Raw genomic sequence first — 72,089 nt, 5'->3', positions numbered from 1 at the left:
GAATTATTTAGCCTTTAAACTACCCTTAAACTAAACCTGAGAGGTTATGCTGAATGGCAAGCTTAGCAAGCGCAATGACAGTACAAATACAATAATAGAGATATCGGCAAAAGAATCAAACTGAACTTAAAGCTTTATAAACAGCGTTACTTATTTCACCTAAGGCTCTGTGAAAAATATACACAGAACCGAATAGAACTGTGTCACAAGACATTGCTTATAAAATTCAGGGACTTATATAGCCAAATACAAACTATACTGATACAGGCATTACAGAGATATGTTCTCTTGAAACAAAGATAAGGGCATTTGGAAGTCCTCAGTATATACAAAAGAAAATATAAATTGTGCCTTATTGGGGAATCACTGAGAGGGTAACGTCTCCAAAACGCAAAATAAAAATATTGTTACATTTTGAAGCCGTTCAGACTTTGCAAGATATCAGAGTTGCGCCAAAATTATAACTACTTTTTATAACGCCAATGTACACAACATAGTGGTACATTTTTCTAGCTACCAGAGGCAACTCTAGAATTTTGAATTTATATAGCGCTTTAGCTAACTCCACAGCAAAAAATTGCAACTGCTGTTTTACAAATAAATACACAACTCTCAGGTATACAAACAGAGGGAGTTTATTTAGAACCATTCCTGATGACACTATATACATAAGGATTACTAGGGTACCCAAACATTCCTATAAAGAGTGTATAGTAGAGGATCACCTAACATACACAGTGTTGGGGGACTCATTTCTTCTAAGTATAACATATTCAAGATTACAGTATTTTGGGGAACTAAGATAAGCACTATAGGCCACTGATATTATAATTCTCCACCCAAATGAAGATATACAGTCCAATTGCATGATAGTGCTAGTGTCGATTTTAAAGTGTGTGTTACCCTTATTTTAAGTGCAATGTATAATAAAAGTTATATTTTATTTTTTTCCCGGTCTGGAAAAACCGCCTCAAAAGTCTAGGCTAAGAGTGCTTACTTGTGCATACTTTCAGGAGATATCCACAATCTAGTGAGAGTCTTCTTGGTCTTTTTGGAGTATTTATTTTTATGCATTTAGCACCATTCCCTATATAATATAAATCTTATAAACCAATAAACATTAAGTTTGGAATTATATAACAATAGGGAAATAGCCCTTGTGGTGCCTTTGTTCGTGTGTTGTAACAAAAGTAACAGTTGTCTGGTAAATCCAGATTTTTTCTGAACAAAAAGAGCACATAGACTTATTTACATCACACAATGGAATCTACATTTGACACAGATAGACAAGCTAGACAGCTTAAGAGAACAGCAGATCTCAATGATATTTTTGACAGTGGCCAAAGTACAGGAAACACATCAGCAGCTACCACACTTGATGGGGCCTTAAAAGACTTACATAGAACCCTATATAAACAGGACAAAACATGGTGGAATAAACACTTCTTTCAAAAATACATAGAAAGGAAACTAATACCAAGAGGTTTACGCATACAGTTATTTCCAGCATTTGAGTTAAAAAATGACAGTCTAACAACAGAGTGGGAGGAAGCTCTCTCTGAATGTTCAGAGAAACTAATGAAAATACTGGTAAAACATGACACACTAGAATATGATCTATTTGAAACTAAAATCAAAGAACAGTATGAAAACCTCAAAAAATTTGAGCTAAATCCTGACTTTAACAAGCTGTATAAAACTTACCAACAAGAATTAGACAAGTATGAACAAGAACTCAAGAACATCAAATCTGGTAAACTGAACAGAGACATCAGTGATTTCACCAATAATAGAGTGTATAAATGGCGAAAACAAGGTTTCTATAGAAACACCAATAAAAACCCAAAAGTGAATATCATAGAAAGTGATATCTCTGATACAGATGGAGAAGAAGGGAGTTCTAGCAATAATCCCCCCCAACAGATAACTACATCTCCTCCTAACCAGATTTTACCTAGATCCTCCAGCAGAAACAAGAGGAAAGATTTTTTAGATTCAGGCGAGACAGGAGGAGAATACGCAGAGGGGGGAGGCATACACAAAAAAACAACCAGAGGCAGAACCAGATATCAGAGAGGGCAGCAAGGCCACTGGAGACCACCGAGGAGGGAACAGAGTCCCTTCTCACAGATCAGAATGAATCACTGAGAGTCATAAATTTATCTACATTGAAACTTACATCTAATCACATTTCAGTACTTTCCAAAGGGTTATCTTTTTGTCCAACCAACAATGTGGACAAATTTGATGTTGTAAAAGATGTACAATTGTTTACCAGGAAATTGTTTCTAAAAAAATTCTTCACATCAGAAGAAAATACGGCAGGATGGACAGAGGAAGAAAGACTTACTCTGAATGATTTGGAAGATCTATTAGGGGAGTCAGAACTTAAAACCCCAGATAAATGGAGAGGTAACATAAGAAATAAATCCACATTTGTACCAAAAAATTATAATAACCCCCAAATAGAAATGTTCAGAGACAGTGTATGCCGTGACATTACAGCGCTCAAATTAGCCCCAAAAAAACATAACTTGACATTTGCAGAACAACAGGCTATACAAGAGATGACACAATGGGATGAAGTAGTCATTCGGGGATCTGACAAAGGTGGCAATATAGTCATCTGGCCATTAGACCTGTACTTGAAAGAAGCAAATAAACAACTAAGAGACAAATCCTGCTATACAAGATTATTGTATAATCCGATGGAAGGGTATACTAAAATCTACTCTAACATGATAAATAAGGCCTTTACAGAAGGAATCATCACGACGAAAGAACTTAAATTTCTAAAAGTTGAAAAACCAAAGATTGCTACTTTTTATATGATACCTAAGATTCATAAGAATGCTAAAAACCCGCCAGGTAGGCCCATAGTGTCGGGCATTGAGAGTCTAACAGAAAAAGCCAGCACATACATTGATTTAAGACTGAGGCAATATGTAGAACAACTACCATCATATGTACAAGACACAATGCAAGTATTGCAAAGATTAGAGAATCTAACTCTAAATGATTCCACGTGGCTTGTTACTACTGATGTAGAGTCCCTCTATACTTCAATTAACCATCAACAGGGTATACAAGCCACAAAATATTTCTTAGAAAGGTACTCAGAAGAAAATAAAGAACATGACAACTTTATTCTTAAATTGTTAGATTTTGTACTGACCTATAATTTCTTTACATTTGATGGCCAATTTTATCTGCAGACCAGGGGCACTGCCATGGGCACTACCTGTGCACCCACTTATGCCAATCTGTTTTTAGGCTGGTGGGAGAAAGAATTTGTATTCACAGAAAGCAATCAAAACTACACGGACTGTATCCCTTTGTGGATACGGTTCATTGATGATATCCTCTTTATTTGGGAAGGCCCACATAATGATTTATTGAATTTCCTAAAACATCTAAATCAAAATGATTTGAACATCAAATTAACACATGAAGAAAGTCTGACAAAAATAAATTTTCTGGATATAACAATTAACAAAACAAGTGATGGTAATGTGACTACCGACTTGTACAGGAAACCTACAGCAGCTAACAGTTTGCTACATAGCACTAGTGCACATGCTCCAAGCACAATGAAAAGCTTACCAACTGGAGAATTTTTAAGGCTACGCAGAAACTGCTCAGAAGACAGGGTATTTAATGACAGGGCAAAGGAGTTGGAGGAGAGACTATGGAGAAGAGGATACAGTAAAAGAAGTACCAAAAAAGCGAAATACAGAGCTCTACATACTCCAAGACATGACCTCCTACACAAAAAATATAAGAACAGCTCAAATGTACCTAGGCTAATCATGACATACAATAGCCAGACACCACAAATCCTCAATATTGTACAGAAACACTGGAACATCTTAATGATGGACCCAACATTAAAAACCCTCTTAGGAGATAAGCCTTCAATTGGATACAGAAGGACGAAAAATATAAAAGATCTTGTAACTAGTAGCCACTTCCAAAGGAAGAAAACCACAACTGCATTTAAACCAGGAGCACACAAATGTGGCAACTGCAGCACATGTAAATACATGCGCAACACAGATACTATTACAGACAGGTTCGGTAAGAAACACAGCATCAAAAGATACATCAGTTGTAATACAGAGAGTGTAATTTATGTACTATACTGTACATGCAATTTGTACTATGTAGGTATGACCTCAAGGAAATTACATCTGAGATTAATGGAACACTTAAGGAATATTAAAAATGCAGCGAAAGACAAGGAAGAGATGAAATCCATAACTAGTGTAGCTGCACATTTCTTAAAATTCCATAACTCAAACCAAAATGACTTACAATGCTGGGGTATAGAAAAAGTGAGTCTAGGAATGAGGGGAGGCAATCTAGAAACAGCTCTACTAAAAGCTGAGAGCCGGTGGATATATTTATTGAACTCAGTTCAACCTCATGGGTTAAATGAGCAAAACAACTATTATATTTTTCTGTAATGAACACTAATATAATGGTATATAAGAACCATATAAACTTCATATAAACAGGAGAGGTACAACTCATCGAACTAAAGAAAGACTAAGTACAGACATTAATGTGAAATTTAAATATAAGACTAAACAAAGCAAAAAGGTACAAAAATAAAAAACAGAATTTATGTTTACCTGATAAATTACTTTCTCCAACGGTGTGTCCGGTCCACGGCGTCATCCTTACTTGTGGGATATTCTCTTCCCCAACAGGAAATGGCAAAGAGCCCAGCAAAGCTGGTCACATGATCCCTCCTAGGCTCCGCCTTCCCCAGTCATTCGACCGACGTAAAGGAGGAATATTTGCATAGGAGAAATCATATGATACCGTGGTGACTGTAGTTAAAGAAAATAAATCATCAGACCTGATTAAAAAACCAGGGCGGGCCGTGGACCGGACACACCGTTGGAGAAAGTAATTTATCAGGTAAACATAAATTCTGTTTTCTCCAACATATGTGTGTCCGGTCCACGGCGTCATCCTTACTTGTGGGAACCAATACCAAAGCTTTAGGACACGGATGATGGGAGGGAGCAAATCAGGTCACCTAGATGGAAGGCACCACGGTTTGCAAAACCTTTCTCCCAAAAATAGCCTCAGAAGAAGCAAAAGTATCAAATTTGTAAAATTTGGTAAAAGTGTGCAGTGAAGACCAAGTCGCTGCCTTACATATCTGATCAACAGAAGCCTCGTTCTTAAAGGCCCATGTGGAAGCCACGGCCCTAGTGGAATGAGCTGTGATTCTTTCAGGAGGCTGCCGTCCGGCAGTCTCATAAGCCAATCTGATGATGCTTTTAAGCCAAAAAGATAGAGAGGTAGAAGTTGCTTTTTGACCTCTCCTTTTACCAGAATAAACAACAAACAAGGAAGATGTTTGTCTGAAATCCTTTGTAGCATCTAAATAGAATTTTAGAGCACGGACAACGTCCAAATTGTGTAACAAACGTTCCTTCTATGAAACTGGATTCGGACACAAAGAAGGTACAACTATCTCCTGGTTAATATTTTTGTTGGAAACAACCTTCGGAAGAAAACCAGGCTCAGTACGTAAAAACCACCTTATCTGCATGGACCAGATAGGGCGGAGAACACTGCAGAGCAGATAACTCAGAAACTCTTCTAGCAGAAGAAATTGCAACCTAAAACAAAACTTTCCAAGATAATAACTTAATATCTATGGAATGTAAGGGTTCAAACGGAACCCCTTGAAGAACTGAAAGAACTAGATTAAGACTCCAGGGAAGAGTCAAAGGTCTGTAAACAGGCTTGATTCTAACCAGAGCCTGAACAAACGCTTAAACGTCTGGCACAGCTGCCAGCCTTTTGTGAAGTAAAACAGATAAAGCAGAGATCTGTCCCTTCAGAGAACTCGCAGAAAATCCTTTCTCCAAACCTTCTTGTAGAAAGGAAAGAATCTTAGGAATTTTTATCTTGTTCCATGGGAATCCTTTAGATTCACACCAACAGATATATTTTTTCCATATATTATGGTAAATTTTTCTAGTTACAGGCTTTCTAGCCTGAATAAGAGTATCTATTACAGAATCTGAAAACCCACGCTTTGATAAAATCAAGCGTTCAAACTCCAAGCAGTCAGTTGGAGGAAAACCAGATTCGGATGTTCGAATGGACCCTGAATAAGAAGGTCCTGTCTCAAAGGTAGCTTCCATGGTGGAGCCGATGACACATTCACCAGGTCTGCATACCAAGTCCTGCGTGGCCACACAGGAACTATCAAGGTCACCGAAGCCCTCTCCAGATTGATCCTGGCTACCAGCCTGGGAATGAGAGGAAACGGTGGGAATACATAAGCTAGGTTGAAGATCCAAGGTGCTACTATTGTATCCAATAGAGTCGCCTTGGGATCCCTGGATTTGGACCCGTAACAAGGGACCATGAAGTTCTGACGAGAGGCCATCAGAACCAAGTCTGGAATGCCCCATAATTGAGTTATTTGGGCAAAGATTTCCAGATGGAGTTCCCACTCCCCCGGATGCTCCTCCATCGCCAGGGAACTCCTTGTTACCCCCTGATGGTTGATATATGTAACAGTCGTCATGATGACTGATTGAAACCTTATGAATTTGGCCTTTGCTAGTCGAGGCCAAGCCTTGAGAGCATTGAATATCGCTCTCAGTTCCATTATGTTTATCGGGAGAAGAGAGTCTTCCCGAAACCATAGACCCTGAGTTTTCAGGGGTTCCCAGACCGCGCCCCAGCCCACCAGACTGGCGTCGGTCGTGACAATGACCTATTCTGGTCTGCGGAAGCTCATTCCCTGTGACAGGTTGTCCAGGGTCAGCCACCAACGGAGTGAATCTCTGGTTATTTGATCTACTTGTATCGTCGGAGACAAGTCTGTATAATCCCCATTCCACAGTCTGAGCATGCCCAGGTGCAATGGTCTTAGATGAATTCGTGCAAAAGGAACTATGTCCATTGCCGCAACCATCAACCCTATTACTTCCATGGACTGCGCTATGGAAGGAAGAAGAACAGAATGAAGTACCTGACAAGAGCTTAGAAGTTTTGATTTTCTGGCCTCTGTCAGAAAAACCTTCATTTCTAAGGAAACTATTATTGTTCCCAAGAAGGGAACTCTTGTTGACGGGGACAGAGAACTTTTTTCTATGTTCACTTTCCACCTGTGAGATCTGAGAAAGGCTAGGACAATGTCCGTATGAGCCCTTGCTTTTGACAGAGACGACACTTGAATCAGGATGTCGTCCAAGTAAGGTACTACTGCAATGCCCCTTGGTCTTAGCACCGCTAGAAGGGACCCTAGTACCCTTGTGAAAATCCTTGGAGCAGTGGCTAATCCGAATGGAAGTGCCACAGGTAATACTTGTCCAGAAAGGCGAACCTTAGGAACCGAAAATGTTCCTTGTGGATAGGAATACGTAGGTACGCATCCTTTAAGTCCACCGTGGTCATGAATTGACCTTCCTGGATGGTAGGAAGGATCGTTCGAATGGTTTCCATTTTGAATGATGAAACCCTTAGAAACTTGTTTAGAATTTTGAGATCTAAAATAGGTCTGAATGTTTCCTCTTTTTTGGGAATTATGAACAGGTTGGAGTAAAAACCCATCCCTTGTTCTCCTAATGGAACAGGATGAATCACTCCCATGCTTAACAGGTCTTCTACACAGTGTAAGAATGCCTGTTCGAAGATAATTGAGAACCGTGGAACCTTCCCCTTGGGAGTAGTTCCCTGAATTCCAGGAGATAACCTTGAGAAACTATTTCTAGCGCCCAAGGATCCTGAACATCTCTTGCCCCAGCCTGAGCAAAGAGAGAAAGTCTGCCCCCCACCAGATCCTTCCCAGATCGGGGGCCAACACTTCATGCTGTTTTGGTAGCAGTGGCAGGTGACTTGGCCTGCTTACCCTTGTTCCAGCCTTGCATCGGCCTCCAGGCTGGCTTGGTTTGAGAAGTATTACCCTCTTGCTTAGAGGGTGTAGAATTTGAGGCTGGTCCGTTTCTGCGAAAGGGACGAAAATTTGGCTTCTTTTTAGCCTTAAAAGACCTATCCAGAGGAAGGGCTTGGCCCTTTCCCCCAGTGATGCCTGAAATAATCTCTTTCAAGTCAGGGCCAAACAGTGTTTTACCCTTGAAAGGGATGTTAAGCAAAAGCGCTCTGCGCGCCACGATAGCAAACCCTGAATTATTCGCCGCTAATCTAGATAATTGCAAAGCGGCATCTAAAATAAAAAAGAGTTAGCCAATTTAAGAGCTTGAACTCTGTCCAAAACCTCCTCGTACGAAGATTCTTTATTAAGCGACTTTTCTAGTTCTTCGAACCAGAAACACGCAGCTGTAGTGACAGGAACAATGCATGAAATTAGTTGTAGAAGGTAACCTTGCTGAACAAACATCTTTTTAAGCAAACCCTCTAACCTTTAATCCATAGGATCTTGAAAGCACAACTATCTTCTATAGGAATAGAAGTGCGTTTGTTTAGAGTAGAAACCGCCCCCTCGACCTTGGGGACTGTATGCTATAAGTCCTTTCTGGGGTCGACTATAGGAACTAATTTCTTAAATATAGGGGGAGGACAAAGGGTATGCCGGGCCTTTCCCACTCCTTATTTACTATGTCCGCCACCCGCTTGGGTATAGGAAAAACATCGGGGGCACCGGAACCTCTAGGAACTTGTCCATCTTACCTAATTTCTCTGGAATGACCAAATTGTCACAATCATCCAGAGTAGATAATACCTCCTTAAGTAGTGCGTGGAGATGTTGAAATTTAAATTTAAAAGTTACAATATCAGGTTCTGCTTGTTGAGAAATTTTCCCTGAATCTGAAATTTCTCCCTCAGACAAAACCTCCCTCCTGGCCCCTTCAGATAGGTGTGAGGGTATGTCAGAACCATTATCATCAGCGTCCTCATGCTCTTCAGTATTTAAAACAGAGCAATCACGCTTTCTCTGATAAGTAGGCATTTTGGAAAAAAATGCATGCAATAGAATTATCCATTACAGCCATTAATTGTTGTATGGTAATAAGTATTGGCGCACTAGATGTACTAGGGGCCTCCTGTGTGGGCAAAACTGGTGTAGACACAGAAGGGGATGATGCAGTACCATGCTTACTCCCCTCATTAGAGGAATCATCTTGGGCAATATCATATCTATGGCATTATTATCCCTACTTTGTTTGGACATTATGACACAAATACATCACATATATTTAAACACCAAAAAACTCTAAGCCATCTCCGTGGAGATGTTGCCTGTACAACGGCAAAGAGAATGACTGGGGAAGGCGGAGCCTAGGAGGGATCATGTGACCAGCTTTGCTGGGCTCTTTGCCATTTCCTGTTGGGGAAGAGAATATCCCACAAGTAAGGATGACGCCGTGGACCGGACACACCTATGTTGGAGAAAATATAATATCATTAAATAATAATACAAACAAGATATTATATGAGTCATTTCAAGACTACAACACAAAAAAACTTCACCCCTTCCCACACAAATCAAAAGGCTGCACATCCCTATCAGAATTGTTAAGAGCACATACACTCAATAAATGGCACAGGTCACAGAATTTTCACTGGACTCCTACATATATTAGAGGCACAAAGAATCTCAAATGCACACTTCCATTAATATAGCACACACAAAATTACTATAAGTAGTAAAGTATGAATCAGAGGATATAATAAAACACACAAAAAAAACACATCCTACACAAGGATTTCGTTAAATAAATAACACAATTCACAAATAACAAATCTCAAAGTTTTTGAAAAATGTCACTTATACACTTATGGCGAACCGTAAATCATCCATCCATATATATAGTTGGAGTATATAACTAATTCATCATAAAAATGGATCAATATATCATATTGAGACCCATATAATATATAGGATACAACAAACGAAAGATCAAATCAAATAGAACTGAAGTTGTGAGTGTTAATAAGTTCTGACCTCTATAAGCTATTTAGCCAGTAACAATATGATTGTAAATATCAAAATTGAAATCAAAATAATAGCTCAAGATAATCTAATATGCCATGTATTAATAACTCGCTAAACCCTAGCATAATACTGTAAGTAATAACAGTAAAAACTGATAGGAAGATTAGGCTGTCATTACAAAACTGACGACCAATCAATACTCAAACTGAAAATACAACAAGGCGGGACTTCCGGTTTAACCGGTATACATCCCCAAACAATCGGCGGCTTGCCGCCTTTGACAAAGCCCGGATGGGCGAAACTAGTCAGGAGTCTATGTGAGCGTTTGGGCGCTCAAATTTTTAACTGCCTAGCACTTCATGTTAAATTAGACCAACGATGATTATAACTATACTTAGCTAATTTGTGGAATAGTCTGGGTTGTGCCAGACTTAGCCAGGGTTGAATATATACAATACTGAATTATTTAGCCTTTAAACTACCCTTAAACTAAACCTGAGAGGTTATGCTGAATGGCAAGCTTAGCAAGCGCAATGACAGTACAAATACAATAATAGAGATATCGGCAAAAGAATCAAACTGAACTTAAAGCTTTATAAACAGCGTTACTTATTTCACCTAAGGCTCTGTGAAAAATATACACAGAACCGAATAGAACTGTGTCACAAGACATTGCTTATAAAATTCAGGGACTTATATAGCCAAATACAAACTATACTGATACAGGCATTACAGAGATATGTTCTCTTGAAACAAAGATAAGGGAATTTGGAAGTCCTCAGTATATACAAAAGAAAATATAAATTGTGCCTTATTGGGGAATCACTGAGAGGGTAACGTCTCCAAAACGCAAAATAAAAATATTGTTACATTTTGAAGCCGTTCAGACTTTGCAAGATATCAGAGTTGCGCCAAAATTATAACTACTTTTTATAACGCCAATGTACACAACATAGTGGTACATTTTTCTAGCTACCAGAGGCAACTCTAGAATTTTGAATTTATATAGCGCTTTAGCTAACTCCACAGCAAAAAATTGCAACTGCTGTTTTACAAATAAATACACAACTCTCAGGTATACAAACAGAGGGAGTTTATTTAGAACCATTCCTGATGACACTATATACATAAGGATTACTAGGGTACCCAAACATTCCTATAAAGAGTGTATAGTAGAGGATCACCTAACATACACAGTGTTGGGGGACTCATTTCTTCTAAGTATAACATATTCAAGATTACAGTATTTTGGGGAACTAAGATAAGCACTATAGGCCACTGATATTATAATTCTCCACCCAAATGAAGATATACAGTCCAATTGCATGATAGTGCTAGTGTCGATTTTAAAGTGTGTGTTACCCTTATTTTAAGTGCAATGTATAATAAAAGTTATATTTTATTTTTTTCCCGGTCTGGAAAAACCGCCTCAAAAGTCTAGGCTAAGAGTGCTTACTTGTGCATACTTTCAGGAGATATCCACAATCTAGTGGGAGTCTTCTTGGTCTTTTTGGAGTACTTCAACAAGTTTATTCGGTTAATTTACAATTCTCCTTCATCATCAATTATTATTAATAATAGGACTTCTAACCGATTTATTTTACAGAGAGGGACCCGTCAGGGGTGTCCTCTCTCTCCTTTATTATTTAATATTTAATTGGAACCTTTGGCAACATTATTACGACAAGAACTTGAGGGTATTACAATAGCAGGCCAGAAAGCAATTTTATTATTATACGCAGATGATCTTATATTATTCTTGTCCGATCTGCAAAAGTCTTTACCAATATTACAGGATATTTTTTTTAAATTCGGTTCGATTTCTGGGTATAAGGTCAATATGTTAAAATCAGAACTTCTCTGGATAGATAACAGGCCCAGAACTAGAATTATTCATCCATTCACTGAAGTAACTCAAATCACTTATTTAGGTCTTAAACTGACGACTAATCCAGATGATTGGTATAATTTGAACTTTATACCTACGCTAGAGAAGATAAAAAAAAATTAGAGGATTGGGCTTTCCTGCCTATGGGGCCTAGTTATCAAGCCGTCAACCTCAAATACGCTGGAATTCCGCAGCGTATTTGTGGCGAGGCTGATTCGCCTTAGTTATCAAAGGCTAGAGACCGGCAAAAGTAGAATTTAGTGACGTAAACTTTGATCCGCCGGACTCAGTCCGACACAGAACGATTCTTACGTCACTACAGATGTTCCGCACACAAGTGCGGCACAATCTGACTACTTTTGCTAGTTATCAAAAAACTAGCAGGTACGCTCGGCACTTTTCCGGCCCAGCGTACCTGGTTTTCAAACCCGCCACCCTGGAGGCGGCGGATCCCATAGGAATCAATGGGAGTCTGACCATAGTGAAAGTACAAGTTTGCTGCTGCCAGACATCCCATTAATTTCTATGGGAGATGTCTGCACCTAACACCCTAACATGTACACCGAGTCTAAACACCACTAATCTGTCCCCCCTACACGGCCGCAACTAAATAAAGTTATTACCCCCTAAACCGCTGCTCCCGGAGCCCACTGCAAGCTACTCTATACATATTAACCCCTAAACCGCCGCTCCCGGAGCCCACCGCAACTATAATATATGTATTAACCCCTAAACCGCCGCTCCAGGAGCCCACCGCAAGCTACTCTATACATATTAACCCCTAAACCGCCGCTCCCGGAGCCCACCGCAACCTATATTAAATTTATTTACCCCTAATCTGCCCCCCTACACAGTCGCCACCTATAATACATTTATTAACCCCTATCCTGCCCCCCACTACACCGCCGCCACTGTAATAAAATTATTAACCCCTACACCTAAGTCTAACACTAACCCTAACACCCCCCTAACTTAAATATTAATTAAATAAATCTAAATAATATTTCTATTATGAACTAAATTAATCCTATTTAAAACTAAATACTTACCTTTAAAATAAACCCTAATATAGCTACAATATAAATAATAATTATATTGTAGCTATCTTAGGATTTATTTTTATTTTACAGGCATCTTTCAATTTATTTTAACTAGGTGCAATAGCTATTAAATAGTTATTAACTATTTAATAGCTTACCTAGCTAAAATAAAGAGAAATTTACCTGTAAAATAAAAACTAACCTAAGTTACAATTACACCTAACACTACACTATACTTTAATAAATTATTCCTATTTAAAACTAAATATTTACCTGTAAAATAAACCCTAAGATAGCTACAATGTAATTAATAATTACATTGTAGCTATTTTAGGATTTATTTTTATTTTACAGGTAACTTTGTATTTATTTTAGCTAGTTAGAATAGTTATTAATAGTTAACTATTTAATAACTACCTAGCTAAAAGAAATACAAAATTACCTGTAAAATAAATCCTAACCTAAGTTACAATTAAACCTAACACTACACTATCATTAAATTAATTAAATAAATTACCTACAAATAACTACAATTAAATACAATTACATAAACTAACTAAAGTACAAAAAATAAAAAAAGCTAAGTTACAAAAAATAAAAAAAATAAGTTACAAACATTTTAAAAACAAACAATTTTAAGCTACTTACACCTAATCTAAGCCCCCTAATAAAATAACAAACCCCCCAAAATAAAAAAAATGCCCTACCCTATTCTAAATTAAAAAAGTTCAAAGCTCTTTTACCTTACCAGCCCTTAAAAGGGCCATTTGTGGGACATGCCCCAAAGAATTCAGCTCTTTTGCCTGTAAAAGAAAAATACAACCCCCCTAACATTAAAACCCACCACCCACATACCCCTAATCTAACCCAAACCCCCCTTAAAATAACCTAACACTAATCCCCTGAAGATCATCCTACCTTTAGTCGTCTTCACTCAGCCTAGCAGCGATGGAACCGAAGAGGAGACCCGGAGCGGCAGAAGTTATCCTCCAAGCGGCTCTGAAGAAATCCTCCAAGCGGCGCAGAAGAAATCTTCCATCCGATGAAGTGATCCTCTAAGCGGCGCTGAAGAAGTCTTCCATCCGGGCGATGTCATCTTCCAAGAGGCGCTGAAGAAGCCTTCTATCCGGGCGATGTCATCTTCCAAGCGGGGTCTTGAATCTTCATCCCGCCGATGCGGATCGAAACAGCGAATAGAATGCGAGCTCAATCTGATTGGCTGATTGGATCAGCCAATCGGATTGAACTTGAATCTGATTGGCTGATTCAATCAGCCAATCAGATTTTTCCTACCTTAATTCCGATTGGCTGATAGAATCCTATCAGCCAATCGGAATTGAAGGGACGCCATCTTGGATGACGTCCCTTAAAGGAGCCTTCATTCGTCGGTAGTCCGTCGGCAAAGAATGATGTTCCGCGTCGGCGGGATGAAGATTCAAGACCCCGCTTGGAGTATGTGGGTGGTGGGTTTTAATGTTGGGGGGGGTTGTATTTTTCTTTTACAGGCAAAAGAGCTGAATTCTTTGGGGCATGCCCCACAAATGGCCCTTTTAAGGGCTGGTAAGGTAAAAGAGCTTTGAACTTTTTTAATTTAGAATAGGGTAGGGCATTTTTTTATTTTGGGTGGTTTGTTATTTTATTAGGGGGCTTAGATTAGGTGTAAGTAGCTTAAAATTGTTGTAATATTTTTAAAATGTTTGTAACTTATTTTTTTTATTTTTTGTACTTTAGTTAGTTTATGTAATTGTATTTAATTGTAGTTATTTGTAGGTAATTTATTTAATTAATGTAATGATAGTGTAGTGTTAGGTTTAATTGTAACTTAGGTTAGGATTTATTTTACAGGTAATTTTGTATTTCTTTTAGCTAGGTAGTTATTAAATAGTTAATAACTATTTAATAACTATTCTAACTAGCTAAAATAAATACAAAGTTACCTGTAAAATAAAAATAAATCCTAAGATAGCTACAATATAATTATTATTTATATTGTAGCTATATTAGGGTTTATTTTAAAGGTAAGTATTTAGTTTTAAATAGGAATAATTTATTTAAGTATAGTGTAGTGTTAGGTGTAATTGTAACTTAGGTTAGTTTTTATTTTACAGGTTAATTTCTCTTTATTTTAGCTAGGTAAGCTATTAAATAGTTAATAACTATTTAATAGCTATTGCACCTAGTTAAAATAAATTGAAAGTTACCTGTAAAATAAAAATAAATCCTAAAATAGCTACAATATAATTATTATTTATATTGTAGCTATATTAGGGTTTATTTTAAAGGTAAGTATTTAGTTTTAAATAGGATTAATTTTGTTCATAATAGAAATATTATTTAGATTTATTTAATTAATATTTAAGTTAGGGGGGTGTTAGGGTTAGTGTTAGACTTAGGTTTAGGGGTTAATAAATTTATTACAGTGGCGGCGGTGTAGTGGGGGGCAGGATAGGGGTTAATAAATTTATTATAGGTGGCGACGGTGTAGGGGGGGCAGAATAGGGGTTAATAAGTTTAATATAGGTTGCGGCGGGTTCAGGGAGCGGCGGTTTAGGGGTTAAACTATTTATTTAGTTGCAGCGAGGTGCGGGATCAACAGGATAGGGGTTAATAACTTTACTATAGAGGGCGACGGTATAGGGGGGCAGGATAGTGGTTACTAGGTATAATGTAGGTGGCAGCGGTGTCCGGGAGCAGCGGTTTAGGGGTTAATACATTTATAAGAGTTGCGGCGGGGTCTAGGAGTGGCGGTTTAGGGGTTAATACATTTATAAGAGTTGCGGCGGGGTCTAGGAGCGGCGGTTTAGGGGTTAGTAACTTTATTGAGTTGCGGGGGGCTCCGGGGGCGCCGGTATAGGGGGTAGAACAGTGTAGTTTAGTGTGGGTGCTTAGTGACAGGCTAGCAATAAAGCTGTAAAAAAGCCGAAGAGCAGCGAGATCGGATGAGTGATAACTCTCACAGTCCGCTGCTCATCGCCCCGTACTTGGTGTGCGGCTTTTTGACAGCTTTATTTGATAACTTAGGCGAAATTTTTCAGGTCCGCGGCGGCGATGTGAGGCGAGCGTATTGGGCCGGCGAAGGCAGGAAAGTTGACACGTTGATGACTAGGCCCCTATCTCTCTATCAGCTCGGGTACCATTGATCAAGATGCTTTTGTTTCCCAGATTTCTGTATATCATTCAGAATATCCCATTGCTAATACATAAGGCCGATATTGTGAGGTATAATAAAGCTTGCTCGAAACTCCTATGGCAAAAATCTAAACCTCGCATAGCTATTCACCGGCTCATGAATTCAAAACCAGCAGCTGGTTTAGTGCTACCTAATATACAAGCTTATAATATAGTGATATTGGCAAGGTTTGCCATAGATTGGATTACTAAAAAAGAACAAATTTCATCATATAATTGGGAATCAGGTCTAGTTTCCCCATTTAAACTTGTAGCCCTTATACATTGTCCTTTAACCTCGCTTCCTTCCAATATTTTTTTCCTAAGTACCTTTAAAAATGTTATTGCCGCTTGGCAGAAATTATGTATGGAGCTGGACCTTTCCGGAGCATGTTTCTCAATTCTTACCCATTAAAGGTAATCCAAACTTTAGCCGCGGAATTTCGAATAAGGTTTTCCAGAATTGGGCTATGAAAGATTTAAAGCTCATAGGACAAATAGTGGGTGCGGATGGGTTTCTTATTACCTATGCAAATATAGCCTCGGAGTTTGATCTTCCAGCGCGTGAATTTTTTGCGTATTTGCAAGTGAGACATTTTATTAATTAATTGATTCAAAAATATGGTTCGGATTGGTCTTTGGGCGAACTTAATAACAGAATCAATAGTTATCGTGTAGGGTTATATAAAATTTCCCCCCTCTATACACTACTTATTCAGAAGTCTTCATATATGCAGATTAAGGATATGGTGGCGAAATGGTCGAACAAATTTCCAGATATTCAAGAACAGACTATAATAGATAGTTTTAAAATAACAGAACAGACCTGGGTATCAACATCCTGGAGAGAATCTCAAATGAAGATCAGTCTTCGGAGTTATCTTACTCCAGAAGTTTTATCTAAGTGGTATAAAATTCCAGTTTACTGCTCTAGATGTAGCTTATCACAGGCAGACCTATTACATTGTATGTGGGAATGTCCCAAAATTGCTCAGTTCTGGCATAAAGTTATGTATTGGATGAATGTGAAGCTTCACCTGGACCACACAATCAAATCAATTGAGGTTTTTTTCTTGACTAAATACCAGGGGGTCCATAAGAACTTTAAACTTATCAATACAATAATATTAATAGGACGTACTCTTATTCTTAAAACATGGAAAGCTTCATCAGCGCCCAATCTCTCTCAACTTAAAAATGGTTTACTTACACAATGTATGATAGAGCAAGTTACTCTATATTTGCCTACTGATGTACAAGCAGGCGGATTTTTTAAGAAATGGGAAGTATTTATACGCTCATTACAAGAACCTGCCCAGAAAATACTAGTGAAGCCTTTACTTAAATTGGCATATGTACAAACCAATATCTATGCTGGACACTTTCCTAGATGTTGGTTAGATGAGAGTGGTCCTGGGCGGTAGGGGGAGAGAGAATTTAAAATGATTTAATAATTATTATTATTTTTTTTGTTTTGTTTTGTTATTCGGTGTTATGGTTGTTTGTCAAGATTTGCAATTGTGTATGCAATATATTGAATGGAAATATGCAATTTGATTGACACTATTTGATATATCTTTACTATGTTCGACCTATGGATAAAGAGTTTAAAAGTATGTTAGACTGTATGTAAAAAAGGATGGAAAACCCAGCATTGTGTATAATGTATAGTTCTTTTGAAATATTAATAAGTATATAATTATGCAGGTCAGTTGTTTACATGTATATTATATGATATGTGGCCCTGCGTGGCGCAAAAACAAAGAATTTGTTCTCTTTTTTTTTGTTTTCTCTTTGCTGTAACATTACACACTGTTGGACATAAATAAATATTAAAAAAAAAAAAAAAAAAAAGCACAACACTTTTATAGAGAGTAACAGTGGCTTATAAAACACCATAGCAGGATCACTTGAATGGGATATATTGCTTGAAAAGCAATCTCCCCTTACATTTCATAAGGGACTCATCAATACAAATGTCCTGGCCAGGGGTGCAAATTTCTGTAATTTTTTGGGACAGGTGGTTTATAAGGGGCCTTATTTTATATACCCTGTCAAGCAAGGGGTCATTTCTGGGGGGGCACTGGGCATTATCATTAAATGAAGAGACTGCAGCAACTGTTCACATCTATCCCTCTTCATAATCCCTGGAAAAAGAGGGGTAGCCAGAATGGGGTTCTGGTTCCAGTAGTAGCATATGCTGGATTTCTTCCCAATGCCCATTACCAAATACAGGGCCCAAGGCTTTTTCATTTCAGATTTGTCAATGGGGTGCCCCCCCAAAAAATACAATACTATTGATCAGCACTGATCAAAGCCCTAACAGGCTGATCACAGTGCTAACAGGCAGATCACAGTAGCACCACTGTGATCAGCAGCAAAATGTGTGTGTGTGTGTATATATATATATATATATATATAGATAGATAGATAGATAGATAGATAGATAGATAGATAGATAGATATATTAGGGCTGTGCAATTTTGAAAAAAATAAAATTGCTGTTTTCAACCCAAAATCTCCATTGTCTGGCTTCAGTAGAAATTATACAAATTACAAACTGTAAATTAGGGAGACATATGTGGAAAGGTAAGGCAGGGCCAGCTAAAGAAATTGTACTGCCTGGGTCAGAGAATGCAATAACACCCCCAGTAGTAACATTACTTATTAGCATATCAACCTTAAAGCCTGGCTGCTGACCTTCTAAGCCTGCCTACCTGAATGCAACAAATGCTTATGCACAATTGCGCAATAAGTGGGTAGTTAGGGAAGAGATGCTCTGAGTCTTGTCCCACCTTAAATGTCGCCCCTGACCAGTTCTGTGTCTTTGTGCATGATGAGGTTAGGCTGCTGGGAGCCTGTGACTTCTGCCACAGAGAAACACAGAAGTGGTCTGTATATGACAGTGACTGACTTAGTCACTAAAGTGCTGCCCCTTGTCAAGTGCTGCCTGGGTCTATTGGACCCACTTGATCCCATGGTTGAGCCAGCCCTGAGGTTAGGCTTGTGAAGCCTATCATGCTCTTTCACATAATCTTTGTCTTAAATTAAGTGCAGTACTGGTTTTAGATTTAAAAAAACATAAATTATGCTTACCTGATAATTTCATTTCCATCTGTGGGAGGAGAGTCCACAGCTTCATTCATTACTTGTGGGAATTAAGAACCTGGCCACCAGGAGGAGGCAAAGACACCCCAGCCAAAGGCTTAAATACCTCCCCCACTCCCCTCATCCCCCAGTCATTCTGCCAAGGGAACAAAGAACAGTAGGAGAAATATCAGGGTATAAATGGTGCCAGAAGAACAAAAATAAATTTAGATCCGCCCACCAGAGAAGCGGGCGTGAGCTGTGGACTCTCCTCCCACAGATGGAAATGAAATTATCAGGTAAGCATATTTTCCATCTTAATGGGAGGAGAGTCAACGGCTTCATTCATTACTTGAAGACACTGAATGAAAAAAACGGGAAGGCAAAAGGAGGCGGACCCTAAACTGAGGGCACCACAGCCTGCAAAACCTTTCTCCCAAAAGCCGCTTCCGCCGAAGCAAAGACATCAAATTTGTAAAATTTAGCAAAAGTATGTAAGGAGGACCAAGTATCCGCCTTAAAAATCTGCTCCATAGAGGCCTCATTCTTAAAGGCCCATGAAGAAGCCACAGCCCTAGTTGAGTGAGCCATAATCCTCTGAGGAGGATTATGTCCTGCTGTCTCATAGGCCAAGCAAATAATGCTCCTCAAACAAAAGGATATGGAAGTGGAAGAGGCCCTCTGCCCCCTGTGCTTCCCGGAAAAGACCACAAATAAAGACGAGGTCTGTCTGAATTCTTTCGTGGCCTGAAGATAGAACTTCAAGGCTCGAACCACATCCAAATTATGAAGTAACCTCTCCTTTGAAGAAGAAGGATTAGGACACAAGGAAGGAACTACTATCTCCTAATTGATGTTACGATTCGACACAACCTTGGGAAAAAATCCCAACCAAGTGCGAAGAACAGCCTTATCTGTATAAAAAACCAGGTAAGGAGGCTCACATTGCAAGGCCACCAATTTAGAGACTCTGCGAGCCGATGCAATAGCCAATAGGAATAGAACCTTCCAGGAAAGAATTTTAATGTCAAGCGAATGTATAGGCTCAAACGGAAGTCCTCTGCAAAATCTTAGGTACCAAGTTTAAGCTCCAAGGGGGAGCGGGATCCCTAAAGACAGGCCTGATCCTAGACAGAGCCTGAACAAAAGACTGAATATCAGGAAGCTCCGCAAGCTTCTTGTGAAACAGTACAGATAAAGCCGAAATCTGTCCCTTTAAGGAACTGAGGGCAAGTCCCTTCTCCAACCCATCCTGGAGGAAGGACAGGATCCTGGATACCCTAACCTTATGCCAGGGATATCCACGTTCCTCACACCAGGACAAGTAGGTCCTCCACACCTTATGATAGATGCGACGAGTGACCGGTTTCCTGGTTTGAATGAGAGCATCAATCACTCTCTCAGAAAAACCTCTCTTTGCTAGGACTAAGCGTTCAATCTCCATGTAGTCAGCCTCAGAGAATCGAGATTTTGATGTAGAAAGGGACCCTGAACCAGCAGATCTCTGGTAACAAGGTAACCTCCATGGCGGAGACAATGACATCCCCACCAGATCCACAAACCACATCCTACGCGGCCACGACAAAGCAATTAGAATAGCCAAAGCTTGCTCCTGCTTGATGCGGGCCACTACTCGAGGTAGAAGTGGTAACGGTGGAAATATGTAGACTAGGTTGATTCTGCCTGAGGATCCCTGGACCAAGACCCGTATCTGGGTAGCTTGAAGTTGAGTCTGGACGCCATGAGATCTATCTCCAGCATTCCCCATCTGATGCAGATCTCCGCAAACACCTCGGGATGGAGGGACCATTCCCCCCGGATGAAACGATTGTCTGCTGAGAAAATCCACTTCCCAGTTGTCCACACTCGGAATGTGGATTGCTGATAGAGAACATTTGTGGGACTCCGCCTACTCCAGAATCCGAGATACTTCCCTCATGGCTAGGGAGCTTCTCGTTCCCCCCCCTGATGGTTGATGTAAGCCACCAAGGTAATGCTGTCCGACTGGAATCTGATGGATCGGGACGACCCCAGAAGGGGCCAAGCCCTCAGAGCATTTTAGTTCGCTCTAAGTTCAAGAATATTGATCGGGAGGAGCAAATCCTCTCGAGTCCACCTGCCCTGTGCCTTCCTGGCACCCCAAACAGCTCCCCACCCTGACAGACTTGCGTCCGTGGTCACAATCTCCCAGGATGGCCTCAAAAAGATGTCCCCTGGGCCAGTTGGCAGGGCAGATCCATCAAGAGAGGGATACCCTTGCTCGGTTGTCCAGAGATATCTGTTGGGAAAGGTCTGAGTGATCGCCGTTTCATTGTCTCAACATGCACAACTGAAGAGGTTTTGAGATGGAACCTGTCGAATTGAATGACATCTATGCTGGATACCATGAGCCCAATCACCTCCATACACCGGGCCACAGATGGCCTTGAGGAGGTCTGAAGGGCAAGACAGCTGGACACAATGTTGCAACGTCTCTGATCTGTCAGGAATATCTTCATAGATATGGAATCTATTATCGTGCCCAGGAATTCCATTCTGTTGCTGGGAACTCTTTCCTACATTAATCTTCCACCCATGGGATCAAAGGAGAAGAGCCCTTGAATGGTCCTCTGCAAGACTGTAGGACGGAGCCTGGACTAGGATGTCGTCCAGATAAGGTGCCACTGCAATACCTCTGGCTCTTGCCACCACGAGCAGCGCTCCCAGAACCTTCGTAAAGACTCTTGGGGCAGTCGCCAGGCCAAATGGTAGGGCCACAAACTGGAAGTGTTGGTCCAGAAAAGCAAATCTTAGGAACCTGAAGTTATCCCTGTGGATTGGCACGTAAAGGTAAGCATCCTACAAATCTATTGTAGTCATAAACTGCCCCTCTTGAACTAGGGGCAGAATCAACCTCAACGTGTCCATCTTGAATGATGGGACAGACAGAAACTTGTTTAGGCACTTTAGATCTAGAATTGGACGAAACATGCCCTCCTTCTTTGGGACCACGAAAAGGTTTGAATAATACCCCAGACCTCTTTCTGCCAGAGGTACGGGTATGATTACCCTGAGAAAGAAGAGATCCCTTACGCACTCTAGAAAGGCAACTCTCTTCTCTGGTCTTGATTATTGGTTTGACAGGAGTCTAGAACCCTATCCTGTAACCCTGGGCGATTACCTCCAGAACCCAAGGGGTCTTGAACGTCTCTCATCCTGGCCTCCGCAAAAAGAGATAGTCTGCCCCCACCGCGATCCATAGACGGATTGAGGGCCGCCCCTTCATGCTGATTTTGTCTCGGCTGGCTTCTTGCTCTGCTTGACTTTATTTCAAGATTGAGCTGGTTTCCAAGATCCCTTGGACTACTCGTTTTTTGCGGCAGGTTGCTGGCGTTGGGACTTGTACGAACAAAAAGGGACGAAAAGTAGACCCTTTAGGTTTATTCTTCTTCTCCTGCGGTAGGAAAGCACCCTTGCCTCCTGTGACCGTAGATATAATAGAGTCCAGGCCCGAACCAAAAAGAACTTTCCCCTGAAAAGGGAGGGAAAGTAATCTAGACTTGGAAGTCATGTCAGCAGACCACGACTTTAACCACAGATCCCTACGGGCTAGAACAGAAAAACCTGATGTCTTGGCATTCAGGCAAATAATCTGCATATTTGCATCAAATATGAATGAATTAGCTACCCTTAAGGCCTTAATTCTTTCCTCCATCTCCTTGAGGAGAGTCTCCACCTCGACCATAGTTGATAGAGAGTCACACCAGTAGGTAGCAGCCGCCACTGCCGGTTGAAAAACGAACTCCATGAGCTGAAACATCTTTCTCAACATGGACAATGTTATCCATAGTCTCCTTGAATGAAGAGCTATCTTCGAGCGGGATAGTTTTGCACTTAGCGTGGAAATAGCACCATCCACCTTAGGGATGGCCCCCCACAGCTCAAGCTGAGAGTCCGGAACGGAGAACCGTTTTTTTATAAGAAGTAGAGGGAGAAAAGGACAAGCCAAGTTTCTCCCATTCGTTCTTAATAATATTAGCTATCTTAACGGGGACCAGGAAGGTCTGAGGCACCACCCTGTCCTGGTAAATCCTATCTAGCTTAGGGATCGAAGGTTCCTCTGGTAGTTTTGGTTCCGGAACCTCTAACGTAGCAAGCACCTCTTTCAACAGAAAGCGCAAATGCTCCATCTTAAAGTCTGGCTCCTCCGCACCCGGAGGTCTAGATGTCACCGATTCCGACCCAGAAAGAGCGTCCTCAGAAAGCACAAATGCTCCATCTTAAAGTCTGGCTCCTCCGCAGCCGGAGGTCTAGATGTCACCGATTCCGACCCAGAAAGAGCGTCCTCCAAAGAGTCGGAGTCGTCTTCATTAGTGGATAATCTATCAGAGACATTCAACTGAGTAGATGACCCCTGTGACGGATAGCTATGTTTCACCTTTCGCTTGCACTTAGCAGGGCTAGGTAAGGCATTGAAGGCCGCAGAGACAGCCGTTTGTAACTGCTCAGCAAAATCTGGCTGCCAAAGGGCCCCTCCCAAGGCAGGATTAGTGTAGACAACTGATTTCCACAGCACCAGAAATGATAGGAAAATTGTTGAACAAACTTAGCTTTTATTATTCCATTTCAGCACTTGGCACACAGCAGCAAAAAAGCGACGTTTCGGGCTGTTAACCCTTACTCATGCTTATTCAGAACACCTGTTAGCTGCTCCTTAAATACCATATGACATTAACCCTTAATACACCAAATAACATTGTGCTACCTAAACAACTACAAAATATCGCCACCTAGTGGTCAAGACTCATTATTCCTATAAAAATTGTTAAATACATAGTTAAAAACAATCTGCTGTTAGTAGTTATAATTTCCAAATATATATCTTACAAATTCATCATATGATAATATTATTATCTTTGCTACAGTTTACTTATTCACAGAGAATTCAATATTGTTTGTATTACAAACTGAAAAAATGTCTTTCATTTCAAATTTTACTCACAAGAATACTGTCATGTCTATTTCTCTATTAATCCCTTTGGGAACTAAAGCATCTAACTTATGTATCCAGAAGGATTCTTTCCTCTTTAGTTGTGTTTCCCTATTACCACCCCTTCTATGGGGTTCAACACTATCAATGACTTGCCACCTCAGTTGTGAGATATTGTGACCAGCTTCAATAAAGTGACAGGCTACTGGGGCTTTTATGTCCCCACATCTTATATTTGATCTGTGTTGACTGAGGCGATCACGTATTTTTCTAACAGTCTCGCCCAAATAGATTTTGGAGCATGGACACTTAATAAGATAAATTACATGCGTAGACTCACATGTATAAAATGTATTGATGTTAAACTTCTTACCTGTTTGGGGATGTACAAACTCTCTACCCTTTATGACCGAATGGCAGCTGGCACAGTTTAAGCAAGGATAGGTACCACATGATTTAGATGATATATATGTCTGTTTTTTTACCTTGGCCCCAATGTCATTCTTAACCACTAGATCTTTAATATTGGGCACTCTCCTATATGCCATTAGTGGATAGTTTTGAAACTCAGTAATATCTGTATTACAATTTTTTAATTTTTTGTTTTTAACTATGTATTTAACAATTTTTATAGGAATAATGAGTCTTGACCACTAGGTGGCGATATTTTGTAGTTGTTTAGGTAACACAATGTTATTTGGTGTATTAAGGGTTAATGTCATATGGTATTTAAGGAGCAGCTAACAGGTGTTCTGAATAAGCATGAGTAAGGGTTAACAGCCCGAAACGTCGCTTTTTTGCTGCTGTGTGCCAAGTGCTGAAATGGAATAATAAAAGCTAAGTTTGTTCAACAATTTTCCTATCATTTCTGGTGCTGTGGAAATCAGTTGTCTACATATTACAGAGAGGTGTGTGCAGTGGCCCTCTACCACGAGCATCAGGTGTGTGCTGTCTGTCACTTGGGAACTGTTTGACAAGGCAGGATTAGTAGTGCCCTGAGGAGCTGCATGTGTAATCGGAGATGAATGTAGGGAACGCACCTTGCGGGACAGAGAACCCTCAGGAGGTGGACGGCTCAGTTGTACTAAATATCTTTTTCTTTTTAGATATTTCAATATTATCAAAGCATGTGGAACATAATTGAGCAGGCGGATCCACCGGAACCTCCTCACAATAAACACAGGAATTGGATTTGGTTAAAGAGGGAGTACCCTCTAACATATCAGAGTCCTCCATAGGTTGCGCTTTTATTACGGACTAGATAGAAATTAAATGGCACCTTTATACCCCAATGGCACTCACCACCTCCTATGACCAGGATCACAGAGAAAACGTTTCGTCTCCTGCAACCGCCGGTCAAGAAAGAGGAAGTTAAAGAGACCCCACCCAGGCACATGGAGTGCCAGGCAGGACCACCCCTGTATTAACGAGAAAACACCCCAAAAAGGCTGCGTCGATATCTCTCTAAGGAAACCTGATTGTTCACACATTGACAGAGCCACATCTCACACATGTTGCGGCATTAAACACAATAAAGAATATTATGCATAAATCCCCCCCTGTTCAATAATCTCCCTTCCGAAGATATTAACCCTTGATTCTATACAGATAAAAGGAGACACACTGTGACCCTGTCTTCTTGCGTTATCAAATGTGTATAAATGAAACGATCTTACCAGAATCTATGCCGTGGAACAGGAACACGGCCTTTCAAGTGTGACAGGGTAGTAGCATCGCTCCTGACATGGTCTTGAGTGCAGAAAAGCAGGCAGTGAAACTCGTCAACGCTGATTGCTTATGGAGCTGTTAATCTGATTCGGGATGGGTTCGCAGAAAGACTTTCCCTGCATCTCTGGACTCTAACTTTCATCCAAGATCTCACTGAGAGGCTGACAGGACTACTTAAAACTCCAGTCCTATTCCGAGAAGTACTACCCTCCATAAGAGACTAATCCGAATCTTCCAACTCTTCTCTGCTAACCTCCTGTGACAAAAGGCAAAGAATGACTGGGGGGTGAGGATAGTGGGGGAGGTATTTAAGCCTTTGGCTGGGGTGTCTTTGCCTCCTCCTGGTGGCCAGGTTCTTAATTCCCACATGTAATGAATGAAGCCATGGACTCTCCTCCCATTAAGATGGAATAGGGATGTTAACGCAGGTTGCCAAAACCCATATTCCCCCATTTACCTCACTCCTTGTCTTATGCAGAGTCAGGTACATGGCACTGCCTAGGAGAACTGGTGTGTTACCATAATGGTTTTAGAATTGATTCTGCCATTGGTTAAGATGCCTAAATTACAAGTAAAATATAAAAGAAAAATCTGGTTAAACACATGAAACGCTATCAGAAGTGGGTTTTCCACAAGTTTTTTTTTCCAGGAGGGTTCACAAACTGTCAGCAAACATTATGCAGTCAAAGCAAAAGTACAGAATGACAGTTATCTGAGACCTCGTTTCCATTTAGTTGGTAAGTTAAATAAAGCCGTAAGCTACTGAAGTTGCCAATTACTAAAAGTAGTTTATGGCTTCATTTTAGTACTAGGTGTCCATTACATTTTTTTGTGCAATGCGGTCTTTTTGTTTATGTGTATGTTAAAGGGACATTATAGTGGGAAAATGACATGCTCTAATCCGTTAGATCATGTCATTTTTTGACTATCGACCCTGATCTACTGTGTATTTAACCCCAGCAACAGGGTTTAAACACATAGTAGATATTCCACTCAGGACCCGCAGTGTACTGCTGGTCCCAAGCTGAGCCAGGCCGCTGATCCAGTCAGCAGTGCTAGTCGTACAAGTCAAATATGCAATTAGCGCTGCTGGTTGGATCAGGGGCGGGTTCTGCTCAGGATCCGCAGTACACCACAAGTCCTGAGCAAAACGATTGTCTAGGGTTGCCATTTCCCTTGTTCAGAAGACAATTGCCTGGCATTTCAGGGCTGGCCTTGTTAGGTGGGATCAGACTGATATACTTCAGGAAAGTTCTCAACTGTGTAAAGCACAATTGGGCTAAAATATGCTACTCCCAGGTGGTAACCAGGCCATAGACTAAGTCACTGAGCTTTTGTTCATTTCTGGAAGATTGCTTCTCTCTCTGTATGTAATCTATTGAATTAACCAATAAATAAATGCTAGATATAACAGAGTTCCTGCATATTGTGGGTTTGTCACAGGTTGTGAACTCGAGCCCACTGTCCCTCTAGCAGCCTCCCCTTCAAGGCAAATGTCCTGGTTTCCAGAACGAAACCAGGGACTGCCTGACCCCACTCTAACTGCCAGCCACATGCAACCAACTCCACCCATAGTTGCCAACATTTGAAAAAAAATTCCCGGGACACTTTCCAGCTATCAATTACCTGTATGAACATTTTTACCACACCCCCTGCCCTAAGGTTCCACCCACTTTGCCAAACCCACATAATTAGCATTGTTTAGCCCCCCTATTTATTATAGTGCAGATTATATATATATATATATATATATATATATATATATATATATATATATATATATATATATAAAAATATGAAACTAAAAGGTATAGAACAAATGAGGGAATATGCACTATAGCCATATTTTTAGTGCTACTTAGTAGATCACTATTATAGTTGTTGCTGATCAAAATATTAATTTCTCTATTAACAGAAAGTAGTTTAGATTTTGTCTATTATCTTTACACCTGATTTATTATTTTGCATTGTCACCCAGTTCTGTACAGTGTATTAACCCTTCACTAGCAGCAGCTCATTGTCACCCAGATCTGTACAGTGTGTATTAACCCTTCACTAGCAGCAGCTCATTGTCAATTAGATCTATACAGTGTGTATTAACCCTTCACTAGCAGCAGCTCATTATCACCCAAATCTGTACAGTGTGTATTAACCCTTCACTAGCAGCAGCTCATTATCACCCACATCTGTACAGTGTGTATTAACCCTTCACTAGCAGCAGCTCATTATGATCCAGATCTGTACAGTGTATTAACCCTTCACTAGCAGCAGCTCATTATCACCCAGATCTGTACAGTGTGTATTAACCCTTCACTAGCAGCAGCTCACTGTCACCAGATCACAGAGCTAACTATTGAAATGTCACACAGTTTGCAGCACTCAGCTGTGATTAAAGAACAGTGACAAAAGGAGTGGGCAGTACACAATAGTGCAATACTGATAAATCCCCAAAGCTTACCTATCTATCTCTCCTCTAAACTGAGTTCAACCATGACCGTTATTCACTCACCTCACTACATCTGCTAAATATCTGTACCCTGCTCAAACAGATCCTAGCACCAATTTCACATTATTTTTCCACGGTGATTGATAAATGATCCATAGATCATCTGTGTGAAGAATGTTTGATCTGAATCAGAAGCAGGAACGCCCCCCACGGCAAGAACCTCTGTAGAAAAGCAGCTAGAAATTCAGTCTCTGCCGGAACTCAGAATTGCAGCAAAACCGTTTTTTTGTTTGTTTGTTTTTTAAATAACACAAGGAAGAGTGCAGGGACAATCCAGGACATTTAAATGGCAGGGACAGGGTCCCAAATTCCGGGACTGTCCCTGGAAAAACTGGACTGTTGGCAACTATGACTCCACCCACTGCACAACCAGTGGCTCTGCCCCTCTGATCAAAGCTTCTTGCCCAAAACACCTGTAGCCCCATACACAATTCTCCTTCATTTGCCAATACCAGAAGATCTGTGGGAAATGTCAAGCAGTATTAATATAATGATGTATTCAAAGCAAAGATTAGCCCGAGAATGGTATGTAGAAATAAGTGTAAAGCTTTTTTGTATCTAGAAAGTAGTTTAGTTTAAATAAAATAATTGGTGCTGCCATGTTGTAACCTAGCTTTCCCTTATCTAATCTCTTATGTTGGAGACAACTAGGGAAAGATGGAATATAGCAATGTTAATGTAGTTACATTTATATAAAAAGGGACAAATTGTTTATTAATTTGTGAACTGAAAAAAACCTATGAGAATCACCAGGGTCATATGATTTTTCTAGAAGTCAAAGCTGTTGAAATAGATAAATCCACACATACAATAATGTAATATAAAATGATTAATCATGTATAACAATAAAAACAACAAACAAACTTGTGCAATATACTGTCAAGATTTATTTGTCCCCCTTTTCTGTAATGCAACTCGGAGAATTGTGGGTTTTCTAGTTTCTCTCTAAGTTTATATAAATTTATGAAACCTAGGTGTATCTCAGCTAATTTCTACTGCCAAGTACAATGGGAAAACAATGGCTGTGTGGAATATAGCATTTCTAAAAGGACTTTAAAACCTGATAAATAAAATTACATTAACGTTGGTATGTTCCAAACTGTCCCTAGTTGTCCTAAGCAAATTACTTACTTTACTGATACTATCATTACTTTATAGAAACTAAATCTTTACACTTATTTGTTTTCAATATTTAACCAATATAAGTAAACAAAATTAATTTGTTTTGTTTGTTTTACATTTTATTCTCAAACTAATGTTTACTTTAAATACATTATTAAAGGGACATTAAACTCACATTTTTTCTTTCATGATTCAGATAGAGAATACCACTTTAACCCCTTAACGACCAACGTCGTACAGGGTACGTCATACAAAAACTGGTCGTTAACGACTAACAACGTACCCTGTACGTCGTCAGGGGTTTCAAGCGGTGGAAGCGATCCTGATCGCTTCCAGACGCTTTCAAGGCATTGCCGTTATGCCTCGATATTGAGGCATCACTGCAATACCTTTTTTTTTTACACACCAATGCAGAGAGAGCCACTCTGTGGCCCTCTCTGCATCAGCCAGCGGTGGTGCCGATGGTTGGTGGGTGGGAGCCCATGCAGGGAGGCGGCCCATCGCTGGCAAACTTCCGCCCAGCAGTTGATAATCACCCCAGTGTGTGCGCGCGCCTGCGATCTACCATATGAAGTGGTGCGAGAGAGTGGTGGGAGGAGAGGGTGAGAGGGAGGGGGAAATAATGTTGGAAAAGGAATCTGGGAGGGGAAGGGCATTGAGGTGGGGCAGCTACACTACAGAAAAAGTGGGAATAGCAGTAAAAAAGGGGGGGGGGGATCCTGCACTGCAGAAAATATATCATTTAAAAAAAATATTAAAAAAACAAAACAAAACCTTTTTATTTTTATACTGGCAGACTTTCTGCCAGTACTAAAGATGGCGGTAACAATAGTGAGGTGGGGGAGGGTAGAGAGCTGTTTGAGAGTGGTCAGGGAGGGATCAAGGGGTGGGATGTGTCAAGTGGGAGGCTGATCTCTACACTAAAGCTAAATTTAACCCTTCAAGCTCCCTAATTAACTCCTTCACTGCTGGGCATAATACACGGGTGGGGCGCAGCGGAATTTAGTGGCCTTCTAATTACCAAAAAGCAATGTCAAAGCCATATATGTCTGCTATTTCTGAACAAAGGGGATCCCAGAGAAGCATTTACAACCACTTGTGCCATAATTGCACAAGCTGTTTTTAAACAATTTCAGTGAGAAACCTAAAGTTTGTGAAAAAGTGAACTTTTTTTTTTTTATTTGATCGCAATTGGTGGTGAAATGGTGGCATGAAATATACCAAAATGGGCTTAGTTTGGGTTGTCTACTAAAATAAAATATATACATGTGAAGGGTTATTCAGGGATTCCTGGCAGATATCAGTGTCCCAATGTAACTATCACTAATTTTGAAAAACAAAATTGGGTTGAAAATAGCAAAGTGCTACTTGTATTTATTGCCCTATAACTTGCAAAGAACATGTAAACATTGTGTATTTCTAAACTCAGGACAAAATTTAGAAACTAATTAGCATGGTTGTTTTTTGGTGGTTGTAGATGTGTAACAGATTTTCGGGGGTCAAAGTTAGAAAAAGTGTTTTTTTGTTGTTTTTTTTTTATCATATTTTATAAAAAAAAATTATAGTAAATTATAAGATATGATGAAAAGAAATATACCAAAATGGGCCTAGATCAATACTTTGGGTTGTCTACTAAAAAAAATATCTATCTATATATATATATATATATATATATATATATATATATATATATATATATATATATATATATACACACACACACACACACATGTCAAGGGATATTCAGGGATTCCTGACAGATATCAGTGTTCCAATGTAACTATCGCTACAAGTGCTACTTGTATGTATTGCCCTATAACTTGCAAAAAAAGCAAAGAACATGTAAACATTGGGTATTTCTAAACTCAGGACAAAATTTAGAAACTATTTAGCATAGGTGTTTTTTGGTGGTTTCAGATGTGTAACAGATTTTGGGGGTCAAAGTTAGAAAAAGTGTGTTTTTCCATTTTTTCATCATATTTTATAAAAAAAAATTATAGTAAATTATAAGATACTAGTCCTAAAGCCCTTGTACACGGGCCATTTTTTGCAGTACAGCGGTCTCACCCCTTGCTCTCTCTCTACCCCACCTCTCTTTTTCTCTCTCTTTCTCCCCTCTCTTTTGCTCTCTCTCCCCTCTCTTTTGCTCTCTGTCCCCTCTCTTTTTACTCTCTCTCGCTCCCCCCTCTCTTTTGCTCTCTCTCTCCCCCCTCTCTTTTGCTCTCTCTTCCCCCTCTCTTTTGCTCTCTCTCTCCTAGGGTTGCCACCTGTCCCTTAAAATACAGAACATTTATAAGTTACACATGCTGCAGGGTGTGCAGGCAGGAATATAAATAGTGCTGTCCAGACACACAATACATGTTCCTCCCTGCACACCCAGCAGCATGTGTAACTCATAAGTGTCCAGGAAAACATGGCTGAGGTGGCAACCCTACTCTCTCCCCTTCTCTTTTGCTCTCTCTCTCCCCCCCTCTCTTTTGCTCTCTCTACCCCTATTTTGCTGTCTCTCTCCCTCTCTTTTGCTCTCTCTCTACCCCTCTTTTGCAGTCTCTCTTCCCCCCTCTCGTTTGCTCTCTCTCCTCTCGTTTGCTCTCTCTCTCCTCTCGGTTGCTGTCTCTCTCCCTCTTTTGCACTCTCTCCTCCCTCTCTTTTGCGCTCTCTCCCCCCTCTCTTTTGCTGTCTCTCTCCCCCTCTCTTTTGCTGTCTCTCTCCCCCCTCTCTTTTGCTGTCTCTCTCCCCCTCTCTCTTTTGCTGTCTCTCTCCCCCTCTCTCTTTTGCTGTCTCTCTCTCTCTATCCTCGCTCTTCTGCCATCTCTATCCCCCCTCTTTAGAGCTCTCTGTGTCTCTCTGCAGCCGCCCTGGCATCTGACCCCGCCCACGTCACACCCGCCCACGCCCACGTCGCACCCGCTCAGCCACCCCCACGCCGCACCCGCCCAGCCACGTTGCACCCACCCGCCAGTTGGAAGGCCAGGTGTGTTTGTCCTCGCGCAGTCTCTACTGCGCATGATAGCTTCGGACAAACACACTTGGCCTTTTATTATATAGGATGATGAAAATAATGGTATCTTTAGAAAATCCATTTAATGGCGAGAAAAACGGTATAAAATATGTGTGGGTACAGTAAATAAGTAAGAGGAAAATTACAGCTAAACACAAACATAGCAGAAATGTAAAATTAGCCCTGGTCCTTAAGGGTAAGAAAATTAGAAAATGGTCTGGTCCTTAAGGGGTTAAACAACATTCTAACTTACTTCTATTATATAATTTGCTTCATTATTTAGATATCCTTTGGTAAAGAAATAGCAATGCACAAGGGTGAGCCAGTCACACAAAGCATCTATGTGCAGCCACCAATCAGCAGCTACTGAGCCTAAATATGCTTTTCAGTAACGGATATCAAGAGAATAAAGCAATTTAGATAATAGAAGTAAATTAAAAAGTTGTTTAAAATTCCATACTCTTTCTAAATCATGAAAGAAAAAAATGTGGGTTTCATGTCCCTTTAAATGTAACATCTATTTACTGCTTAATCTCCCCTTTAATTATAGGCTTTATGTATTTTAAATGAGACTGAATCCTACAAATTGTTGAAAGATGCCCACAGTGCCCCAGCTTTACAAGCTTTCTGAATAGCTCATGTATCAAGCAGAAGTAATTTAATTCCCGTGGGATTAACATTTTAAATACACACAAGAATACACCTAGACAGATGCAATTTTGGTTGTTATTCTGAAATACTGCAAGTGATGCAAACACTTTGTAATGCTCCAAAGACAGAAATAAACTATTATTCAGACAGGTTATGTAGAGATTACCAAGGCATCAAAACACGCTGTACAGTCACATGACCATGCAAGATGATGTAGATAGGCAGCAATAGAATAAATATACACACTGCAAGATACACAGCTGTTTCCTAACCTCATTCAAAATGAAATTAATATGATCTAGAAACCTGGGTAAAGCTTTCATTGTTTTAGAACCCAAAATAGCATAAAACAAGTTGGTGTGCTTTGAAATTGACCTATGGAAATTGTTTATATATTACACATACTGCATATTGACCTGAAACATGAGTCTCATTATTTATATTGTATTATATTGTTTATTAAAATTGTAATGAAAAAATGCACAATTTTAAACTTTGTGTTCAGTTATCATGTACACAAAGTGTAAAATTGTGCATTAACCCCTTAATGACAAGTGACGTACCAGGTACGTCCTGCAAAAACTTGCAGTTAGTGACAATGGACGTACCTGGTACGTCACTTGTCTAAGAGAGTGCTAGAAGCGATCGCAATCGCTTCCAGCAGCTCTCAGGGTATTGCAGTGATGCCTCGATATTGAGGCATCCTGCAATACCCTTTAGAAAGCATCCGATGCAGAGAGAGCCACTCTGTGGCCCTCTCTGCACCGGTAGCGATGGTGCCGGTTCGTTGGTGGGTGGGAGCGCAACAGGGAGGCGGGTGGGCGGCCCATCGCTACCCGGCATCCGGCTCCTGTAAGTGCAATGTGCACGCCGGGTGCCGGGAGCGTGCGGGGGCGCGCGTGCGGGGGCGCGCATGCGCGCGCGCGATTACCTACCCACACTGACACCAATGAGTGGGAAGAGGGGGGAAAAAGTAAATATATGAGGATCTGGGAGGGGGTTGGGGTATTGTGGGGGGCTGCTACACTACAGAAAAAATTAAAATGGCAATAAAAGATAATAAAAAAAACACTTTTTTGGGGGGCAAATTGGGTACTGGCAGACAGCTGCCAGTACCCAAGATGGCGGCAATTAGGTAGGGGAGAGGGTTAGAGAGCTGGGGGGGGGGGGATCATGGAGGTTGGGGCTAAGGCAGGAGTCCATCACAGCTAAAACATTTTATTTTTTTTTATTCAAAAAAAGAAAAACTCCTTTTATTTAGTACTGGCAGACTTTCTGCCAGTACTTAAGATGGCGGGGACAATTGTGGGGTGGAGGAGGGAAGAGAACTGTTTGGGAGGGATCAGGGGGTGGGATGTGTCAGGTGGGAGGCTGATCTCTACCCTAAAGCTAAAATTAACCCTGCAAGCTCCCTACAAGCTACCTAATTTAACCCCTTAACTGCTGGGCATAATACACATGTGGTGCGCAGCGGCATTTAGCGGCCTTCTAATTACCAAAAAGCAACCCCAAAGCCATATAAGTCTGCTATTTCTGAACAAAGGGGATCCCAAAGAAGCATTTACAACCATTTGTGCCTTAATTGCAGAAGCTGTTTGTAAATAATTTCAGTGGGAAACCTAAAGTTTGTGACAAAATTTGTGAAAAAGTGAACTTTTTTTTTTATTTGATGACATTTGGCGGTGAAATGGTGGCATGAAATATACCAAAATGGGCCTAGATCAATACTTTGGGTTGTCTTCTAAAAAAAAATATATACATGTCAAGGGATATTCAGGTATTCCTGACAGATATCAGGGTTCCAATGTAACTAGCGCTAATTTTGAAAAAAAGTTGTTTGGAAATAGCAAAGTGCTACTTGTATTTATGGCCCTATAACTTGCAAAAAAAGTAAAGAACATGTAAACATTGGGTATTTCTAAACTCAGGACAAAATTTAGAAACTATTTAGCATGGGTGTTTTTTGGTGATTGTAGATGTGTAACAGATTTTGGGGGTCAAAGTTAGAAAAAGTGTGTTTTTTTCAATTTTTTCCTCATATTTTATAATTTTTTTAATAGTAAATTATAAGATATGATGAAAATAATGGTATCTTTAGAAAGTCCATTTAATGGCGAGAAAAACGGTATATAATATGTATGGGTACAGTAAATGAGTAAGAGGAAAATTATAGCTAAACACAAACACTGCAGAAATGTAAAAATAGCCATTGTCATTAAGGGTAAGAAAATTGAAAAATGGTCCGGTCATTAAGGGGTTAAACAAAGTTGTAAAGAAGTGTTTTTTCTAAGCTCTATTGTAAAATGAAGGGGTTATACTTTTATAAATAAAGAACTTTGGGTATAGTTTTTGATAAAGCACTTGGGGGCTCCCATGAGCCTCTAATCAAATAAATGCACATTTATTCACTATTACCACAGTGATTATCTGGCTATTAAAACCTTTATAGGGTCTTTATTATAGAGGGGCTTTAAAACAAGATAATTTGGGGGTAATCTAGGCCTTTTTGATGAGCCTAGAGACTCTCTCATTAAAAGTGAGTATTTTTTTATTTTTAGCTTTATAACTTTAATCTATACATTTATACCCCCAAGTTACCCATCATTTGAAACAACCGGTGATTGGCTTTCTAATGGTGGGTTTCTAGGGCTTAAGGCTGTGTTTCCCAAACCCAGTCCTGAGGACCCTTACTTAGGCCAGATATTCATTATAACTTAAAGGGACATAATACTCATATGCTAAATCACTTGAAACTGATGCAGTATAACTGTAAAAAGCTGACAGGAAAATATCACCTGAGCATCTCTATGTAAAAAAGGAAGATATTTTACCTCACAATTTCCTCAGCTCAGCAGAGTAAGTTCTGTGTAAAAAGTTATACTCAGCTGCTCCCAGCTGCAGGTAAAAAAAAAATGAAGAAATGAACAGCAGCCAATCAACATCAGCAGTGCTGAGGTCATGAACGCTTACTGTGATCTCATGAGATTTTACTTAACTCTCATGAGATTTCATAGTAAGCTTCCTTTACCTGATTGGTGAAATAATATGAGAGTGCACGATGCTAGTCCCTTCAGATGTCCCAGGACAAACACACTAAAATGCTGCTTAGAAATCCTTTACAATGGGAGGTGGCTACTGAGGAACTTTTGAGGTAAAATATCTTTCTTTTTTACATAGAGATGTTCAGGTGATATTTTCTAATCAGCTTTTTACAGCTATGCTGCATCACTTTCAAATGTTTAAACATTTGGGTATTATGGCCCTTTAACTAGAGCACAGGTGAAATAATAAGCTCACCCATCAGCTGATTATTTCACCTGTGCTCTAGTTAAGTTATATTGAATATCTGGCCTAAGTAAGGGTCTGCAGAAATAGATATGCAGAGTTGTTGATGCAGAAAGGGCCACTCTGTTACGTTGCATGTTACTATATTGATTTTTATGGATTGCTGTTTAGTTCCCTTGCAGGGAGACACCCCTTGGGAGTGTATGTACAGATACACCATTTTTAACAGGATATTTTATTTCAAGAAATATGCTAAGAATATATTTTTACAGGTCATTTCAAACTACTATTGTATAATCTGATATAAAGGACAGTTGAGTCAAAATAAAACTTTCATTATTCAGATAGCACATGCAATTTTAAACAACTTTCCATTTTACCTTTGTCATCAAATTTTCTTTGTTTTCTTGGAATTCTTTGTTGAAAGCTAAACCTAGGTAGGCTCAAACTAATATCTAAGCCATTTCAAGGCTGCCTTTATCTCAGTGCATTTTGACAGTTTTTCAGTTAGACAGCATTAGTTCATGTGTACCATATAGATAACATTGTGCTCACTCCAGTGGAGTTATTTATAAGTCAGCCCTGACTGGCTAAAGTACAAATCTGTCAAAAGATCTGAGATAAGGGGGCAGTCCGCAGAGACTTAGCAATAGGGTAATCACAGAGGTAAAACGTGTATAACTGTGCTGGTTATGCAAAACTGGAGATGGGTATTGAAGGGATTCAATTTAAAGGAGATAGCCCCTTTAATCCTATTAAAGGAAACAGTTATCTATACTATAATTGCGTTTGTAACGCGTCTGTCCGTGTCGCCAGTAGCGCATGCATCCTCAAAGGAATGTTGGCTGTGCGACGCAGCCAAAAGTATTCACCTTTATGCAGCAAAGGCAGCATTACAAAAAAAAAAAAAATAACCACCCCACCCACAATAGGTGTTAAAATAAAAACCCTAACCGCCTGCAATAAGTATTAACAAATAAAAACTAACCGCCCGCAATAAGTAGTAAAAAAAAACAAAAAAAAACCCGCTCATACGAAGTATTAAGAAGAAAAAAAAAATAACCGCCCCCACAAAGTATTAAGAAAAAAACAAAAAACTACACAATAAAATTAGTAACCCCTAAATCCGCCAATCCCAACATCGCAAATGACCTAATACATCTTTTAACCCCTAATCTGTCATTCCCTCACATCTTAAATTAAATAATTGATTAACCCCTAAACTGCCATTCACCACCAACGCAATAAACGTAATTAAAATATTAACCCCTAATCTGCCAACCCCCCACAACGCATTAAACCTAATTGACCTATTAACTCCTAAACCGCCAACTGCCACAACGCAAATAACTAATTTAAAGGGACACTAAACCCATATTTTTTCGTTCATGATTCAGATAGAGCATGCAATTTTAAGCAAGTTTCTAATTTACTCCAATTATCAATTTTTCTTTATTCTCTTGTTATCTTTATTTAAAAAGCAGGAATGTGATGAATAGGAGTCGGGCCATTTTTGGTTGAGAACCTGGGTTATGCTTGCTTATTGGTGGGTAAATGTAAGCATCCAATATGCAAGCACTATCCATGGTGCTGAACCTAAAATGGGCTGGCTGCTAAGATTTACATTCCTGCTTTTAAAAGAAAGATAGCAAGAGAACGAAGAAAAATTGATAATAGGAGTAAATAAGAAAGTTGATTAAAATGTCATGCTCTATCTGAATCATGAAAGAAAAAAAATGAGTTTAATGACTAAGCCCTGTAACCTTACACCCCCTAAATTAACCCCTTATTTACATAAAATAATAAAATACTACATTACAATTAAAATAAAAAATCCTAAACAGTACTTTAAAAAAAATAAAACTTACAAAGTGCAGACACTCTACGTTTGTAAAATGTGATTTGTGACCTGTGCTATGCACTAACATATCAGTGTTTTTCCATTTACGGAATTCAGTTTCCCTGTGATTTCCAGCCCTCCCACTTCGGGAAACTAACTGGTTGTCATAATAGATTACATAATAGGAAGTACTGCACGTCCTGAACGTAAATTCCAGTCAGTTCTGGGTGAGTTTATTCTCACGACGTAATCACGTAGCTCCTCTTATGTTCCTGTAGAGCAGCATATTTTAAGAAGAGCGTGTGACGTTGGGCACGTTTCACCTTAGCAACAGTATCGCTAGAGAAACTAACCCGCAGCTCTTAGTGGAAAATAAAACCAAAAGCCACACCTGCCAATTTTTTTGATTGGTCAGTCACGAACTACGTAGGTCTCAGCAATCTTATAAAACAGATCGCACAGGGCGATTTCCTTATTCCCCTTTATTAAAGTATTACAAATGTTATTGATATTAGGTAATGATTTGTGAGTCTAGCGATTTATTAGAGGATTCTCTCAAAATGCGCTGTATGCTGATCAAGAGACAAGAAAGAAGAGCAGACCCTGTTGTTTACTTTGTTTGCTTTTCCCGGGATATCCAGGACTCCCCAGCCCAGGAAACTACTACTAATTTCTGCTGGAGCGCCTTCCTCACCGGTTGACTTACGGATCGGCGTTATATAAGTGTAGTAGTTTGGTAAGTAATGTGATTTGTGCATCATCGTGATTGTTAGTATATTCCTTAAACGAGTCTCTGTTGGTTTATACCATCGGATTTACGAGGCAGACAACGATATATCGCAGCTAGGTGTAAGAAGCATTCTATTTTATTATAGCTAGTCACGTTACTACCCGTTTTAATGTTCTTAAATCATTGCTTTTACAATAACCTCGTTAGTTCGGCTGTACTTGTTCGGGAACAATGTGTAATCCTATAATGCAGGCTGTGTCGGGGATGTGTAAGCTATATTAGTCACGGTAGTAACGCACATCCAGTCACCAATCCATTAGTCATCTACTAATCAATCCATTAGTCATCTACTAATCAATCCATTAGTCATCTACTAATCAATCCATTAGTCATCTACTAATCAATCCATTAGTCATCTACTAATCAATCCATTAGTCATCTACTAATCAATCCATTAGTCATCTACTAATCAATCCATTAGTCATCTACTAATCAATCCATTAGTCATCTACTAATCAATCCATTAGTCATCTACTAATCAATCCATTAGTCATCTACTAATCAATCCATTAGTCATCTACTAATCGGTTCAGAGGGTACTACGTAGAGAGTCAGATCAGTCTCAGTGTTGCATCATTTTGTTGTAAACGTAAACAAGCAGCCTGTCCCACTCCTCCCAGGGCCCCACGCAGGAAATCCATAAAAGGCCATTTAGTACTAAGCAGTAGCAAACCTACTCAACAAAGGGCCTTAGTGCGTTTTTTTTTTGGGGGGGGGGGCAACCACAAATATAATTTGGTAGTAAGTAATAGTATAAATGTTGCTCTGTATAATGATTTTGAGGATAGATAGGTTGATAGAAAGATGAAAGACCTGCATTAAAGTGATTTGTAATATGTTGAATTATGCTGTAGCCAATCATAACGCACCCCCTTTGGCGTCAAAACTGGGGGCATTGCTCTTAACTTGCTGGGCACCAAAGGGGGCGTGTTATAATTTGGCTATAGCTTGATTTGTCATTTTACACAGAAATAGATTATGCGTTGCATGTGGAGGAAGGGTGGAATGTATAACAAAATGAAAAGGTGATTTATATAGTTTAGTGTCTACATTGAGTTTGATTAATGAAAGTGCCCATTTACTTTTTTAATTACAAATATTGTTTAGAGAATAGTTTTACAATCACTTTAAAGGGACAGTCAACACCATCATTTTTGTTGTTTTAAAAGATAGATAATCCCTTAATTACCAATTCCCCAGTTTTGCATATCAGTTATAATTTATACACGTTTTACCTCTTTAATTACCTCAGTAGACTGCCCCCTTATTTCAGTTCTTTTGACATACTTGCATTTTAGCCAATCAGAGCTGTCTCCATAGTAAATTCATGTGCATGAGCTCAATGTTATCTATATGAAATATGTGAACTAATGCCCTCTAGTGGTGAAAAACTATCAAATGCATTTAGATTAGAGGCGGCCTTCAAGGTCGAAGAAATTAGCATATGAACCTCCTAGGTTTAGCTTCCAACTAAGAATACCAAGAGAACAAAGCAAAATTGGCGATAAAAGTAAACTGGAAAGTTGTTTTAAATTACATGCCCTATTTGAAACATGAGGTGTGTTTTTTTTTTTTTTTTTGATTTGACTGTCCTTTTTAATAAAAGGCTCCCCAGCATTAGGATTGTACTTATTCTACACACATGTACAGACTGGGTACAATGGGACCCCCCTCATCACTTGGTCAGCAAATCTGCCAATATCTCCTATACAATTTAAATCAAGTTAGTCTGTAGGATAGACTAATTCACATCCCAGGCATTGAATGGTTGATACTAGTGACATAATGATGTAATAATAAGAATGTGTAATATTACTTACTTTAGCGTCCCTGTGTAAGTATATATACATGCATGCAGTGCTTGCCTCTAGTTTTATTTTCCAAGAGGCCATAAGCCGTTTGATTTGTGGATGATGCACTATAGACATATTGGTTAACAAATACAGGTTCTCGCTATGGGCCTATTGAACAAAAACTAGGCGGCATCTGGAAAGATCTCTCCAAATCTTTGGGGCTTTTTTGAGCATTCTTTTGTGATGTAGGTGTCTCTCCTTCACACCCAGAAGTCCACATATGCATTTTTAAAAATCTGAGGGACCTTGCGGTACTGACAAGAAGTATTAGATCATCTTGCCAGAGAGGTTTAGACCAACAGGCCCCTATGTGTGTTCTGCTCCCCAATCCTTCCCCTAGTTTCCCACCTAAGTAAATTCTTTCCTTATCCCCCTGCTACCTTTTGATAAAGTCCAGTGAGCTATCTTTGTGACATTCTATGCATTTTATAGAACACTGAGCACACTGCCATATAAAGAATTGGTTGAATCAGATCATACATTAAATGATGGAGTAAAAAGTTCTGGATGTCAATCTTCACCTTATTGTTAGTGAGTGTTATCTCAAGGATGTGATGTTACTGGTAGTTTAAGTTAAAGGGGCAGTGTACTGTAAAATTGGTGTCTCCTTATACTTGTTCTACCAGCTGCAGAGTTTAAAATTTATGGGAAATTGTTCCTTTGTGCATTTGTTTGTTTATTAAATATCTGTTCCTGCTTACTGAAACCACAGTCCAATACAATGGGCTGATCTTGTAGGGAGAGAATACCTTATATAATGCTCTATTTACTTGAAGTCCTCCTTACCACCTTTTTTTTTTTTTTCCCCCCTGTTTATTTTCCATTGTTCTCTGGTCATTAAGTAAACCTTTATTACCTCGGTCACAACCCCCCACTAGGCGCATGACAGGCGTTGTGAATAAATATTAAAGAAGATTCTAATAGATCATTTCTGTAAAACTTTGAGAGTTTATTTCAATACCATAGGAGACTGGAATTTAAGGTTCAAAAGTGTTTTTTTTTAAATGTATTTTGTTTTTGTTCCTGTCCCTTTTAAGCTGTAGTATAAATTAATAAAAAATCATTGTCTTGCATGTTTGTTTTTACTTCTGGATAATTAATGCCTGATTACTTATACATTTTCTTTCTCACTCTAGATTGCAAGAGAGAATGGGTCTTAACTACCTCAACCTCCTTACATATCACAGAAACTCCACCTATCCTGTGATCTACTGGTATCGTGGGACAGCTTTTCAACTGGAACCACATAAAGCATCTTCTGAGGTGCTCACTGTACACAGTGAACTGGGTGCAATTATGGTCATTCTTACTATGGCTGCTAGAATTATGCAGTCCATGGCTTCCATAGCCAATAAGATGATGAGCAAGAGACTGTGTTACTGGAAGCTACTTCCAGCATTTGTTCTGAGACAGGTCCTCAAACAGTTATTGTGTATTTATTGGTCAGTTTTAGGTGTTTTATTAACACTGAAGATGACTAATGACATTTTTTACAAGTCATCAAAAAACAGATTCCTTTGTAGTACAAATGTTAACACCTGTATGACACCTATTAAGTGTCACTGCAGTTTTCTGGCAGCAGAAACTTCAGAATACACCAGTTTGGAAGAAAGAGCGTTTGAGGAAAATAATATGGAACCACTTGATGAAGTTAAGCATTTGGCTCTAGAAAGCCACAACATGGAGAGGAGGCAGAGTGAAGAATCACTCTTGCTGGACTGTAAGAGTCCAGTAATTCTCTCAGTTTGTTTACCTTTGAATAATAATACTCAAAGTAAATCAGAAGATTCAAAAGAAAGTAGGGATTCTGAGGAAGACTTTTTATTTATCAAGGATATGTCAACTGATAGCGGAATGCAAGAATGCTGGACCCCAATTTCCAAGAGTGAAACAGATTGTGGAGAAAGTGATTGGTCTGAAGACTCTTGGGATTCTGAAGATGATTCTGACTACAGCCAAGAGAATGAAGATTTATGGGAATCATTTTGCCAAAATAACGATCCATACAATCCTCTTAACTTTGCCATGCCCACAAAGAGTCCAAAAAATTCAGTAGAAAGAAAGATAACAAAAATAGAGTGTTCAGAGAAAAATCTTGATGCATGCCAGGAGATTTCATCTTGGCCTAGCTTCTCCGAAAACTATGACCTTGATAAAATTAGTAGAGTCAAGTCTACTCCAAGAAAACCAATCCTATCATCTTCATTCTCAACGTTGCCTACACACAAATGTGTAATAACTTGCAAAGACAAAGATGAACCAGAGGAAAAGTATACTGAGAAGTCAAATAATCTGAGATCTGAATGCACTAAAAGAGTAAGTACTTCATTTTTATTTTTTTATTTCAGTTTCATCTTGTTGCATAAGTTGTCCTATGGGACCTGATGCCACTGTCTGAAATGATAGTTATGAGGGAGTAAGAATCTCTAATGTAGCAATCAACCAGCAAGAGTGGGACCTAGCTGACTCAGCCATAGCAACCAGTCATCTGACTTGCTTACATAGGAGTTGTATGACATGGGCATATTCTTTGAATTTCCTTTAAATGGAAATATCTACAAAGTCTAATTTCTAAAGCACTGAAATAAGACTAAGTTGCATAAACTATGCAATTTCAAGAGGGATACATTTTATATCATTTTAAGTGTTTATTTTTCTTTTCTATAAACTAAAAAAAAAAATAATAATCTTCAGCCCAGCAAATCTAAGCTTGTTAGCCAGCTAGACATAAATGAGAATTCTTACAGAACATTAGCTCTAACTATGTGGCCACTCTTGTGTCAAATATTGAGTTGTGTATGTCATGTTACATGTTTATTTGTAAAGGTATTTAGTAGCAGCTGTTCATCTTAAAAGAATCATTGTAAGTAGTACAAATATGCAGACATAACATCACAATGTATTTAGTCATTTGAGTGCTGGTTCAAATATTTTTATAACCACCTGTAAAAAATGAATCGCACAATGTGTAATTACATTTTAAAACCTTTAGTACAGGTTTCGCCCTTCATGCTACATCATGTTTTACCTTTCATGTCAACCAGTTAATGTTTAGCCAAAAAACTAATACATTTAGGATAAATTAGTTGGAACATTCAGCATTGGATCTGAACATAAATCAGACTACTGAAAATATATAGACCTTTTGTATACAAGTGTGTGTCTGTATATTGTTTTTTTTTTTTTTTTTTATTATACTATACCTTTATACTTTAAGGGAACCAATGGCTGCTTGAAGGAATTTAAAGCAAAACAGCACACACGTTCAATAAATAGTGTTGATACTAGTTTGGATAGGTTGCTTGTGTATCGCTTTATAACCTTAATGCATACTGGTTTTGTAATTCATTCAAAACCTGCATAAATGTACTAGGTTAATCTTGTTAACTGGATTTGAAAAATAAAGTTCACTTGGTTTTAATCATGTGTATTTCTATTCAGGTTAGTTTCTCTTCCACTGTTGTTGTGCATTCAATGGTGGCTTGGGACTACGCATACAGAAAGGCTCGCAAAGGACCATGGGAGGAGTATGCAAGAGATCGCTGCCGCTTCCAGAGGCGTATTGCTGAATCCCAAGCTTCAATCAGCTATTGTTTGGAACCCTTACACAGAGCAAAAGTCTGGAAGAAGCTTCACTCGAAGAAAAATGAATAGTGTACTGTATATGGACATTATACATTAATCTTTGAGATTAATACACATTGCAGTATTTTTCCCTATCTCACTACTAAATAGAATGTAGACTAAAAGTGAAAATACAGAACACTGCTATAGTATTTATCCAAAATTGCACTGGACCCTAAAAGGGGATTGTATTTATTTTTATTTATGCTGTATTTGTTTTAAATGTTACGTGTAGCAAGGGTATTACAATCAATGTAGCAGATACATGTGTTTGTGTAAATATAATATGATTTTATTTCAGTATTGAGATTAAACTGTGCCAATACAGAAGCTTGGCTTCATAACTGTTCACTCTCACAATGTTTTGTGTTTGTATATTAAACAAGTAAAGACTGCTTTGAAGCCCCTCCATTGAATAGTAGTAGCATATTTGTCATATATCCAATTAGGGTTGCACCGATACCTTTTTTTTTTTTTTTTTTTTTTTTTTTTTTTTTTTTTTTTTAAATTGCAAATACTCACCAATACCATATTACCTATATTTTATTTTTTATTTTTTTTGACAGTTTACCAAGCACAATACAGATTAATTATTTAAGATACCTTCTATATAATTATGAAGAACTAACTCAAAACACAGTATGAAATAATAAAACAGTTTTATTTGATTGTCACAAAGTTCACAGAACATGTTTATAAATAAAAATATTACAATATATTAACCATAAATAACAAATTTAAAAGTGCAATACAGTAAAAATCATAAGTTTACTGTTTAATCATAGGGAACAACACTAAGGGCTAGATTACATTAGTCTATGGAGTTGGAAATGTGAACAGAGCATTGGTAAAGCTTAATCGCATGTAATCAAAATCTAGTCCTATAATTGTAGGATGAGTATTCATAGGCATTAACTTAATATGTCCTATGAACACTCTTCCTGCAATTATATAAGCTAACTAAGGATGTTCCTCGGAGTGCAGTATGTTTGGAACATAATTGTGCAAGATGAGAACCAGCAGTATAACAGGCAATTTAGCAATTAGAATAATTTTTCGAAAGTTAGTGACAAGTTCTTAAGGAACAGAAGCATCTCTGCATGTTAAGCTATACGTCGGTTTCTGCTATCAGTAAGGACGTTTGACTCTAAGCTGAACAGTCCTTCATTTTCCACACTACTGCATGGGGCAGAAAGATATTTTTGTGCCATTTTAGCCAGAGCTGGAAACCTCAGTTTATTAACTGCCCAGTACTTCAGGGGTTTGTCTGAGCGAGGTACAGTGATCTCCACTACAATAATACAAATAATGGCAATTTGTATTGGCAGAACAGAAGTGAACAATTTTTAGTTTAGTCTCTTCAGCTTAAAATTAAATGGGAACATGCATTTTGAAAACGCCACAAGATTGCATATGGGTAGAAAGTGGAGGTATCTGTGCATTTGTACAAGTACTCGTGCAAATACTTGGTATCGGCACCGATACTAGTATTGGTATCGGTGCAACCCTATATCAAATTTATAATACTATCACAAGGACCCCACTACCCAAAAATATGTTCCTCTGCCCTTCATATGACCTTTGTATACAGTCTTGACTACCAGTGATTTGTCATTGTGTAAAATTTAATTTGCCTTTTTACTTTTATTAACTGCACTTTATGTATTTTAATTACTTAGGATACCCACTCATGCCAATCTGATTTTAAGTTTTACATGTTTACAACAAAATTATTTAAATATTGATTTTACTTTTTATTTATATATTTTATCATTTCAAAATAAACACTTTTTATAATCTTTAATAATATAGACTTTTGTGTTACATTTCTCCAGCTCAATTATTTTGTTTAACATCCATACTCCCAGCCTATTTGCAGACTACTGGCTATATTGCTAGAACTGTATCTTTTGACAAGCTTTAGTCTTCCATTTTGTGTTTAGCTGCATCTGAGTTCGGGGTGCTTTTTGTTTATTTTAACATACAATAGAGTAAACACATTGCAATTTACAATACCTGTTATGTTCTATAGCGACACATAGTTAGAAAAAAAGTAGTGCTAATTAAAGCTAGACAATATGGATCTGTACTTGGGTTATAAATGTATTCTTACATAATCATATACACTTAAAATATCATCCCATTCTCACTATTTGTTTTTGCTTCTGTTAGCATCCCCACCCCCTGCCGATCCTCTGGCATCCACCCAAAGTGAACCATGGGGAAGGAGGTTTACAAGGGGGGTTTCGCCTTCCTTGAACTCGCCAGGCGGAGGCAAAAATAGCTAGTGAAGGTAGGTGCTAATGCTGAATTAGTGCCCATCTGATTGGCCCATGTCTCAGTGAAGTATAGGATGCACAACCAATCATATGAATGGTTCGGGTGTAATTGGAGATTTCAACGACTGAGTTTTCGACAGGACACTGGTCTGTAAGAAAGTGTGCTAAGAAGGCACCAATCAGCAGGTGTTTTAAACCAAAAATGGGCCGGCTCCTATGCTTACATTCCTGCTTTTTCAAATCAAGATGACAAGAGAACGAAGAAAAATGTATAATCTCAATTATCACTGTCTGTTAACTCAGGATATCATTGCTGTTTTGTCCTGTTTTTAAAAAATAAAATCATCTCTAGATATAAATAGTAAGCTGCAACCATGTAAGAACTATGACTAGATAGAAACTTTTTTTCCAACAACATAGAAGCTAGTGACGCTAAACTTCCTCTAGAGGCCTCTCGTGGACCTTCACAAGGATTAATGCCGCCATCCAGTGGAGGAAATGAAATATAATATAGTCATATAATATCAAGGCATTTAACTTTGGAACCACAATTCAAATAAATTATATACAGTTGATATAAAAAGTCTACACATCCCTGTTAAAATGTCAGGTTTCTGTGATGTAAAAAAATGAGACAAAGATAAATCATTTCAGAACTTTTTCCACCTTTTTAATGTGACCTATAAACTGTAAAACTCAATTGAAAAACAAACTGAAATCTTTTAGGTAAAGGAAAATAAAAAACTAAAATAATATGGTTGCATAAGTGTGAACACCGTTAAACTAATACTTTATTGAAGCACCTTTTGATTTTATTACAGCATTCAGTCTTTTTGGGTATGAGTTTTTCAGCATGGCACATCTTGACTTGGCAAGATTTGCCCACTCATCTTTACAATAACACTCTAAATCTGTCAGAATGTGAGGGCATCTCCTGTGCGCAGCCCTCTTCAGATCACCCCACAGATTTTGAATTGGATTCAGGTCTGGGCTCTGGTTGGGCCATCCTAAAACTTTAATCTTCTTCTGGTGAAGCCATTCCTTTTGATTTGGATGTATGCTTTGGGTCGTTGTCATGGTGAAATATGAAGTTCCTCTTCATGTTCAGCTTTATAGCAGAAGCCTGAAGGTTTTGTGCCAATATTGTCTGGTATTTGGAACTGTTCATTATTCCCTCTACCTTGATTAAGGCCCCAGTTCCAGCTGAAGAAAAACGGCCCCAAAGCATGATGCTGACACCACCATGCTTCACTGTGGGTATGGTGTTTTTTTGGTGATGTGCAGTGTTTTTGTGCCAAACAACTTTTGTAATTATGGCCAAAAAGTTTAACTTTGGTTTAATCAGACCAGAACACCTTTTTGCAACATGCTTTTGGGAAACTTTAGATGTGTTTTTGCAAAATTTAACTGGGCTTGGATGGTTTTTCTTTGTAAGAAAAGTCTTCTGTCTTGCCACTCTACCCCATAGCCCAGACATATGAAGAATATGGGCGATTGTTGTCACATGTACCACACAGCCAGTACTTGCCAGATATTCCTGCAGCTCCTTTAATGTTGCTGTAGGCATCTTGGCAGCCTCCCAGACCAGTTTTCTTCTCTTCTTTTCATCAATTTTGGAGGGACATCCAGTTCTTGGTAATGTCACTGTTGCACCATATTTTCTTCACTTGATGACTGTCTTCACTGTGTTCCATGGTATATCTAATGCCTTGGAAATTCTTTTGTACCCTTCTCCTGACTGATACATTTTAACAATGAGATCCCTCTGATCCTTTAGAAGCTCTCTGCGGACCATGGCTTTTGCTGTAGGATGTGACTAACAAAATATCAGGAAAGACCTACTAGAACAGCTGAACTTTATTTGGGGTTAACCAGAGGCACTTTAAATGATGACAGGTGTTTACTGACTCCTATTTAACATGATTTTGAATGTGATTGCTTAATTCTGAACACGGCTACATCCCCAGTTATAAAAGGGTGTTCACACTTGTGCAACCATATTTTAGTTTTTTTTTATTTCCCTTTACCTAAAAGATTTCAGTTTGTTTTTCAATTGAGTTGTACAGTTTATAGGTCACCTTAAAGGTAGAAAAAGTTCTGAAATGATTTATCTTTCTCATTTTTTTTACATCACAGAAACCTGACATTTTCACAGGGGTGTGTAGACTTTTTATATCCACTGTATGTTAGTAACCAAGAAATTACTTAGGTTCTAGAACATCAATATGTTGGAAACATCAAGTATTACTCTAACTAGAGAGTAGGGTTGCACTAATACAATTTTTTTTTTTTTAAAGACGGAATACAATAAACGATACTTTTTTTTTTCTTTTCTTCAAATACTTGCCAATACCAATTACTGTTTTTTTTTTTTTTTTAAATTTTATTTTAAATGTCATGTAACCGTTTCTCAAGCACAATACAGACTAATGATTTAAGATAGCTACTTTATAATTATGAAGAACTGTAATTCAAAAGACATAAAATAAAGCAGTTTGTTTTGCTTGTCACAAAGTTGTAAAAACTTGAAGAAATTTCACAGAACAGGTTTATAAATAAAATATTAACAACAAATGTAAAATCCCAACCAACCAAAAGTGCAATACAGTTAAAAATATAACCGTGTAGTGTTTAATCATGGGGAACAACACTATGGGATAGATTACATTGACTGGTAAGCTTTACCAATGCTCTCATTAAATGTCCAACTCTAGTAAAGTCTATGGAGTTGGAAATGTGAACAGAGCATTGGTAAAGCTTACCAATCAAATGTAATCTAAATCTAGTCCTATAATTGTAGGATGAGTGTTCATAGGAATTAACTTAATATGTCCTATGAACACTTCCTGCAATTATATAAGCTAAGGGTGTTCCTCAGAGTACAGTATGTTTTGAGCATAATTGTGCAAGATGAAAACTAGCAGTATAACAGACAATCTAGCAATTAGAATACAAGGAACAGAAGCATCTCTGCGTGTTAATCTATGTGTTTCTTTTATCAGTAAGGACGTTTGATGCTACGGTTATTTGTAGAGCGCCAACAGATTCCGCAGCGCTAGGATGTCAGTTTAACAATAAAGTGCACCATGCAGGTTTTTTTTTTTTATTACTTTGGCTGCTGATATGCAAAATTCAGGTAAAAATATATGCACTGAAGGCGGAGTGGGGTTCTCCTACAGTAGCACTAAACATAGCCCAGGCATTGAAGTCTATATGGAAATTACATTGCAACTGAAAGTGCACCAATAGAGATGCAGGGAGTTATAAAAGGTTGCTAAGACTATTTGGTACCTAGTTATTTGTTAAAGGGATACTAAACCCACATTTTTTTCTTTCATGAGCAGACAGACAGAGATCGCCACAATTCAACCCGATCGAGTACAATCTGGTTGACACCCCCTGCTGGCGGCACATTGGCCGTGAGTCTGCAGGGGGCGGCATTGCACCAGCAGCTCTTGTGAGCTGCTGGTGCAATGTTAAATGCGGAGAGCGTATTGCTCTCTGCATTCAGCAATGTCTTGCGGACCTGATCCGCACTCACAAGAGCTGCTGGTGCAATGCTGAATACGGAGAGCGTATTGCTATCTGCATTCAGCGAGGTCTGTCGGACCTAATCAGGTCCGACAGACCTTTAATAAATAGGCCTCATAGTATGCAATTTTAAGAAACTTTCCAATCTACAACTACTATCACAATTTCTTCGCTCTCTTGGTATCCCCTTTTGAAAAAGCAGGAATGAAAGCTTAAGAGCCGGTCCATTCTAGGTTCAGCACCTGGGTAGACTCGTTGATTTGTGGCTAAATGTAGCAACCTATCAGAAAGTGCTATCCAGTGTTCTGAACCAAAGTAGTATTGGTGCAACCCTACTAGAGAGAGTCATATAATGAATATAAAATGTCATAAGTACCCAGGGTATCATGATATGGGACAAGATACAAAAGACGGTATGGCTTATATCCCAGGGTATTTATAGAACAGACATCCAAGTACTGACTAGGAGCTCATTTTAACAGAGAATTACATGAAAAGGCCTATTTAATAGATTTTGGGGTACATAAAACAAATCCAGGATCTTGCCACTCTGCAGGTACACATTATATGCTATAGAGCACTAGAGGGAGAGTATCACAATGATCTCATTATAAATTTATGGTAACTAGTATTCCACACCTCAATCTATTTATATAAGCTAGGTGAAGAGTGGGACATAGGTGTATAGTACCCCAGATTGAGATTACATATGAACCACATAAGCAAATCCCATTTCTGAAACATCAAAATATATAACAGTACTATATAGGTTGTTGTAATTGTTTAGCTAAAAGTTAGAGAGCTGTTTACAAAGATATAGTACCCTAAGCTTCGTATACCTAATAAAAGCATAAATGATCCCCTGAAGTGATATATCTAAAGGCAGGAACTAGCAAGATGATACATTCTAAATATATATTTACTAGACAGAGGAAATATACTTGCAGCAAAAAAATAAAATAAATCATTGCCTATCTGTTCATATTATGTGCATGGAGCATGAATTATGAGTGGTATATGCAATCTCAAATGTATAGTTTTCATATAGTCGAACATTCATCATTGCAATTTACGGTTCGTCTCAACAAACAAGTAAATAAATGAAGCAAAAAAGAGAAAAAAAAATCCATAACTTTATCAAAGAACATCAGTATTGCTATTATACTCTCACAGAGATATATCAAAAGGCAGTCAACCTGCGCCAGAAGTTCGCATCAATAGCTCAGAACCTACAATAGTCACAAGCGTCAATAAGACTGGACTCTGCTTGTAGATTAATCCTGTAAGAACCAGACAGGAGAAGTTTGCAGAGCTTAGTTGTCTCAGATAGGCAGTCCCTGTTAAAAGATGTCTACGTTCGTATGATGTTGCTCCCAGTGCACTTTTCATCTTCTGCTCCCATAACAACTGTCTATGAACCCACTGGTTCAGTGTATGATAGATGTCACGGAGGCCATAGTCCACAGGAGCTTTAACTAATGTAGAGTTAGACATCAATCCCACCACGATTGGCTGCCTCGTGGCAAGGACCGATGCCACTGCTCCATGATCAGGAGATATACTTAAGGTCTCCTCCATGTTTTGATGACCTGTAACTGGGGCAGATTTATAACATGCCTGTTCCTTTTTCTCCACCATCTCACTGTATTGTAAAGAGCATCCACTTTGGTCCGATAGTTTTGCATAGCTTCATTCTTAGGTTGTACATGGTCTAGCAGCGACTTTCTCTCTCCCTGATCTGCTATGCTACTTATGCTTTCCCATTCAAGCTTAAGGTGATGCATTAGGCGCCGAAAATGATCATCTAACATGTCTGCTAGAGCAGTAACCAGGGCAGCATTGCTGAGGTCCATCAGACCTCAATTCTACCTTTTCAGTCTTAAAACCTTCTTTTGTGCTTGCTTACTCCGATTAAGATAGGTGGTTGGTTTGTCTGTATAGGTAGAGTAGAACAGCTCAATTTGACTATTTATTCTGGATAACCAGGGGGCTTAGGTGGAGGCTGTGAGTGATCTCACTACTGGCTGTTCTCATTGCAGTTTGCGCGCCCTACACATACTGTAACTTCATACAGAAGAAACCGCTTCCTCCTAAATTACAGGAAAATGAACAGCTCATCCCTGCTAAGTACCCAAGAGGTGATCACAGACAAGGTGTGCAGACGTTAAACGTACATTTTATAGTGTAAGGTGAAGTTACTATAGCAACTAGCCTGCAATCTGAAGGTGATCAGCCGGTCGGTGGCAGGAGACTACGGAGGATCTTTAATACGAACAGGCAATATACGGTGAAAACTATCTAGCGGAGAGTCATAACCTGTATGTTTTAGAGATGAGGGTTGTTTTGTGATTGTCATTTGTCATTTTCTTTTAATTCTAGTAAGTGCAATATGTTGCAAGCTTCTATTGAGCATGTGCAGAAATTCACAGAATATATGTATATGCATTTGTAATTGGCTGATGGCTATCACATGATACATGAGTGGAAAAAGGCATAACTGACATTTGTCAGAAAAACATCTTCTAGTCATTTGATGTTCAGATTAAGTGGTAGATTTACCATTTGCCGGTCGGACATGATTCGCTGTAGCAAATCCTGTCCGCCTGACATTGCTAAATGCCGACAGCATACACAAGCATTTCTTGTGAAATGCTTGTGCAATGCCGCCCCCTGCACATTCGTGGCCAATTGGTCCCTAGCAGAGGGTGTCAATCATCCCGATCGGATCAGCATAATTGCAGTCCACCACCTAAAAAGTGACTGACAAGTTAAGGAGCAGCGGTCTCACAATCGCTGCTTCTTAACTTACGTTTTCGGCGAGTCGGAAACTTCTGGCGTAGAATGCAGCATAAGCTGCTTATTAAATCTACCCCTAAGTGCTATTGAATTGTCTTTTTATCATGCAAATCTACTGTATTTACTAGTCCTTTGAAGGGACATGAAACCCCCAAAATTTTCTTTCATGATTCAAATACAGCATACAATTTTTACACAACTTTTTTAATGTACTTCTATTATAGAATTATCATCATTCTCTTGGTATACTTTGTTGAAAAGCAGGGAGGTAAGCTCAGGAGCGTGCACATGTCTGGAGAACTAGATGGCAGCACTATTTCCTGCCATGTTGTGCTCCAGACACCTACTTAAGTATCTCTTTAATAAAGAATATTATAGGAACAAAGCAAATTTTATAATGGACGTAAACGCTAGAATTTACCAGTGGAACAAATAAAGGGGACTTTCAGTCATGAAGTATAAAATACTTCATGCTGAAAATTCCTTTATTTGAAGCGTTCGCCGCGCTGAGCGCCTCATGCAGCCCACGGCAGAACGCTATTGGGCTGCCTGAGGAGCTCAGTGCGGAGAACGCTTCAGACAAATAGAGGAACTTTCAGAGTGAAGTATTTTATACTTCATGACTGAAAGTCCCCTTTATTTGTTCCACTGGTAAATCCTAGCATTTCACAAACGCTAGGATTTACTATCAATTTAAGCATTTTATATACAGTCTAAGGGCAAGGTTACAAGTCGCGCGTTATGACTTTTCCATGCGCGATATGGTCTTGTCGCAACCAATTTCCATTGCGCAGCTATTACAAGTTTTGAAAAATCGTGATTGCGCATGCACCTTTTATACAACAATCCTTTCCACGCTCGAAGAGCTATAGTTAACAGTTTTGCGCAACATAAAAGTTTCACGAAACACTTCCAAAATACATTACAAAGTACAGTTACACTCATATTAACACTGTCTAATGAATATTATTTAAAAAAGGATTGCACACAAAAGTTATAAGGGCTCAAAGATAGGCGATCTTGGGTGTTAGAGAAAATGCAGGGATTTTACATTGACATACATACACATACATAGAGAAATATGCATTGATATGTATAGAGATATGTTTAACTAGGAAGATAATGAAAATATTTTACATTACAATCTTATGCACATTAAACAATATCTGAGAGGGATTTTCAAAAAGATATTCACATATAGATCTCGAGATATATAGAGATATATTTATTCATATATATATCTCGCCATAAATAGATATATCTGTCCAAAAATCATCACATATATAAATACATATTTATTTATAAATAAATAGAACATATTCCTTTACGAAAACATTTTCGCGATATGAAATATTCTAATTTTCATGTACACTTTTCGATGAGAATATGTCAAAGGCTTTGCGCAACATATTAGGGTTTTTGTGGTTTTTTTTTTCTATTTGTCTTCTCGATTGCGCAACCTTAAATGCAAAAAAGCCATAACGCGCTGTGCTTTCGTAATTGATTTGCTTCGTGACTTGTAATCCTGCCCTAAGTGTTTACTTTCCTTTTTAACAAATAAAGAGATTAATGGGTAAGAGAAGCAAGGCCTCAAAGGGTGTGTATTGAAGGGTTTTAACGTTGAGGTTATGGTCTCGATGATGAACAGGGGTCCAGAAGGAAGGGTAAGAAAATGACCAAGGGAAATCAAGAGCATCAAACTCTGAAGAGTGTAGATGTAATTGCTTTGGATGGAAGGCATAGCAGACAAGGTAATCTGCTCCTTGCTTTGTGGAGTGAAAGAGCTCTTGTCTCCTGGGATCTTGATAATAGCTTTTTGATTTGAGCTAGGGAAGCTCTTTCTTGAAAGGAAGGGAAAGCTAAATTTATGCTTACCTGATAAATTAATTTCTTTCATGGTGGTGAGAATCCATGAACCATTACTCCTGGGTTTCAACTCCTGGCCACTAGGAGGGGGCAAAGATACACAACATTCTAGAAGGTTTTAATCCATCTCACCTCTATAATATCCTAGTCCAACGTATAGCCAAGAAAAGGGGAATAATACAAGTAGGAAAGGTCAAAGCTTGGTAAATGAGGTGCATAATAAACTGCCGCCAATTGGAAAATAAAAGAGGGCAGGTCTCGTGGACTCCCACCACCATGTAAAAAATAATAATTTATCAGGTAAGTGATATTTTGTTCTTTCATAAGGTGGTGAGAGTCCACAAGACATTACTCCTGGCATCTAATACCCAAGCTGTGGAGTCCACGAGTAAATAGGTGGGACAAAAATTAATATTAGTACAGAAATATACAGCACCTCATCAACTCTCATGTGCATGTCCGGGATAGGTTAACTACACACATCCCACAAAAGTCAAATATCCAAATAAACTCCCACAGCACCATGGAATGATTCAAAGCTTTATTGGAACATACAGGCCTGTGATGGCCTGGACCTGTAGGTTTCAATAAAGCTTTGAAACAATCTATGGTGCTGTGGGAGCTTATTTGGATATGGGACAAAAATTAAGTCAGGCACCTCTTTATTAGTCACTAAGACTGTAGGACTTAAAGGGACAGTCAACCCAAAAAATTTCCTTACTGCTACAGATAATGTTTACTAGGATAAATATTTCAAAATGTAGTGCAATTTTGCTAAATATATTGTTTTCAAGAAAAATTACTTACTACATGTCCCTCTGGAGTTTTGAAATGGCCGCCAGCCCCCTCCTCTATTTCGTCATAACCCTTTTTCCTTCATTCCTCTTCTACAAGAAACTTCTCGTGCCTCCGCGTTCCCGTTGTTTGCGCATGTGCAATGCGCCGATTTTAGTGACCTTTTCCTAGCGGTTTCTATATGCGGCGGACCAGTTTGCTTCTCTTCATCTACCGCCGCATATAGAAACCGCTAGGATACTGAGCGGTACTGATGATCCTGAATTCTGCTAATATGTATCAGAATATTTGTATTCATCTCATCTCAGTGATGAGAAATGTCTATACAAAACCCATACATACATTTCTGTGAGGTTTCCAAGATATGAATTACACAACTTCTCTGTGATACGGCTCTCGCTGTAGTTGCCAAGGGCTGTTTAACTTAGTACTTGTCAGTGCCTTGTTAAATAATTTCCCAGTCTTGCTGCTCTTGCCAATAATTTGCCAGTCTTACTACTCTGGCCAGATCTGTTATTCATCGCATCCCATTGGATTTCCAATACATGTTAATAGGACATAACAGTTAATATGCCGGGGCTACACTATAACACAGCAACTAAGAACACTACACATTAACCAAAAATGTTTTTACCCAACAACTGCCATCAGCAGTACGTGCCCATGCCACTGCTGATCTCTGAGTTTACATGGAGGCTTATTGTTATGTGTGCCCCATGCACATTTTTTTTGTTATTTTTTTCACTAAGCAAAATGTGTTGCATTTGCATAAGTAAAACAATTCAATATAGATATTCCGAAACCAGGCTTTTATATTTCTTAAAGTAGTTTCATGGTTTTGGATACACATGTAAGCTCTCTAATCATGTTTATGTCTACCACACAAAGTTCAAAGCGTTGTAATGACAAAGTTGTGCTCATCACCCTATCCTAAAGATGTTTGATGAGAACGCAATCTGTGATTACAGATATTTTTGTATTTTTTTTTATTTTCCCCATGCACATTAATTGATACTACATAGTGTGTACCTACCAATAGGAGCCCAGGCTAATTTATAGATTGGCACTAGGTACGTGCACATGGTGCTGATCGAGAGCTATAGCAGCCTTTATAAACACACTACATTACAATAGATCTACACCCCCAATATACTGATTACTTTCATATCCTTTTATATTGACAAAGAAAATTTGAACATATTTATAACCAGAATCAATTCAAGTTTTGTATAAAACCCCGGTATTCATCTTCTAATGGGCAACTCTATATACACAAGCAGAACAACAGTATACATAGATATGCCTAGCGCGTAGGGATCTTTACATTTATGAATATTTTAATATATTTTACAATAAAAGATCTTTTAATGCAGTAATTTACTGGTTATTATTTTTCCCTTGTGGGAGCATTTTTTAGGAGTGTTTTCTACAGAAATGTATTTGAGCTCAGCTCTTTGGGGATAGAAATAGAGACTTTTGTTTCTCCTTATTTGTACATTGTGTCTCCATGAAATAGTTTATTTTTATGTCCTGATTTGAGAATAAAATAAAGGGTTAAATGCTTTTAACATAAATTGATTTTTTTTTAATAGTATTAGGTTCCAATCTCAGCAAGAATGGTCATTGGACTCAGGTTAAAGGGATATTGCAGCAAAATTGGAATGCAGTGATAAGAGGTTTCTTGTGTAACCGGCATTGTTATATTAATTTCCTCTTCTCTGAAATGTGATTTTTAATTATTATTATTATAACATTCAAAAGTATTTTCGGATATTCTCAGAAACCTGCATGTAAAATAAAAGACACACAATTTACTGAAATAAATGTTTTAGACAGATCTCAGCAAACATTCCTTTCTGCTTCAGTGATATACAGCACCTAAATATTCCTGGAAGTTGCAAAACATTCTAAAACATTTATTTATAACCTGAGTCCAATGACCATTCTTGCTGAGATTGGAACCTAATACTATTAAAAAAAAATCAATTTATGTTAAAAGCATTTAACCCTTTATTTTATTCTCAAATCAGGACATAAAAATAAACTATTTCATGGAGACACAATGTACAAATAAGGAGAAACAAAAGTCTCTTTATTTCTATCCCCAAAGAGCTGAGCTCAAATACATTTCTGTAGAAAACACTCCTAAAAAATGCTCCCACAAGGGAAAAATAATAACCAGTAAATTACTGCATTAAAAGATCTTTTATTGTAAATTCATTGGAAATCCAATGGGATGCGATGAATAACAGATCTGGCCAGAGTAGTAAGACTGGCAAATTATTGGCAAGAGCAGCAAGACTGGGAAATTATTTAACAAGGCACTGACAAGTACTAAGTTAAACAGCCCTTGGCAACTACAGCGAGAGCCGTATCACAGAGAAGTCGTTTAATTCATATCTTGGAAACCTCACAGAAATGTATGTCTGGGTTTTGCATAGACATTTCTCATCACTGAGCCCTTTGTTCTGATACAAATATTCTGATACATATTAGCAGAATTCAGGATCATCAGTACCGCTCAGTATCCTAGCGGTTTCTATATGCAGCGGTAGATGAAGAGAAGCCAACTGGTCCGCTGCATATAGAAACCGCTAGGATACTGAGCGGTTATTTTAAGTTCCTGCTTCAAAAGGTCACTAAAATCGGCGCATTGCGCATGCGCAAACAACGGAAACGCGGAGGCACGAGAAGTTTCTTGCAGAAGAGGAATGAAGGAAAAAGGGTTATGACGAAATAGAGGAGGGGCTGGCGGCCATTTCAAATCTCCAGAGGGACATGTAGTAAGTAATTTTTCCCGAAAACAGTATATTTAGCAAAATTGCGCTACATTTTGAAATATTTATCTTAGTAAACATTATCTGTAGCAGTAAGGAAATTTTTTGGGTTGACAGTCCCTTTAATAAAGAAGACCAAGTTGATGCTGTGCAATCTACATAACTAAAAGCCTTATTTAAAATAAAAAAACACCCCCAAAATGGAACTAATGTAGTAGAAAAAAACTGTAAAATTTCTGGAAGAAAATGTCCTGTTTCCCCTAGAGCTATACTTAAACTGAAAGTCAATCCTAGCGTTTGTGAAATGCTAGGATTGACCATTGGAACAAATAAAGGGGACTTTCATTCATGAAGTTTAAAATACTTCATGCAGAAAGCTCCTTTGTTTGTTTCAAGCACTCGCCGCACTGAGCAGAACGCTGTTTTGCTAAGAGGTGACGTTTTCACTTCTTAGCCAATAGCATGCGGGAAATCCGGCTTCACAGGGCGCCAAACCAGATTTTCCACATGGCTATTGGCTAATAGGTGACAACGTCACCTCTCAAGCAAAACAGCGTTCTGCCGTGGTCTGCCTGAGCAGCTCAGTGCGGCGAACACTTGAAACAAAGGAGCTTTCTGCATGAAGTATTTACTTCATGAATGAAAGTCCCATTTTTATTTGTCCCAATGGTCAATCCTAGCTTTCTGAAACGCTAGGATTGACTTTCACTTTAATGATAACTTTAACCAGGAAGCTAAAGTAACAACTGTAGCTGTCTGATCCATAAGTAGACAAATGATCTTTTAAATATTATGTAGATGAGAACAAATTAAAATGCTCTTTAAAAATAGAAATAGGACAAAGAAAATGACCTACAATGTCCTGACTGAAAAAAAGCAGATAAAATGTCTTATCCAAATAGAAAATAAAATAAGGAATCTAACAATAAGATAAACAAACCAGACACTGTGCTGGTGAAACTATTGTAAAAGAAACATAATTTATACCAGATAAATTGGGCCTCAGACACCGCCGCTTGTAACTGCGCGGTAAAGTCCGCCGGAAAAAAGTCCCCTCCAGATGGAGGATTAGTTGAGCCGCGGGGAACTGCATGTGGAGCGGGTAGTGTAGAAAGAGTAGTAATCTCTCGGGACCCAGATTCCTGAGAGGTAGACGACTCAGAGGGGCTAATAGCGCTATGAGTATTAGCAGGCTTGTCTCCCTTCTTAGACTTTAGAATAGTGCTTAGGCAAATGGAACAAAATTGAGCAGGCGGGCAAACCACGGCCTCCTCACAATATAAACAGGAATTATTAATCAGTACAGAAGGAGCGGAACCTTCTAATGTAGTATCACAATCCTCCATAGCTAAGATATATTCACAGAAAGACAGAAAAAAGTGAACGCTTTTATTAAAAAAAAGTCACCTTTATAATTCCCAATGGCTTGGGCACTCACCACCTCCTAGACCCAGACAGCTAATAGTGAAAACGCTCTCCTTAGGAGTGATGTCCGCAGCAGGATCGTAGGAAATGAAAAAAACGCACCCGGTCACGTGAGGTATAGGATATCAAAAAGGCGCTAAGCTATTATAAGCTGCGCAACACTCAAAAACGAAAGTGAAACCTGTTTGTTCCAAGCCAAAAGCACAAACAGGTCTATGAGCCCAAAAAACTCTCACATTAAAGCAGTTATAAATAGGGGTGGAGCAAGCTTAGAAGCCGAGTGTTCGCATATTACTTGAGCTCCGCAATTAGTCCTATTATAAACCTGACTGTTCAACCTCTAGACTCAGCACCAAAGCTGAAATGGTGTGTGACAGATAAAGGGAATCGACGCCAACAAATCCCGACTAATGACAGTCTCCTGAGGCAGAGATAAACTACACTTTTTATGCCAACAGTAAGGAGATCGCCTGAGTGTAGCCATCTTCCTACCCATGTGGCGGCTCATCTACTCACAAGTGTGCGCTGGGAGAGCAACATACGACGGGCCACTACCACTGCCCCTGATAGCGGGGCTGTTACAAAACATACTCCCGAGGATGAGCAGGCTCAGTATATGAGCTCAGGGTGCCCACGTCGCAGTCGTTTAGTGCTTAGGCAAATGGAACAAAATTGAGCAGGCGGGCAAACCATGGCCTCCTCACAATATAAACAGGAATTATTAATCAGTACAGAAGGAACGGAACCTTCCTTAGTCCTCCATAGCTAAGATATATTCACTGGACAGACAAAAGTGAAAACACTTTTATTAAAAAAACTGCACCTTTATAATCCCAATGGCTTGGGCACTCACCACCTCCTTGACCCAGACAGCTAACAGTGAAAACGCTCTCCTTAGGCGCGATGCCCGCAGCAGGATCGAGTGCAATATACAGCTCCCACAACATATGAGCTCAGTGTGCCCACGTTGCGGTCGCCATTTTGGATTCACCTAAATACGGAACTGCAATTACAAGGCTGCAACAACGGTGCCCCACTAAACCCCACATCATCCTCACATTGGAAGATTACCCAGTAACACAACCAGAGACTTCCCAAGATCATAAGCTTATGCTAAACCCATGCAGGCTCTCTCCTACATAACTTGATCAGAGAGACTAGGATACTACAGAACATGGCTGCCGTCAATAAATGGGAAACCGAGGTAACCTGGCTGATCCTAAAGCATTTCCTAGAGCTAGAATCCCTGATACTTACAGCAGTTACAGAATACCCTAAGCAAGAGACTCGGCCAGAGACGCTACAGAATGTGCTAGCAGTTATAGAGACTGAGAGGCATGGTGATCTGAATGAGGCAGAGGGTCTGACTATATGCCAGGAGTCATACACTTTTGTATTGGGCACAACCTCAGATGAGATCAAAGCACAGGCGGTCCTCCAAGTTCCAAAAGGGAGAGGTGATATTCTTAGAGAAATACATCTTGCAATCATAGCAGCTACAGCAGCTGAATATAAAGTGTTGCAAAGTGTCTGCTATGTTCTACACGTGTCTCCGGTCAAGCAGACTATGACTCCCTATTCATTAATGGCTGTGAAAGCTGGAGTTGGATAGATCTCTTGGAGAGTTTATAAATGATTATAGGAGGTCTCCATTTGTGTTAGACATTAACTATAAGCCTCCCAAAATTCCGATGCTCCAGACTGGCACTTATTGATGAGACTTGAGAAATTTGCAGCTATGTATCATACAAGTTGATATACAGCAGAACTGCTCTCTGCTGATTTAGAACATTTCTGTTGTATAATGTGTTATAATTTTGTTACCCTCTTAGACACAAGCTACGTTAATATTTTTCACTCTATGTTAAAACATATTCCTCAATATATATGAAAAAGATTACTTGATAGAGAAGGGTAAATAACACCAGTCACTCTTAGTGTTTATTATGGTGAGCCATCTTACTGTATCATGCAAAGTTATGAGGCAGACATAACAAACCGATATCATTCTGAAACTGGCAAATAAAAGGCATTTTAATGTGCTAGTTATATATTTGACTTAACTTACTACTGGAATATAAAGGATTGTGCCTCAGGGTATAGGGCCCATACCCATGTGGCAAACTAATATACTAAAGAGGACCTGTGAGACAATGCCTAATATCTTTAGACAATAATAAAAACAAATTGCTTGATTTTATTTTTAGTGAGTCTACTTATATCCAGATAGTCCATTTTATCTTTCCATTTACTTAATCTTACCGTCTCATAACCCTTAGCATGGCCATCTAGTGGTAGTAAGTGTCCCCCATATACCCATCTAGAATTATTAAATATGTTCACACACACCCAGTAAAAAATGTAAGATTGAGGGTGATAGTCCAATATTAGCTAATATTACATGTTACCTCTCTATTACTACCCAAACAAGATTCATAATTCCCCACCATGGAAAGAGATGCATGAAGCTTTAGATTCTTATCTGTGTGTGGGACATTTGCTTTATTATATGCTATTCCCATGACCACCTGCAGATACCACTTGTAAACCTGATATTGGGTAATGCCTTTTGTTTACTTCACATAAGCACGAAGGGATTATCCCTGCAACAGCACATGAATTATAGTCTTAATGACGACTTGCTAGTTTGATCGGATACACTAGATAACTAGATACATGCAACTACATATAAATCTCTCCACCTTAGAACCATTTGCACTCAATTTCCTAACTTATGGGATTTGAGTAAATCTACCCTAGTAAATAAATTCAGTACCCTGTATCACAGTTAATTATTCAATCTTTGGGAATATAGCCCATATACCTTTACTCCATATTTACAGTAAATTATTGTAAGCTGCTATTTGAGTTGCTGTACATAGTGAAGATGCTAAGTAGAAACAAGCAGAGATTATTCCTAGTTCCATACAACCTATATATAGTTAGGGAATGAAGAAAGAATGGAAATCCCCCAAGCGCCTACCAGACCGGAGGCAGAAAAGGATTATCAGCGATAAAAATCTAGTAGTGTAAAATTACATAAAAGCATTTATTAATAAACATTATAAACATAATAAATGCTTTTATGTAATTTTACACTACTAGATTTTTATCGCTGATAATCCCTTTCTGCCTCCGGTCTGGTAGGCGCTTGGGGGATTTCCATTCTTTACTCAATTTCTATTGGTGGTTACTAGGTATCACCCCCCCCTCAAGCTTCAAGGGTATAGAGTAGGCACTAGTCCATATCCCTATCACTATATATAGTTAGGAACACGACACAATATTTTCTCTACCCTACTAGGTGATAGCCCCACCTATCTAGTGGTCCAATGTGTAGTACTGATCGAAGCTAGGTTTAGTTTTAAGTCCTAGATCCAGTAAAATTTCTTATATCTGCTCTACTGTTAAATCTTACATGCATAAGCAGTTAAATCAATACAGTGATGTTAAACACTAACAGCAAATACGAATATAGTTATTGGTTATTATAGCACTTAATACTGAAATGGGTACGAATTCTACCTCCATTCCGATTACAACCCCATAGCTCATATCTATCTGTTTTATACACTACATTCTAGCCTATATTTTACACAGCTATTTTAGCTTCCATAATACAGTCTCACCAACCCCCCACTAGATAAAGCTTACTAGTTAAGTGTAGGAAAATGCATCCTTAGAAAACGTAATTTGTCTATCCTCCCCCTCTAGAACCCCCCCCCCCCCTCAGTTAACAGATAACACTCTAGGGGTCCATGAGAGGCCCTGGCTTACTATTTACTTGGGGATAATGGGTGGGATATATTTAAGCCTTTGGCTGGGGTGTCTTTACCTCCTCTTGGTGGCCAGGTGTTGTATTTCCCAACAGTAAGGAATGAAGTCATGGACTCTCCCTGCCTTATGGAATGAAAATAATCGCTGTCAAATTAAGCAGAATGTTTAGAACAGAGATCTAAATGTCAGACACTTTATAAGAAACTTGCAGATTATTTTGTAAAATTGAGAGAATCCTGAAAATTCTAATACCTGTAAAACAATGTTAATACCAGGAAAGAGGAAAAACATAAAAACGGATGATAAAATAACTTGCCGGCTGCCTTGCTTAAAGAAAGGTCTCAACTATCATGATTAAAACTTGGATTATGGATCAAGAGTTAAATTTCCTTCTTAATATGGGAAGAGTCCACAGTTGCATTCCTTACTTGTGGGAAATACTGAACCTGGCTACCAGGAGGAGGCAAAGACACCCCAGCCAATGGCTTAAATACCTCCCTCACTTCCTCCTAACCCCAGTCATTCTTTGCCTTTCGTCACAGGAGGTTGTCAGAGAAGTGTCAGAAGATTTCAGAGTAGTCTCTTATGAAGGGTAGTACTGTTCGAGATGGGACTGGAGTTTTAAGTAGTCCTGTCAGCCTCTCAGTGAGAGCATGAATGAAAGTTAGAATCTGGAGATGCAGAGAGAGTCTTTCTGCGAAACCATCCCAACTCATATTAACAGCTCCTTAAGCAATCAGCGTTGACGAGTTTCGCTGCCTGCTTTCTTCACTCAAGTCCATGTCAGAAGCGCTGCTACAATCTGTCAAACTTGAAGGACTGTGTCACTGTTCCACGGCATAGATGCCGGTAAGATCATTTCATTACTTTACACTCATATTAACGTTAGAAGACAGGGTCACAGTGTGGCTCATTTATCTTTATAGAATCAAGGGTTAATATCTCCTGAGGGGGATTATTGAACAGTGGGGAATAATCTTATATGTTTATTTGATTTTATGCTGCTTTTATGTGTCAGATGTTATGGGCTCATAGGCTGTTATGGAATATACAGGTTTCACTTTGAGAGCTATGCAGCTTACAAGCTTGGCGCACTTTTTCTCATAGCAGGGACAGTCTTGCATTATGCACCATGTGACTAGGAGTGGTCGCGGCTTTCATTCACTCTTTCCTGACCAGGAGTCTATCAGAGAGGAGTCATAAATCTCTGTAGTGTCTGGGACATAGGAGGTGGGGAGTGCCACACCCATTGGGGTATAAGGGTGCCGTTTATTTTCTTTAGTTCTCTGGTTATTGCTTTAGCGATAGAGAATTTTGTTACTTTAGAGGATACTCCCTCTATTCCTAAGAGTAATTCCTGTTTATATTGTGAAGAGGCCTTAGAGCCGCCCTTTCAATTATGTTCCATATGCCTTGATAATGTTTGATACCACTGAGCCATCCACCTCTGAGGAGTTGTCGTCCAGTGAGGTGTGTACCCTACATTCATTTCCCTCTACCCATGCAGTTTCCTGTAGCATTGCTAATCCTCCATCTGGAGGGGGCCTTTTTTCCACCAGACGTTACTGTGCAGTTCAGACGGCGGTGTCTGCGGCCTTTAATGCTTTAACTCACCCTGCTAAGCGCAAGCGAAAGGTTACATATTGCCCTCCTTCCCAGAGTACATCAGACAATTTATTGAATTTAACTGATAGGTTATCCGAGGATGAAGTTCTTTCTGTGACTTCAGAGCATGAACATTCTAGGTCGGAGTCTGCTGCCTCTAAACCTCTGGCTGCAGAGGAACCAGACTTTAGTTTTAGGAATTTGCGCTGTCTTCTAAAGGAAGTTTTGCAAATTTAGAGGTTCCAGAGGCAAAATTGCCTGATGAACTTTTGATTCCTAAATTGGATAGAGTTTGAGGACAGGGTGGTACCTTATCCTTCACTGTTCCTGTTAGATGCGAACATTATTAAGAATGAATGGGACAGTATTGGATTCCTTTTCCCCCTCTTCTCCCTTTCAGAAATTGTTCCCGGTCCTGGACTCTCAATGGAGTTTTGGGGTTCCGTCCCTAAAAGGGATGGCTCTATTGTCATTCTTGCTAAACGTACTACTATCCCACTTGGGGATAGCTCTTCATTTAAAGAGCCCATTGATAAAAGATGAAAACTCTGTTAAGAAAGATGTTTCAACATGCGGGATATTTGTTTCAACCAGCGGCAGCTGTTGTCCCGGTTGCTGGAGAAACTACCTACTGGTGCAACTCCTTATAGAATTTGTTCGAGGTGGAGGGTCCCCTAGACATTATTCAGGAAACAAGACATTGAGGGTTGTTAATTCTTTTATCTGTGATGCTATTAAGCAGATTATTCGCCTGAATGCTAAGGTTTCAGACTTTTTGTTTAGGCCCGTCAGGCTCTGGTTAAAGTCATGGTAAGTCATGGTCTGCGAATATGACTTCTAAGTCTAGACTTCTTTCCCTCCCCTGTAAGGGAAAGATTTAGTTTGGTACAGACCTGGACTCAGTTATCTCCACGGTCTCAGGGGGCAAGACTGCCTTCCTACCGCAAGAGAATGAAAACTAGTCTAAGGGACGAAATTCCAATTTTCATTCTTTTAGTTCTGATAAAGCCCATCTTCAGCAGTCCTCCGCTATGCCAGAGCAAACCAAGAGCTCTTGGAAGCCTGCTCAGTTCTGGAATAAATCCAAGCAGAGCAAGAAGCCTGCCAAGTCTAAGTAGGCATGTATGGGTGGTCCCTGGTCCTCTTCTGGATCGTGTAGGGGCACACTGTCACTCTTTCAGTCGCTTGGTTCAGGGACGTGCAGGATCCATGGGTCCTAGAGGTCACAGTTCAGGGTTACAAGATAGGTTTCAAGTCTCAGACACCCAAGGGCAGATTTCTCCTCTCAAATCTATTTTCCAGAACAGAAATGAGTGATGCCTTTCTGGGGTGCATACAGGATCTGTCCTCTTAAGAGTTATTGTCCCATTGTCTATCGCAGAGAGAGGTTGGGGATACTATTCCAACTTTTTCATGGTCCCAAAGAAGGAGGGAATTTTCCATCCGATTCTGGACCTAAAGTGCTTAAACATGTTTTTAAATGTCCCCTTGTTTAAGTTGGAGACAATAAGGTCCATTCTTCCCCTCCTTCAAGAAGGGCAGTTCATGACCATGATAGAGCTGAAGGATGCTCCCTTCACATACCAATCCACAAGGACCGCTTCCAGTTCCTAAGGCTTGTGTTCCTGGACCAGCGCTTCCAGTTTATTGCTCTTCCGTTTAGTCTAGCTACGGCTCCAAGAAATTGTTTTGAAGAGTACACCATTCGGAATCTCTCCTCTGTCTTCTTCGATCCCATGGATGGATGATAAATCTAGAGAAAGTTCTCTTATATCAAGTACCAGGGTGGAATTCCTGGATACTATAATAGACTCCATAGACATCAGAATATTTCTAACAGACCAGAGATGTTGCAAGCTAGCTTCCACATGTCTTGCCCTCCAGACCTACTTAAGGCCATCTGTGGCTCAGTGTATGGAGGTGATTGGTCTCATGGTGTCCAGCATGCACATCATTCCCTCTGCCAGGTTTTACCTCAGACCGTTGCAACTGCGCATGCTGAGGCAGTGGAACGGCCATCATTCGGATCTGTCTCAATAGATTTCTCTGGACAACCGATCGAGAAAATTGCTCTCTTGGTGGTTTTGTCCGGATCACTTGTCCCGAGGGACGTCCGTCTTAAGACAATCCTGGGTGATTGTGACTACGGTCCCGAGTCTGTCAGGATGGGGAGCTGTTAGGGGTGCCAGGAAGGCACAGGGCCTATGGACTCAGGAGGAAAGCTCCCTCCCGATCTCATTTTGGAGCTTTGGGCAATATACAATGCTCTGAGGGCCTGGCCTCTGTTGGGTTTGTCCCAGTTTATTCCAATCAGAAATTATATCCTCGGTAGCTTACATCAACCATCAGGGGGGAACGAGAAGCTCCCTAGCTATGAGGGAAGTATCTCGGATTTTGGAGTGGGCGGAGACCCACATCTGTTCGCTGTCAGCAATCCACATTCCAGGAGTGGACAACTGGGAAGCGGATTTCCTCAGCAGACAATCCTTGCATCCGGGGGAATGGTCTCTCCATCCTGAAGTGTTGGGGGAGATTTGCAAAAGGTAGATCTTATGACGTCTCTCTATACCAAGCTACCCAGATATAGGTTGAGGTACAGGGATCCTCAGGCGGAGCTAACAGATGCATTAGCAGTACCTTAGAGGTTCAATCTAAATTTATCTGTTCCGGCTGTTACCGCTACTTCACTCGTGTAGTGGCTCGAATCAAGCAAGAGCAGGCATCAGTGATACTGATTGCTTCATCTTGGCTGCGAAGGATATGGTTGGCGGATCTAGTGGGGATGTCATCATCTCCTCCATGGAATTTACCTTGTCACAGGGATCTGCTAACCAAGGTCTTTTTGTTCATCAATGTCTAGATTCTCTGAGGCTGACTACGTGGAGATTGAACGCTTAGTCCTAGCCAAGAGAGGGTTTTCTGAGTGAGTTATTTATTCTCTCATTCAAACTTGTAAGCCGGTTGCTCGTCACATCTATCATAAGGTGTGGAGGACCTATTTATTTTGTTCTCCAGGATGAACTGGAGAAGGGCTTTTCTGCAAGTCCCCTGAAGGAACAGATTTCGGCCCTGTCTGTTTTACTGCACAAGAGGTTCGCTGAGCTTCCAGATGTACAGTCATTTGTTAAGGCTCTGCTAGGATCAGACCTATGTTTAGATCTAATGCTCCTTCAAAGAGTTTCAATCTTGTTCTTAAAGTTTTTTTTGCAACAGGCTCCGTTGGAGCTTATGCATGAAGTAAACATTAATTTGTTGTCTTGGAAGGTTCCTCTTCTGTTGGCTATTGCTTCTGCACGCAGAGTATCTGAGATTGCTGCCTGGCAATACGCCCCTCCTTATCTGGCATTCCATGCTGATAAGGCTGTTCTATGAACCAAGTTAGGTTTTCTCCTTGAAGTTGTGTCGAATCGCAACAGCACTCAAGAGATTGTGGTCCATTTCTTATGTCCTAATCCTTCTTCATTGAAGGAACGTTTACTACTTAATCTGGATGTGGTTTGTGCCTTGAAGTTCTATCTTCAGGCCACAAAGGAATTTAGACAAACTTCTTTCTCTGTTTGTTCTCTATTCCGGGAAGCGTAGGGGTCAGAGGGCCTCTTCGACTTTCTTATCTTTTGGCTGAGGAGTGTCATCCATTTAGCATCAGAGTCAGTGGGACATAAGCCTCCTCTGAGGATTACGGCTCATTCTACGAGAACAGTGGTTTCCTCTTGGGCCTTCAAAAATGAGGCCTCTATGGATCAGATTTGTAAGGCGGCTACCTGATCCTACTTACATACTTTTTCCAAAATGTTACAAGTTTGATGTTTTTGCTTCTGCTGAAGCAGCCTTCAGGAGTAGGGTTTTGCAGGCTGTGGTGCCCTCATCTTAGGGGCCGCCTCTCTTTTTACCCTCCCATTAGCATTCAGTGTCCTCTTCTGGCACCTTTTTCACCCTGATATTTCTCCTACTGTTCCTTGTTCCCTCGGCAGAATGACTTGGATTAGGAGGAAGTGGGGGAGGTATTTAAGCCTTTGGCTCTTTGCCTCCTCCTGGTGGCCAGGTTCAGTATTTCCCACAAGTAAGGAATGCAGCTGTGGACTCTTCTCATACAGAAGGAAAGGAAATGATCTGGTAAGCATAATTTATGTTTTCTAGGCCGTTAAAGGGACATAAAACCCCCAAAAAGGTCTTTCATGATTCAGATAGAAGATACAACTTAAACAACATTCCAATGTACTTCTATTATCAAATTTTCTTTGTTTTCTTGTTATCCTTTGTTGAAAAGCATGAAGGTAAGTTCCGGAGTGTGCACGTGTCAGCAGTACTATATGGCAGCATTTTTGCAACGTAATAAATTAGCAAGAGCGCTAGATGGCAGTACTATTTCCTGTCAGGCAGTGCTCCATACATGTGCAGGCTACCTATCGAGATATCTTTTCCACAAAAAATAACAAGAAAACAAAGCAAATTTTATAACAAGTAAATTGGAAACTTTTTAAAAATTGTATTCTCTATCTGAATTATTTAAGATATTTTTGGGGTTTCATATCCCTTTATGTTTAAATTTTTTTTATTTTATTATCAAATTACTTGTTCGCTTACAATACAAAAAAAAAAAAAAACTTTCAGCCAATATTCCAAGCATACACCTTTAAGAACATTAGGAGATAACAATTCCAACATATCCAAATAGCATTCCTCCCAATTCCTCCTATATATCTTAATGTACTTCACATTTCCCAGGGATACAACTTGGTTTGTGGAGGCTCCTGCAAAAGAATTCAAATTTCAAGCTCTACAATTTGACCACCTGTTTCGAGAATCTACTCCAGGAAGGATGCTACAGAGATATTATCACGTGAACTCTTTACCTAATGATAAAACAAAAAGAGTATGGCAGGCTAAAAGTTTCTCATCTATATTAGTGATCAAATAAACTTTTAGATTAAAACAAACAGCTGTTCCAAGGGCCCCTTTCTAGTAATTAGGGTCCAGGAAGGGTAGGGGGGGAGGGAAGGGGGGGAGAGAGTATCCCCACTCCCAGCGATCCCCGAAGTCTGCGGGTATTGTCCAGGTTCAATGTTTAGGTGTCAGAGTGGACAGCACGTTCAGGTCTGGAAGGTGTTGAGTTACTAATCCAGTAGTACCATATCTTCTGAAAGGAAGCCCTATTATTCAATGTGTCCACTGCGGTTTCATACATTGTATAGGTATAACCTATTTTATTGTATATTTCCGACCTTGAGGGTGACCCTACCTTCCAATGTTTTGCTATACAAATCCTTGTCACTGTACATAGGATTCTAATGAATATATTAAGATATCTGTGGAATTTGTCTATGTGTTCGTGTAGTAGTGCCTGTTGAATAGTGAGTGTGACCTCTTCCTCTAGCAGTCGGCTAATCAAAGCTGAGAGAGGTTCTGCCAGACCCATTGAATCTCTCTGCAGTCCCACCACATGTGTTTATAGGACCCTGGTTCACCACATCCTCTATAACATAATTTACTGCCGTTCGGTTGCATGTGAGCTGTCCTCATTGGGGTCAGATACCATCTGAATATAGTCTTAATGACATTTTCCTTTAAATCCATACTAATTAATCCCCTATCTGCTTCTTGGATCATTTCCTCCCATTCCTGTATTCCTTTAACTATACTCAGGTCTCTCTCTCATGCTACCATTACCATGGATTTAGTCCTGTTCGGGGGTGTCTGTAGCGCAATATATATTCTAGAAATATTATGTTTAACCCTTGTAGGACTTGCGCCACTGGCCTCCAATACCGTAGGTTGTCTGCTCTTTGATTTTAACAAAAAAGAGTGTAAGGAAGAGCGTAACTGTAGATACAGGTACCAGTTTAGTTTTATGGGTGTAAGTTTTGATTGCAATTGGGTGAAGGAAAGCAACTGCCCTTTCTGTATCACATCCGCCACTCTATAGAGCCCCTTGTTCTCCCACTTAGCAACCAGCATATGAGAGTCACCTGATAGGAAGCATCTAATTGGTGTCAGTAAGGAGAACTCAGGAAATAAGTCTGGTCTTTTAAGTGTCTGTGTCCAAGTCTTCGTGGTCAAGTCCGAGGTGTATGCTTTAATATGTGTCTTAGCAGAGTGAGAAGACTGTTCCCATAGAATTGAATCTCTTTCCTACCACCCCCCTTAGATCCCTCTCCAGAAACACCCAGGTAGCCTCCTCCGATCTCCTCAGAAGACAGGATTCCTGGGCTAGTCTAGCAGCCCTATAGTATTCCATAAGATCCGGAGCTCCCCCCCCCCCACCACTCTACTCCTACAAACTACCTGTTTCGCTATTCTAGCCGATTTTGGTCCCCTTATAGAAGCTAGTATTTCAGCCTGTATTTTGATGATATCTGTGTTGACTAATTTAATGGGGAGGGCTCTAAAGAGATATAAAATGCGTGGGAGCAGGTTCATTTTAACTAATGCTACTCTTCCCATCCAGGAGAAACCACATGTTCGCCACCTCAAAAGGTCTTTTTTAAATTGAGCAAGGAGTGGGGTGTAATTATATTTATATAGTAACTGCATCTGTGCTGGGAGATTAATACCCAAATATCTGATTGTTTTTGTGACCCACCTAAATTCAAAATTAAGTTCAATTATCTTTCGTGTGTGTGGGGGGGATGGCCACTGGAAGGAGTTCGCTTTTGTCCATATTTATTTTATACCCCGAGATATCTGAGAAATCATTCAATATCATATGTAAATTAGGGAGTGATACGAGTTGTTTGGTAATAGTGAGCAGAATG

General features: G+C 39.3%; 1 protein-coding gene across 1 annotated transcript; it reads left to right on the top strand.

Annotated features, from left to right (window-relative positions):
• The first annotated feature begins 38,693 nt into the window (after positions 1-38,693).
• Positions 38,694-46,293, top strand: LOC128644551 (uncharacterized). Its single transcript, XM_053697126.1, has 3 exons — positions 38,694-38,955; positions 41,999-43,178; positions 44,304-46,293. The coding sequence occupies exons 2-3, from the start codon at positions 42,012-42,014 to the stop codon at positions 44,514-44,516; spliced, it is 1,380 nt and encodes a 459-aa protein (XP_053553101.1). The 5' UTR covers positions 38,694-38,955; positions 41,999-42,011; the 3' UTR covers positions 44,517-46,293.
• Positions 46,294-72,089: the final 25,796 nt, after the last annotated feature.

The sequence above is a fragment of the Bombina bombina genome, unplaced genomic scaffold, assembly GCF_027579735.1.
Source record: "Bombina bombina isolate aBomBom1 unplaced genomic scaffold, aBomBom1.pri scaffold_942, whole genome shotgun sequence".
Taxonomy (NCBI): domain Eukaryota; kingdom Metazoa; phylum Chordata; class Amphibia; order Anura; family Bombinatoridae; genus Bombina; species Bombina bombina.
The sequence above is the reverse complement of the archived record's forward strand: the minus strand, read 5'-3'. Positions and strand labels throughout refer to the sequence as shown.

Bases quoted from the DNA above. Each gene is read 5' to 3' on its own strand.
- LOC128644551 (XM_053697126.1), top strand. From the start codon at position 42,012: ATGGGTCTTAACTACCTCAACCTCCTTACATATCACAGAAACTCCACC. The intron at 43,179-44,303 runs GTAAGTACTTCA...ATTTCTATTCAG, and splicing joins GATCTGAATGCACTAAAAGA to GTTAGTTTCTCTTCCACTGT.